The 60,948-nt window shown below is 37.7% G+C and overlaps 2 protein-coding genes across 2 annotated transcripts in view; both read right to left on the reverse strand.

The window, feature by feature from the left end:
* LOC306885431 (collagen triple helix repeat-containing protein 1-like) overlaps positions 1-2,745 on the reverse strand; it is a 9,376-nt gene extending 6,631 nt beyond the window's left edge. Inside the window, exons 1-2 of the mRNA XM_079441931.1 lie at positions 2,579-2,745; positions 428-646 (exon numbers count right to left, since the gene is read on the reverse strand). Of these exons, the coding sequence (XP_079298057.1) occupies positions 428-646; positions 2,579-2,698 (339 nt within the window). The 5' untranslated portion in view covers positions 2,699-2,745. The remainder of the gene's footprint in view (positions 1-427; positions 647-2,578) is intronic.
* Positions 2,746-51,766: 49,021 nt separating this feature from the next.
* Positions 51,767-52,753, reverse strand: LOC306885191 (melanocortin receptor 5-like; the record flags this gene model as incomplete). Its single annotated transcript, XM_079441569.1, has 1 exon — positions 51,767-52,753. The coding sequence occupies one exon, from the start codon at positions 52,751-52,753 to the stop codon at positions 51,767-51,769; it is 987 nt and encodes a 328-aa protein (XP_079297695.1).
* Positions 52,754-60,948: the final 8,195 nt, after the last annotated feature.

Below are 60,948 nucleotides of genomic sequence, written 5' to 3' on the forward strand. Positions count from 1 at the left end.
TACTGCATGTAAAATAATCCAATCACAAGTAGTCCAGATTACATGTAATCAGTTACTACCCAGCACTGTTTGCACAACCCTGTTAGCCCCTTCTGACAGATCCATCAGCCAATCAGTGTTCCTGAGTGATTAGTTACATGCCATCTATGGCTGAAGACCTGGCTGCAGAACTGAGTGTCCATGAGCATAAGGGCAGATTTTATATTGTGTACTTCCACATCTCACGGTTTTACATCTTGGCGAATTAGTGGGTAATTCGTATAAATTCGTATCTCATTTGTACATTTTCATGTGATCTGCTTACGCCCCACTGAAGGATAGGTTAAGAGTTTCATGCTTCTAAAAATCATATATTTTCATGCAATTCACATTGCACGAATGCACATGAAATTGCCGTGAGCTCTTCCCTTACAAACATAATACTTACAGCTATTTTGCCCAGATCAATGCCGTAGTTCAAAGAATTCCAGGCGCACTGTTTGAAGTTGGGTTTCCAGGGATCCTCAAACCTCTCAGTCAAACACTCTCCCTTCTCGCCCTTAAGTCCGTCTCTCCCAGGGATTCCTGGGGTGCCTGGAATGCCATTTATCCCCGGGTTCCCATCCCTGCCCTGCACTCCAGGTACACCCTGCATGCACGTCTGGTACTAATGACAAAAACATGAAGCAAAGAGGCATGTCAGTACTTTGCAGAGGCTTTGTGCTTAGTGAATGAGAATGGGACTGATTCACCATGATGCACAGACCGCTGCGGGTGGGAAAGTACTATGACCCTGTTTTCTTTGAGATGGACATGTTTGTGCCAAAACAAATAAAATAAAGAAAACACAAAATTGGAAGGAGATCTGGTGTAAAATCCCCTGACCACAGTCACAGTCTGTTCACTTTATTTAAGCTCTGACACAAAACAAAGCAAAGCCAGTATTACAGGAATTCACATATAGTACACAGAATACTACTTTATATATATATATAATTAGTATTATTATTATATATGTTTACAGTATAAGTACAGTATATTATATTATATACTGTATATTATAGTATTTTAAATATTATATGAAACTGATGCACGATGAAATATCTTAATTAGTCTTTGTCAGATCTCTTGGGTTTTCATCCAGCGAGTAATTGTAATTCATTATCTTGTGGTTTTTCAATAGTGACAGTTCTCTGTTTCCTTGCGGTGTTTTTACAGACCGAGGCCTTCTCACACAGGTTTTATGAATTATACTCATATGTGTGAACAACAGTGAGGCATAAAAACCCAGTGAGTCCCAGTGCTGTGGTTTGTTTGCATCCGCTAATAAAAATGTGGAAAGTACAGTTCTGTGTTTATTTAGATATTACTCAATTGTGGTTGACAATTGAAAGTCAGCCAACCAAAAGCATCTCAAAATTCAGCAATATTAGGTAGCTGCTAAGACAGAGCTGCCATGTGGAAAGGCCATATTGATCACAGTGTGGAAATGAACAGAATTACAGGTTAAGCATCTGTCACCACATTCCCGCAGTCTTCCAGTGAACAGCCAAATGAATCAGACAACTTGAAGGGAATTGAGTGAATCACGTAAGGTAGATGTATCTTGATTTGCATTACATTTATTTATTTTATCGCTGTTTTATTATGATCATAATTAATTTGCATACAGACACAGCTTCTGTCACCAAAACAAATTGCTCGTATGTGCAAACATACCTGGCAATAAAGTTATTCTGATTCTGATTCTGATTCTGACACAGACTGTGATTTGTAAAGTTTGTGTGTGATGTGTAGCTATCCTTCTTTGGATCTGCTTACAACATTTATATACACATAACAGGTTAAAAAGTCTTCCCACGGATTCTCAAACCAAATCTCTTTTGCGTGTATAGAAGTTTCTCTAAAGAGTCACTTGAGGAACAGCCGTAGATTAGTCCGAACCATTATGGCGAATCGGTTCATTTTACTGAATCAAAACGATTCTTTTGAGGCACCACTCATTAGTTGTCCGTGAAGTACTGTTCCTTTTTTTGGCTTAATTAAATCGACTATTGACGTTTACGACTATTTTTCGATTAAATTACACACATCTCTGTCTGAATCTATTACAAAGTTATTCTTCTGATTCTGATTACATGTAGTAGCTAATGCACTGCGAATCGATTCAACTGAATGATTAAAAAGAACCGAATCAATAACGACTCGTTTGCGATTCGGACATCACTGCAAAGCCATTGTTTAACATATCATTAACACAATGTGGTTTCACTGAATCTTGGTATATATTTAAATCCATGAGCAAAACATCAACACAATAAACGGATAACAAAAAAAGAACCCTTCAAATGGCAGAAAAATAAGTAAAATGTCACTTTAAGTTAACACTGGAGAAGGCTTTTATACAAATTATAGGCTACTGTCTTCTTCCAGAATCTGACTGACAATTTTAAACACATTTTATACCTAAATGAGAAGAATTGGGGGCATTAAAATATTACGAGCTGGTACGATGCCTCTGCTCTAACTTTGACCTGAATTTGCTTTTTCACATGTAAAACTTTAACACATTTCTTCAAAAAGAAATGTACAATCCTACCTTGTCAGTGAACTCTGCGTCTCTTTGCCGGGAGCTCCGTTCTTTGACTTTTTCCGTGATACAGAATGGCAAAGTTATCCAAAAGCAAAGGAGAAGTTGAGCCAGTTTAGTGCCCATCATTGCTTCACAGCATGCGCTCCTGCTCCGATCAACTGCTGCCTAATAACTGTTTCCTAACAGATGCAGACTCCTCTGTCTCCTGCAGGGGGCCTAGAGAGCCGCAGTCAACTCTCGGGACGCCTCTGTGTCACTGAAGACATATGTGTAGGCTACACTTGATACCTGAATTATAAACGAAAAACACCCCCATTAATCTCAACAACATTATTCTGTACAGATCTTCATCCACTAATCACAAACGACTGATTGATCCAAAGTAACAGGTACCACATGGCAACACTGTCTATACACCTAAACAATAAAACTGATAAACCTTGCTCAGATGTTTTATCTTACGTGCAAACATCATGTTTAGCCTACTTTTGTTTACACTTAGCGCTAGTATCTACCACTATTTGCACTTTGTGTAAACATGAAGATATTTGCTACACGTGGAATAAAAAGCATCTCACTGTAAATATCATCTAACTTTTACGCTAAATAAAAAAAAAAAACAGACTTTCATTATATCCCATTATTTTCACAGAAAACAGTAGGTCTTCAATGGTGTAAAGGTGAAAAAAATAAATAACTAAAATTATATATAGGGCTATATATTTAACATATATTTTTAATATACGCTAAATATATATTTTAAACAGGGAAGCTAAATGAAATATATTTTTGAAATAGATGAATAGGTGTTTCTGAACAAGTAGTCTATTCATTCTGTGAAAGGCCATATGTTTCTTTTACCTCTCCTGACCCAGAGACCCCACAGAGACAGCGTCTGTAGGGGGTCTCAGACCTCAGCTGAGGTATTTCCTTGTCAACATCCTGTAACCCTGCCTCCATGCCACATATGAACACACTGTCATTGGCCATATTCATAAAGTTATCTGAGGAAATAGCAAACATTTGACTCCAAGGCAATTCTGCCTCAATTCAGTCACTTAAGATGCGGTTACATTAGCCAAATGTAACTATTTTACTATTTATGTTTTCAACTATTTTAATACGTTTACTAGTTATTGCTAATTACAGTGTTGTTGACTTTATTTTAAGGTGTCCTTGTTAAACAGTGTAATTATATATTTAAGTACTGAGTACTTACTGTATGGTTAGGGTTAGGTTTGGGGTTACTTGCATGTAGTTATGCATAATTAATTGTAATTATAATAGTAAGTACATGTAACGAGTAAAAATGACACCTTAAAATAAAGTGTTACCGCCATTTTCATTCATTAAAATAAAGCTGCAATAAGATCAAATATAAATATTAGATGAAAAACGTAAACTTGAAAAAATGACAAATGTTGTCTTGGCAAACTGCACAGCACATAAACCGTACATAAATAGATAAATAATAAGTACATAACACATTTTAAGCACATAAACTAATAACAAGAATACATAACAAAATTACTATAATGTAAACTAAAAAACGGACACTGAAAATATACTAAATTCAAAATACTAATAAATAGCATCTAAATAATACTAAAATAACACTGGTTAATTATTAACATTTTTATTACTTATATTTTCCATACAGTTTTATTGTATCAACCATGTTATTTTTAGCTAAATAATTTTAAGCAAGTTTACATGTAAACAATGTCTATATTTATATTTAAAAAAAAAATTAAAACTGGTAATTATGGTAATTAATGGTAACATTAATTTGTTTTCGTGCATGTTTATTTAGCCATTTAAATTGTGACATTTAGATTAAAAAAATGATAAAAACTTAAGTATTATTCATTTTTAATTTCATACTGTTTTTACAAATGAGGACATTCTCAAAAGGTTTTTTTTTCAGGTTTAGCTCACTTCTGGGTATAAATTTGTCCCCAAAATATGTTAGGTATACACATTTACTTTCACACAAACAGTATTCGAGAGCAAAATTGTTTATATATGAACAAAAATGTTTTGTTGCGCTTTTCTATAAGTCTCATTTCTATTTTTTTTTTTTAAGTATGGTTGCAGAGAATTCAACCAACTTAAATGACTCCACATATCAATATCTTCATGAACACAGAAAAGGGAACCAGTAGATGGCAGAAGTGCTTTGTTACAAAACTCCTCTTGTTCAAAAATGGCACATAAACACATGCACACAGATTGTAAAGTGCGCTTTCAACGTGATAATTCTCAGTAAATATTAGAACTCAAAAGTTAGTAAATAAAGGCAATATACTTCATTTAGGACATTTTTCTTTTGTTATTAGTGCCGTTTGTTATAAGACAAGCATCCTTATTTATTACACTTGATGGATCTCTGACCAACGTTGAACTTCGGTGCGTCACTCATAGAGATTCAGGAGTCAACTCTTTTGATTTGGGGCAGAAATCAGTCACCCAGAACAGCCTGCATAGTGGTGTCGCCATATTTTCATCAGAAAAATAACAATCTAAAGCCCACTGCTCATAATCTGTCAGCAGCATATTGTGTGTTGTGTCCATGTGTCCAGATCTCTTCTGTCCACTCAGTGACTCACAAAAGAGTGGGAAGCCGTTGAATAAGAAAAGTAAGGTAGCCTGGTTGTAATATTGTTCCTATGCAACAGGCAGAGAAAAGACCAGCTACACACTTTGCATTTAAATCACACTTGCCAGTTTCAGACAGCTTGTTAGTCCCATTACAAGCAAATACAGCCACCCTCGCTTCAGTTTGCTCAATTCAAAGTGACTTTGTTTGTTAAATTCAAAGAGATGAGAAGGGGAAGCACAATACAGATAATTAAACAAGAAAGGAAAGCAAATGTCATTAGTTCTTTTGTTCCCATCAAGGAGAGGTGGAAAGTCTATCACCAGCACAAAGTTTGTTTATTTGAGTAAATAGAATTACTGGGAAAATAAATTAGAGGCATTTAAATACGACAAAGCTCCTGGTGGTCTATTGTTTTTTTATTAACACGAACAATGCACTTATATAGAGTTTGCTTGTTTCCTGCTGAGAATAAACTCTTTCTAATCATTCTGAACTTCTCTTATAATTGTGTTTTCCTTGTAGAGGCCCTGGGGTAAATTGATAATTGTTTGCTGAAAATACCATTTTATGCTGTTAAACCAGTCTTACTTTGTTCCTCTCAATGCAAAAACATGGGTTATTTGGTAGATCGGACTCAGTGTGTTCATGTAGAGGATCTCAAATCTGATTTTCTTGACATATCTAAAGGGGTCCCCCAGGGTTCCATTTTGGGACCTATTTTGTTTTCTATTTATATAAATTATTTGGGCAAGGACAAAAAAAAATATTATTTATACACTTGCTCCATCTATAACATAGGTGGTGAAAGAGCTTCAGATTGCATTTCAGTCACTGGAAGATGCTCTGGTTAGTTTAAAATGAATTTTAAATTCACAGAAAACAAAGTTTATGGTTTTTCAAAAGCTCAGGCACAAGGATTGATGATAAGCTTTTATTCAATGTACACATTGCTAATCTAATCAGGAAGCTCAAACTGAAGCTTGGCTTTTATTTTAGAAATAAATCTAATTTTACTAATGCCAAAAATAAACTTGTAGAAGCTACTTTCCTAACTGTGCTTGATTATGGTGATATATTATACATGCATGCGGCCTCTTCTATCTTAACAAGCCTTGATTCGGTATACCATGCTTCCCTACGTTTTATTACAAATGCCATATCCCGTACTCATCATTGCATTCTATATGAGATGGTGGGTTGGACATCATTAGCTACGTAGAAAACAGCACTGGTACATTTTTATCTATAAAGCAATGTTAGGTAAACTTCCAGCTTACCTCTGTACTCTTCTAGGTCTTTATTCTGGCAATTACCAGCTCCGCTCTTCCAAGTGTTTGCTTTTTAACATACCACGAGTTTGTACAGAACTGGGGAAAACTGCATTTTCATATTGGGCACCCTGGGGATGGAATAATTTGCAAAAAGATGTAAAACTAGATAAATTTGTGTCTACTGGTGAATTTAAAGGCATCATAAAGAGAGTAGTATTGGAAGCTTGTGATTGTTTTTGTTGAGAGGATATGTTTAAATATTGTTGTAATGTGTACTTGTTGTATTTTATAATTGTCTTACCGTATGGCTGCTACCTTGGCCAGGTCTCTCTTGTAAAAGAGATTTTAAATCTCAATGAGACTTCCTGGTTAAATAAAGTTTAATAAATAAATAAATAGATACAGTAAGGAAAGTAAATGATAAATTAGAGCATATGGTATTTGGCCATGCAAACATTAACAGAGTATTGCTTCGTGGTTGCTAAGGTGGTCTGGGTGGTTGCTAGGTGTTAAAAAGATCACCTCCCGAATTGCTAATATATTCTGTTCTCAAGATGTGAATCGAGTCCCTCCTTCATTGTAAATCTATTGGGGGTTTTTATCACCAGGTGAAAATCATAAATCCAGTCACTTAGAAAAGTAATTGCACACCTCTGTTCAGCTGTTCGCATGATTTGAGATTTCATTCATTTTGTAGCACAAACGGTGCAGGACGATTTACACACTCAAGTTTTATACTTAAGGTTTTTGCACACTGAGTCCGAAATTCACGTCCAAAATTTTTGCATGTTAAAGGTCCCATGGCATGAAAATTTCACTTTATGAGGTTTTTTAACATTAATATGAGTTCCCCTAGCCTGCCTATGGTCCCCCAGTGGCTAGAAATGGCGATAGTTGTAAACCGAGCCCTGGGTATCCTGCTTCGCCTTTGAGAAAATAAAAGGTCAGATGGCCCGATCTGGAATCTTCCCTTTATGTCGTCATACGGGGAAAGGTTACCTCCCCTTTCTCTGCTTTGCCTGCTCATGCGGAAATGAGCTAAGACAGTGCGAGGCGAGCGCAATATTTTTTTTTTCCTCGAGAGACATCATGGCTTGCAAACGAGCGAAAAAAATTTTTTGGGCACTTCAGATCTGTTCTACTCTATGAACTGGCACATAATGTAATACAACTGAATGCCCAATAAAGCTTGTTCACATTTACATATTTTCTGTTGTCATACATAAAACAAGTACAAATAGTAAACACAACCCATTAATAATACGTTAACCCTGAATCATTCTCACTATACTCCTTAAATCCTGATTTATAAATCGCAACATCGTCTGATAAAATCAATATACATCTAACTTACACTAAAAAGCGACTATATGCAGTGGTTTTGGCTATATTACAGTTTTGCGTCTGAGTTATAAACTATGCGCATATTAACAGACAAATTATGTTCATATGTAAAAATCCAAACAGTCAGTAAGCGACAGATGCTTGGAAACGCTGTTTTGTAAATTATTTATTGATGATTTTGCTGCGTGACGGCTCGCTGCTCAGAACAGACGCCAGGAGAGTCAGACCTTGCACTCGCGGGGCAGTACTGGAGACATCTTCCAACTGAATGATAGCTAAAGTTTTTTTAATCAGATTCTGGGTCGAACTGAAAAGTTTGAACGACTGCGTGTCTACGAGCCATTGCGATACATCCACTGTCAACATTAGCGCATGGTACTGTGGCCACAAGCTGGTTAAGGCCACACACCCACCCTCCACCTTGCTCCGCCTCTCTCCTCCTCATTAGCATTTAAAGCTACAGACACAGAAATGGCACGTCCTAAGGAAAGCTCATTGTGGGACTGCACCAAGGCTGAATTTCGGGAACGAGACTTCAGATACAGTACTAGGGACCACTTAGGCCTATATAAAAGCATCCAAAAAACAGCATGTCATGGGACCTTTAAAAAATAAATACGACCTCACGTTTGTCACGGTGCACACACGAGGGAGGAACCAGGAACACGCAGACAACGATATAAACTCAAATAACACTTTACTGACATCAAGGCAGGGCAAGACAAGGCAAGGCAGGGTAAGACACAGACATCCAACACCGGGGATAACGAGTAGACCAGACAAAATGGCACTACACAGACAGGACTATAAATACACAGGTAAATCATAGATAATGAGACGAACATGGCTGGACAAGAATTAAACTAATGATTATATTTAACAAGGACAGGAAACAAACCAAATATGGGCACAAGAGGCAGGAACACATGACACACACACAACAGTTCCCTTACAACGTTGTGTCAATCACGTTATGACACACTGCCTCCAAAACTTTGGTCTGTCATAAAAATATTTGGATCGGGTTTGATTTTCTGTTTTCACATCTGTAGCAGGCATTTTGATAGGAAAGGATGACGAGTATGAAAAAACGCTTACGAAAATCTTTAGAGTCCTAAGAGTAAAGATCATTGCACACTGAGTCCGAAATTATCGCGTGCGTTTTTTTGTATTCGTCATCCTTTCCTATCAAAATGCTTGTTACAAGATTCAAGATTCGGCAGAAAATCAAAATCGAAAATGCAGAAAATCGAACCTGAACCAAATTTTTTTATGACGGATGAAAGTTTCAGAGGTGTGTTAACGTGATTGACACAACGTGAGATCGTATTTATTTTTTAACGTGGGAAAATTTCAGACTCAGTGTGCAATGACATTTACTCTTAGGGGTTTGTTCAAATTACAAAGTAAAAGTGATACTTACTTTAGTTTCCACACATCTTTGTTACATAAATACTCACTACTGATCAAATGTTTGGGGTCAGTAAAAGTCAATATCCACATTCTCAATAAGGCTGCATTTATTTGATCAAAAATTACAGTAAAAACAGTAATATTGTGAAATATTTTTACAATTTAAAATAACTGTTTTCAAGAGTAATATATTTTTAAATGTAATTGATTCCTGTGATCAAAGCTGTATTTTCAGCATCATTACTCCAGTCTTCAGTGTCACATGACCCCTCAGAATTCAGTCTAATATGCTGTTTTGTTGCTCAAGAAACATGATTATTATTATCAATGTTGAAAACAGTTGTGCTACTTCATATTTCTGTGGAAAACATGATACATTTTTACATCAGGATTCTTTAATCAATAGAAAGTTTAAAAGAACAGCATTTCTATCATGACAACTTCCAGAGGGACTGGCATGGTAATGTACAAAAACAACCAATCAGCTGCGCTAAGTGATAATGATGCCACTATGTCTGATTGAGTTAGACTATCAGACTGCGCCTTCTAGAGTTTCATGACAGAACTTTGCATTTATTTGAAACGGTAGTCTTTTGTAGCATTATAAATGTCTTTACTGTCACTTTTGATCAATCTAATGCAGTTTTGTTGTATGAAAGTATTAATTTCTTTTAAAAAAATCTTACACAGCCCAAACGTTTGAACAGTGGTGTATAGGAAGATCAAACATGTATGTCGACGTCCACGTGGCCACGAGTCTTTAATAGAGTGGAAAGTCTTTCTCTTCCTATTATGGTTGACAAAAGCAAAACTGAAGAAGCCACCTTGAGATAAAATAGTTTTCTTCAAAAATTTCAAATGAACTTCATTTATACCCATATCTTGAGAAGAAACACAATAAAATGCTGGGGAGGGAAAAGGCTCTGATGCTGTCAGAACAAGGTTGCTACAACCTTGTCTGGGTGAGCTGTCTTTAACCATCTGAAGACAGGTATTGAGGGTATTTTGATGCCCAAGGGACTGGATGCATGTGCTGTGTAGCAATGAAATGTATAGCGCAGTTTTATGCATAAGCTGATTTAGCACAGTGTTGCTTTTTGTAACGTAAGGCAATGAGATTGAAATAAATTATTTAAAATGAAAACAATTTATTTCCAGAAACATCAAACAAGTGACAATGAGATAAATAAAATTAATAATAAAAAATAAAACAATTTAGTTTCCAGCAACATCAAACAACAGAAAATTTGATTAATAAAATGAATAATAAAAAAATAAAACTATTTATTTTCTAGCAACATCAAACAAGCGCCAATGCGATAAATAATAATAATATATATATATATGATTGGATTTTGAACCATAAAATAATGTGTTTTCCAGCTATGTAAAAAAAATGGAGTACACAAATCAATAAACACATTTTAAAAATCATTTGATGTTGGCCTGTTTGGCTTATTTTTGAATAATATAGCTTTATCTAGTTGAACATTTCAAATATTTACTCATTAAGTCACCTTGCTTTTGTACATTTGATCTTGGCTGTGGTTTCTGCTCTGTTTTTAGGAAGAAATTATATTAGATTTAGCCAAGCTATTGTCCCAGTCCTAAATATGTTAAGCCTTGCAAAGACTGTTGTTAATTAAGCAACTGATTAATGTATTTAATATTTAGTCACTAAATGCATGTCAGTCATGAAGCGAGGCAGAGCTGCAGAAGCAGTGCTGGTTTCTTTCTTTAGAAAATGTAATATAAGAAAATGTCCTGGACAGGAGATCAATATCACAAGGACAAGATCTTTAACATTTGAACATTGCATTTGCTTTTGTTTTGAGGGCATATGTAAAGCGAAGTTCTAGTCTAGTAAATGTAGACACTATGCACTGCTTCACATCATCCCGCTTTCCTCAGATGAAGAATGACAGCTGCCTCTGCTGCAGGCATCACACGTTTAGGTCTATCGCTGGCAAACTTATTTTAGTCAAATGTATCTATTTGCTGGTCAAAGACTGTAAGAAATGTTCTGAATTGCACAACACTGTTGTTGATTGCTGTTATCCTTCATGTTTTGTCAATTGTATTGAAAAAAATGTAGCAGATGGACAAGTTTTCTTTTTTGAAGCATCCTTAAAATGAAAATTTGATGAAAATGTCCCAGATTTGGATGAGTTTGTTTCTTCCTCCGAACATATTAGGAGAAATGTTGCATTGCATCACTTGCTCACCAATGGATCCTCTGCAGTGAATGGGTGCCGTCAGAATGAGAGTCCAAACAGCTGATAAAAAAATCACTATAATCCACAAGTAATCTACACCTGTCAGTCCTCTGTCGTGCGTGTCATGTGCTCCCGCCTCATGTTTCCATATTTGGTTGTTTTCTGTCCTTGTTATATGTAATCATTAGTTCATTCTTGTCCAGCCGTGTTCATCTCATTATCTATGATTATCCTGTGTATTTATAGTCCTGTCTGTTCAGTTTGATTTCTTCTGGTCTACTCGTTACTCCCCGGTGTTCCTGTCTGTGTCAGCCTTGCCTTGTCTTGCCCTGCCGTGATGTCTTCATTAAAGACTATATTTTGAGTTACATCCTCGTCTGTATCCTCCTCGTGTGTGCACCGTGACAACACCACTCCAGTCCATCAATTAATGTCTTGTGAAGTGAAAAGCAAAATTCATCATAAATGCATTTTAACTTTAAATGGCCAATTCTGAACAAAATACACGTCCATAATAATGCTTCCTCTGATGGAAAAGTCCATCTCGTGTTCTCACATCAAAATACATCCAGGACTGTTCTGGCCTCTAAACGGCGCTTGGTGTGTGCAGATTTCTCTCCTGATTCAGACAAGATTAATTTTTCACTGAAGAAAACAATATTATGGATAGAGGAATCACATTTTAGCATGAAGTAATGATTAAAAATGCCATAATAATGGATTTGTTTCTGACAAACATGCAGCTTTTCACTTCACAAGATATTAACTGATGGACTGGAGTGGTGTGGATTACTTGTGGATTATTGTGATGTTTTTATCAGCTGTTTGGACTCTCATTCTGACGGCACCCATTCACTGCAGAGGATCCATTGGTGCACAAGTGATGTATTGCTGGGTATTTTTGGGCAAAATATTCCTTTATTAAATGATCTTAAATATCTGTTAATATTTTTTCCTTAATCATATTCTCTGACATTTAGGTTGGTTTTTGTCCAAAAGAAACCCATGTTCATCTTTTGGTTTATTGGCAAGTTACAGATATTTCTCTCATTAGTAGCTTTGGAAAGTGTCCTGGATTCATTGTAGTCTTGGCACAAATGATTGAGGATTGACAGGACAATGGCAAAACTTCAGAATTCAGCAGTGGAAAATCAAACTATAGTTTGACCAGATTTAGACGAGCCCTTTGTCTATTTGCTTCATCTTTTGTACACCTAAAACTTTTCCAAATCTGCTGCAAATGCAGCTTTTGCATTTGTTGCTCTGCAGAGGCTTTCCCGTCCCTGACAGGTGCTTGTTGAGCAATAATCAGATCAGATGATGATTGTATTAGCTCAGAGAGCGTGCCAGCTTGGCATATACCCTGCATATTATACAAATGATATAAGCTTATACAAGCTGCTACATAAGGGGTTTATGGTGACATGCTTTAATTAGGCAACTACTGTCATCGTTATGCAGCGGCGTAAGTTTTCAAAGCACACAGCGCTATTTAAGATAATATGACTGTGTAACTGATGTTATAGAACAAAACATGAAAGTCAAGTGAAACACTGACATTAATTAGTCTAAAACCAGTGTTAATTTCGTCGACGAAGACAACGACGAAAACATATTTGTCAACGAACCTTTTTTCTGTGACTAAGACGTCTCGTTGATGAGATAAAACTAATATCTGATGATAAAAACTACAACATTTATGCCGCGTCTTCGTTAACAAGACGAGACTAAAATGTTATTTGAGGACTACCAGACATTCAAAATACATCCTATAAGCTAAGTTAACTGTCTTGTCTTTCAAAATGTCTGTCATTGTATAAGGGGCGTTCCCTTGTGAAAAATAAGTGTGCTTAATTGCAGTAAAAGTATACTTTTTGTGTACTTCAATTATTAAAAGTTTACTTTTTAAAAAGTGCACTTTCAGATAATATAATATAATATAATATAAATTAAAGGCCACTTAAGTGTACTTAAAGAGAGTACGCTTTAATGACAATAGGTCTTAACATACTTAAGTGCACTTTTTAAAAATGCACTTTATAATAATGTCTAATTAAGTATTACTTAAACATACATTTACATAATTATGCTTTTATTGTGTTTTAAATAAGTACACTTATTTTGATATATTTATCAATAACAAGTAAAATAACTGATTTTAATTTCAACTTTAGTGTGTTCTTCAAAATTACATTTTTAATGTATTTTAAATGTATTTAGTCTATAATATATTCTATGTGCATTAATGCACTTGAAATGTATTTTTCTACTAAACTTAAATACACTTTCTTATACAGTATACTCCAATAAAACGTATTGTTGAAATTTTCATCACCAGCTCTTGCGCTATTAACTCTATGAAGTTTAATTTTCGACATTATATTTGATAGTGTCATTTATGAGAGTACTGTATTTGTATGTAACAGTACTGTACTTTACATCTGCACCGCAAAAAAAATGCTTTTCTTACTTACATTTTTTGTCTTGTTTCCAGCCAAAATATCTAAAAGTTCTTAAATCAAGAAGTAAAAATGATTGTCTTGTTTTCAGAAAAATACAAGTCAAAATTAAGAGTTTTTGCTTGAAACAAGCTAAATAATCTGCCAATGGGGTAAGAAAAATAATCTTGTTTTCTGTTTGACATAAGATTATTTTTCTTACCCCATTGGCAGATTATTGTGACACGTAAGGGAGCTTCGCTGATCAAACAACAACAGATGAGACTTTCTGTACTGCAGATAATGAATCAAGTAAGTATATCTTGATATAAGCTTTCTTTACTCTTAATTTAGTCTTGTCATTTCTGCGACTTTCACACCCGGCAGTTCTTGCTATATGGACTCGGGAGGAGAATTAATCATGTCCTATAATTTATCTTTGAATGCATTCTGATATCAGAATATTATCACGTGTGTGGACCAAGAAATTGGGCTGCTGAAAATACAACATTGCATTTTTAACTAACGTTAAACGATTTAAAATTCAATGTAACGCTACTAAACAAAATTCAAATATCCGATCTTGTAATATTTAAAGTATATAATCAATATTATAACCACCAGTAATATTCAATATATCAGCCACATCTAGAAATAATGTTGTTGTTTATTTTTGCATTTGAAGAGAAAGATGTTCCATTACTGGTTGTGTTGTAATATGTAATATTTTTGTACTTATCTAGAGTTCTTAATTTTGCAGGATCAGTGCAAATTTGTTGCTGGAGATACAGTGTGGAAACACGTGATGTTAGAAGCAAGTCAGCTCACCCTGATCACACATGACAAGCTGAAAGTGCTATATTAACTCACTATCCCTATGGATTTTAAATGCTTTGAATCTTTTCCATTTGCAAGTAATATATTCCCACCTGTGCTTTTACACATCCCCCTCTAATCATCATATATTTTACAGGTAATAAAGAAGCTTGCAAGGCAAGATGAGCGATTTTTTTTTTAAAAAAGGTACCTTTCTTCATTTTCATAAATTTTGGGATATTTATCTATATTTGGGTCATTGATAAAGTTGTTTTATTCCCTGTAAAGTAGGAATAAAAAATGTTTGTTTTTAACCCTCTGGGGCCGGCTGTATTAAGGTCTTTTAAGATATTTAAGATCAGTGCAAAAAACACTAAAAATACTCTGTTGATTTTGGTCACACAAATAAGTGTTATACATCAATCGAAACTGTTAAGTGTCTATTTTACTCGGATGGCGTTGATCTTTGATGAGCTTACGCTCTGACGTTTACTCTTTACTCCAGAGGAAGGTGGATAGGGAAGATGTCGTGCAACATTTAGGTAACTCTGTGTATAGAAACCCCAGGTAAGAGGTGAACGCCACCCACTGTATGTTTTGTTTTATTAGTTGAGAGTAGGGAAGTATACGACGCTTGGTGCTGAAGATTTCTTTTCTTTTTCTTTAGTTAAGTTAGAGGTTTAAATGAGGTAGAATTGTTTTTTGTTTCTTTCTTTCTTTTGGCGTCACTAGCCTCCCCTTTCTCTTGGGTTGATTTGCTTAGTTTTTTTGTTGCTGTTCATTTTCCTTTTTTTTTTTTTTGATTGTAAATTTGTACATATTGGTTGTCTCTTTAATAACTTATACTTTTGTAAATATACTTTATAGTTGGACAAACAAATGAATACTTTATGGATTCTTTTTATTTTGTATAATAAATCCCTTTCGTTGGCAGTTCGTGTCCTTGCATTGTTTCTTGCCGCCTCCTATCATTTTACTCCTTTTTCCCCTAGACAAATCTTAAAGGGGTCGTAGCAACATATAACAACCCGGTCTCATCCCAACTCGTCACATATTGACGTTTGGTTTTGGCGTCGCTTTTTGACGCTCAAGGTACCCCTTTAGCGTCACTTTTCGACGTGAAGGGAAGGTAATGCGATATTGGGAATTTTATCATCATAATAAGGTTGGCATTATTGCATATATGTAGGGGTGTGATTTTTCAATGTAAACAGTCAAAATAGTTTTATTTATATGACTTACCCAACCCCTGCCCCTAAACCTATACCATCTGTGAAGAAAAGGCAAAATATAGGAGGCAGATGCAAGTACTGGCATAATTTATTTAAAAATTATTAATATACGCTAAGTGTTTCGTATTTAAAAAAATGGAGGACCCTTCACGTCGAAAAGTGACGCTAAAACCAAGCGTCAATATGTGACGAGTTGGGATGAGACTATGTTACATATAAAGATGTACTAAAAAGTACCACTTAAGTGGTTTAAAAAAATCACTCAAAAGTTCAACTTATTGCATTTAATATCACTTTAAAATGTGATACATTTGAAGTTAATTATAATTGCAATGTATTTAAGTGTCAAAAATAACATTTAATGTGCATTTATGTGTTCTTATTAAAGTATATTACTTCTGCAATAAGTACACTTTATAAAAGTATACTTAAGTGCACTTTTTCACAAGGGATACCTTCTGTCTTAAATGGACTGCATTCTGTGTCAATGTCAACCAACAAAATATGTTAAATGTATGTATACTTGTTAAGCAAACCTACTGTATCTGACAAATGAGTTTAATTTGTATCTCTAACAATTTTTCCAGTTTTTCCAAATTCAATCCTTGATTCAAATTTCTCATAAGCTTAATTGATTTGGTCTAAAGATTTGATTTGGTTTTTTAATACTACGTATAAAATAGCTGCCAAAATGTTGGTAACCACAGTTCTAAAAGTTGGCAAAAATGCTATGGAAAAAACTATGAAAGACTCAAATGACTAAAATGTGACTAAGACTATTAAGCATTTTCGTCTCAAGATAAAGACTAAGACTAAATCAGAAATACCTGCCAAAATTAACACTGTCTAAAAAAAATCAAAACCATCTGAATTTCCTGAGGGTGCTCATGTCAAATTAGCATGAAGGATTTGAATTGATGAGTGAACAGCTTTATTGTGCTTGTAAACTCTCATTTTCTCACGTGGAGTAGGAAGCATGTTAAACTAGTGCAAATATGATTTATATAAATAATAGAATATTTCTGATCTTATTTTTACTCATTTTATTTCAGGTTGATTTGTCTATAGTTGATTATAGCATTGCTGCTATTCAGTACATCTGTTAAGATCTTTAGCCCATGGTTTTAAACACTCAACTAACTACCATAGTTCAGTGCATCATTGGAGAAATTAACTAGCAGCTGCATCTGCTTCTCAAAACCTTAGTAACTTTCTTACATCTGTCATTCGAAATGTTGCGGTTCAACAATATAGAGCTGCTGTTAATGGAATAGTTCAACCAAAAATGAAAATTTGCTGAAAATTTTATGCACCCTCAAGCCATCCAAGATAAGTTTGTTCTTAATGGGAACACATTTGGAGAAATTTAGCACTTGCTCACCAATGGATCCTCTGCAGTGAATGGGTGCCGTCAGAATGAGAGTCCAAACAGCTGATAAAAACATCACAATAATCCACAAGTAATCCACTACAGCTCATGCACACACTTCAAAAATGGCACTTTCATTCTCTAGAATGACTAACGTTTACCACATTGTTTGTGAATGTTTGTAGTTTTGGGAAAGAATGGATTGTTGGTAACTATAGTTGGCTAACTATGCTTTTGCTAAGAATCCCAAGTGGCAGAAACTGATTTTCAATAAACTTGACCCCGGCCCATATTACACAATTCCACTCCATAGCACTCACATACTCTGGTCTGGAATGGTGTGTGCATATACAACTGGAGCAACAAACAATGATGCATCCCATTTGTGTTACACTAAATATGTAGTGTCACTTCATATGAACAGTCAAGGACAAAGCATATTTCATATCACTTGTGTGCAATGTTACAAGTAGCAGTGTGTGTCAAACAGAACAAGACTTCATTTGCTGAAAATTTACTGCTCTACAGTACAGTACACCACTTTTTGTGTTCCACGTTAGAAAGAAAATTAGATTTTGTTCATTTATGTGTTTATATCACTACATATTTAGACATTCATCTGCTGAATGCAACACATCTGTGGAAGGAGCTAATGAATGTTGTGCTATTCATTATGTAACATTATGTTAATGTACTTGTTTTGTGTTTTAAATTCCCCATATAGAATGTGCATTGTTTGCACTGTTCAATTTGTCTGTCGTTATTGGTAGCTGTTTCTCATCAGACATATTCCATTGGCATATGTTCCTCTTAGTTTGCTCATTTAAAATTGGGTCATCAGCATATAATATGGTTGCAAAGCATCTTGTTTTTAGCTAATAAAACTAGACCCACACTGCATGATTTTGCGACCATGATATTACCATCAAAAACAAATGACTTTAATCATAGGGCAAAATAAGCAGTATTAGATCCCTCACTGTGATATGCTTACCATCCATCAATTGATTCACATTACAATGAATCTTAGATTAAGTATAATCATTGCTACTTCAATGCCTGTCAGTGAAGAACCAATAATACTATCACTGAATACCAGAAAAATGATTCAATTTTTATTACATAATATTTGCAGCATATACACATCACAGTCAGACGCCACTTTGGCAGCTGTTATGACTGATTACAGGATTAATTTGGCTTTCTTTTTGAAGATTACTAAATCAGCATATGCTTATATCTTAACTGATGGATTGCCAATTACGGTTAATACACAGCAGACATCAAAATTTAGAGATTCTATCTCTTGGTATTTCTATCTTAATCCAGCCTAAATTGGTCTAAAATAATCTCTCAGTTTGGTCAAGGGGGATTCCCCTGGTCAAGATGGCATTTAGTTGGTTTAGTTTAGTAACTAAGACTAGCAAATTAAATCATTTCAGACTATGTTCTTCTATGTATTTTTAATGAAATATAATTTCATGAAGATGATTTAATAGTTTGTTATCACAAAATGATAAGCATTTAGGAGTTTATCAAAACCCTACTTTCCCTTGGGCTTTTACAAACATTTGAAGGCCACTGATATCATACAGTGTGACATTAAAGACTGTCTGCATGGCTTTTATCCAGAGTCTCAGTGGGCTCGCTCAATCAGATAAATAACAATAGTGAAGCACAGAGGAAAAAATGTATAAAGCAAACCATGTTCACTGGGCCTAACAAAAATACAAAAAGCCTGTGTGGAAAACAACCTGATCTCATGAGCAAATGTAACTATATTACTAGATTCGATTTCATATGAATTTGTATGATCTGATTTTAACAAAAACTCACAAATCTGACTATAGGGTAAAAATGTATAAAAAAATAAAATTTTGGTGGACACACACACACACACATATATATATATATATATATATATATATATATATATATAGCAGTGATAGGAGAAGCCATCTGCATGTATGATGGGACCCAGCGATGTAGTGTATGTGGAGAAGAGGAGGGGTCCAAGAACCGATCCCTGAGGAACTCCAGTGACCAGTTGATGTGGTTTGGATACCTCCCCTCCCCAGGCCACCCTGAAGGATCTGCCGTTGAGATAGGATTCAAACCAGCGAAGTGGAATCCCAGTGATGCCCAGTGATGAGAGTGTAGACAGGAGAATCAAAAGCAGCAGAAAGATCCAGCAGAATGAGGACTGATGATTTGGAATCGGACTTTGCAATTCGCAGGGCTTCAGTGACTGAGAGTAGCGCAGTCTCTGTTGAATGGCCACTCCTGAAACCTGACTGTTTAGCATCCAGTTTGTTGTACTGTGAAAGAAACCGTGAGAGCTGGTTGAAGACAACTCGTTCGAGTGTTTTCCCTACGAATGGAAGGAAAGAGACAGGTCTGTAGTTTTCTAAAAGAGAAGTGTTTAATGTAGGTTTTTTGATCAGTGGGGTTACCCGAGCCTGCTTGAATGCTGTGGGGAAGATGCCTGTGAGGAGAGATGTGTTGATAATGTGTGTGAGTGCCGGTAAGAGTGTGGGAGATATATATATATATGTGTGTATGTATATATATAAATCTTTCCATTGATGTATGGTTTGTTAGGATCGGAAAATATTTGGCCAAGATACAGCTATTTGAAAATCTGGAATCTGAGGGTGCAAAAACATTTAAATATTGAGTAAATCGCCTTAAAAGTTGTCCAAACGAAGTTCTTAGCAATGCATATTACTAATCAGAAATTAAGTTTTGATATATTTACAATAGGGAATTTTCAAAATATCTATAATTTTGACCCATACAATGTATTTTTGGCTATTGCTACAAATATACCCCAGTGACTTTAGACTGGTTTTGTGGTCCAGGGTCACATATTTGAACTGGGCATAGCAAGAATACAACTGTGAGGGAGTCTCTGGCTTTGTCCAAATACCCACACTTGCGGTCTTGGCCACTTGATAGCGCATGCGTGTGACAGGAAGTAAGAGTGCAAGTCTGTCTCATGTCTTCAAAATGCCAAAAGACAAAAACCCAAACTAACAAGACAACATAACTATTTTGTGAGATGTCAAATTCGTATGAATTCATGTTGTGTGAGTCTTACAAAAACATATGAAATTTAGAGCAAAAAGTAATCATGAAGACCTTCACGAAATCATACGGAAATGCACAAACAAATGAATACAAATTGACAAGTTCATCACTTATTTGTCGAAACATAAAAAGTTATGAATTGCCATGAGAGTGTTGGTGGAAACGCGATTCAGCAAGCTTACAGAAGCTTATATAAGAAGGTAAGCGGAAGCAATCTTTTGCAAGCGGTGTAAAATATCCTACATGGGCAGACTGTAGATGGATTACACGGATAACTGGAAAGCTACGGTATGGAGACCTAGAACAGATGAGATTAAAATGCTTTGCTCAAGGGCACAACAGCATTCATCAATCAGAAGAGCTCATGGTGGGATGTAACCTGGTATCTCCTGTTCATGCGGTGCACTCTTCACTGATTCATCCTCCATACCCACACAACCTCTAGCTTCAGAAGGCAATGCTTTATCAATTAGGGCCGTGCCCATTAATCTATTATTCACTGTCTCCATGCTGTTCTGACGTCCTTTTTCCATGGCCAATTAGCCAAAACACATCACTGTATCCCACAGATTCCTCTCTTGCAGACTGCTCTGCCGCGGTCCATAAGCTCAGCAAAAACGTCACGGCCTCATCCAGGAATAGCATAGTTAATTAGCCCTTCTGTTGTGGAGAGAAATTTTGGCACAGTTCATTGGGGAGAAACAGAATAGTAGGAAGAAAATGTGAAATCAGCTCCAGACATTATGTTATGGTGCTGCTGAGGCTTTGTGCTTTGAAGTGTGATTGCTGTAGCGGTCTCACATCCATTAATGGAGCTCTCCAGCATGTCTTCAGACCCAAACAATGCTGACATTTTATAAGTTTGTATTTATCCATGTAGGAAATGTACTTGTCCTACATCTTTCTGTTATTTGTTTCATAAAATGTTTCATGTTTTATTCACAAGAATTGTTCACCCAAAAATGAAAATTCTGTCACAAGAGAAAAAATTGAGAAACCAATTGTCTCTATTAACTAGTTGCTTATTAGCGTGCATATTACTAGCATATTGGCTGGTTATTAGCACTTATAAAGCATCTACTGTACTGATGTCTTATTCTGCATGACCATATTTTAAATCCCTTAATCCTACCAAAACCTAAACTAAACAACTATTAACTATTGCATAAACACTATTAACTATTAATAAGCAACAAATTAGGAGTTTATTGAGACAAAAGTCGCAGTTAATAGTGAGAATTAGACCTGAAAATAAAGTGTGACTGAACTTTCAAAAAACATTGATTTCTGAAGGATCACGTGACACTGAAAACTGGATGATGCTGAAAATTCAGCCTTGCATCACAAAAATTTATTAAATTTTAACATATATTCAAATAGAAAACAGTTATTTTAAACAGTAATAATATATTTTATAAGTTCTAGTTATATTTCACAATATAACTGTATTTCTGATCAAATAAACACAGCCTTGGTGAGCATATTACAAGCCTTTTACAATTTCAAGAAACTTTAGAAAAGCACTGCTTTACCAATCAGGTTTGAGAACCAGACAAGCCTGTTGTAATTTTGGTCATTTTGAAGTTTGACAGACATCACTATGTACTGTGAATGAGTAAATAAGGACAGAATGAATGAATGATGAACAGAACTATTTAATTCAAGAGCCAAAATAAGACTATAATTAAGAAATATGTGTAAGAATATAAATTTCCCTGGGTGACGCAAAGCCTTTTTCTGTAATGGTTCTGTCTTTATAGGGATAAAAACAGAGAAAAAGAAAATAGAAGCATTTAGAAAGAGAAAGAAGACTGACGATAGTCTTGAGGGAGGGCAGAAGTTGCACAGTGATGAATGAAAAAGCTGACGAAAAGGCTTTCACGAAAACACACCTGTGTCTGTGTCAGGCAGCCCTAGGCTCTGTAAACATAAACCAATGTGACTGAGGCCCGTTAGCCAACCAGAAACGCTGCCAATGGTGTGAGTTTGGGGATACCTGTTTCATTTGTCTGGATAATGGCAGATGAGGCTATTTGAGAAACCTAAAAACTAATTTTGACAATCTTTTTGGTGACACTAGCTGCACATAAATTGTTTACAGCGGCTTTAAGATGCAGCTTTATTAATAAACTGTCAGAAAGTCTGCCAACCATGAAATGCCAACTAAACCCAATGCTTTCCCTTTTCAAAGTACTACGGAGGAGGATGTTTTGGATGAATGAAAACAGAGTTCTTTTACAAATAATTTGCCCTAAAGGGACTTTTTATTTGGGTCTGAGAGAGGGAAGCCTATGGAAGAAAGGTTATCGACAAAACCCAAGAAAAGGAATGAAAAAAGGGGAAATGCAATAGTTTTGGCCATTGTTCTCCATGGTATAGTGTTCACTTTCCTTCCTTGTGTACTGATTAAGCCCAAACCAATCTGGAGCTCAGGTAATGGGCTTCAGAGAAACCATCTATGTAACACATCCAAGGTTGGCACTTAGTCCAGCCCTACACGCTTCTTACAGCATCTTCCCCTAAAGCAGCAGATGTTCCTGCCAGCTCTTAGAGTGGACAGCCATATTATTACACATCATTGATCCAACTCTCAAGAGAGATTAAACAGAGCCAGCTCTCCTGAGTCCTTCACCTTCATATGGGTAAAAGTGTCTTTAGTACAGAGCAGAGAACACACACACACATATATATATATATATATATATATATATATGGTCTTGTAGGCCTGTGATGATAACTACTTTAAAGTACTGATTCCTGTCTGATGAAGAGTGTAAGAGCGCTGACTTATGAACTGATAATTATGAATGATATAAATCTTTGGTGGGTAGTTTGAAAGGGGTGATGTAACGTAAATGCAATGCAAAATTAAGCTGAATGGATTAAACAGGGTTTAACGAAATGTTAGAAATTTAAATAGAAGTCTTACATAAATATTTTAGTTTATGATTTCGTATTTTTCTACTGTGTGCCCTGTCTGCAGTGTCTGCACTTATTTCTTATGTTTCTCTTATTGTTCTTAAGCTTGACAAGCCTTGATGCTTTGACAGGCATTGTTTCTTCATGCAAATATTTTAAACATTAACCGATGATTACATGAAACATTCAAATAGCAACAAAATAGCAAACATTTTTAGCAAAATGTTCTGAACAATAACCCTGTTGAGAAACTCACCAGGCTTCTTAACTAGCTTGACCAGAAATACGATGTTGGTTAGTTATTTTTTTTTTACAATTTAAGTTATTGTTGAAGATCTTGACTAGGCTGGTGGTCTATCATCTAGAGTCTAGACTATCCCCTGACCTCCAAAAAACAGATTTGGATCATGTTTTTTCCCCAAAACATGGTTAATTGGATAGTTCACCCAAAAATAAAAATGTTGACTGTAGCTAATGATTTCCAATAGTATTTTTTTTTCATACTATGAAAGTCAATGGCTACTGTCAGCTGTTTGGTTTCCAACATCCTTCAAAGTAACTTCTTTTGGGCTCAACATAAGAGAGAAACGCATACAGGTTGCATGAACAGAATGTGTTGGGGGGTAAAATGAAAATGACACAGCTGCAGCACTAGCAGAAAGCATGTAGCAGACAGTGCATGAAGAGAGCTTGTGTCATCCCAGCGGAGAGCAGCAGCCAGCGACTGAGTCCAAGCAAGAGCCGGAGAATGTCCAGATTACCGATGTGCATGCTATGGCATGGAGAAAAGAAAAATATGAACTCTTGTGCACTGGGATTTTGAATGTGTCTAACTTTACAACTAAGTTCTGACAACATTACATTAAGCAATATCACAACGGGGAAAACAAACTCCCATGCACACTGGCTGGCATATGCAAATTAAATCATTACCACATTTCAAAATTTTACAAATATATATATATTTATGTACATATGTATGCAGGGCTCTCAAGTCTCACGCATTCACCGTGAGACTCACGCATTTCAACCAGTTCACACGCTCTCACGCCACACCTTGTATTTCTCACGCTGGGATAACTTGTCCTGCTATATGTACAATTAATAGATGAGGGAATACGGAGGGAAGTTCTCTGCCGAGTTCATAGCTCTCTGGACTCTCGAGTTATACAGAGTTAAATGCCACCTACCAGCCAATCAGAAATTAGGATGTTGTTGTTGTTTCAACATTTTTTTTTCCCATTCCTGGACGAAATCACTTGCCTGTGAAAAGATAGTGAGAGCTGATGTTGGGGAATATAGCCAAATTCGTATTATTGATGCAGTCAAAAAAAAAAAAGCTCTCCAAATGCTTTGCAACCAGAAGCTTTAACTTAGCTTTGGCTTCCTGAAAGGAAAGTACTAGAGATGTTATAACAGTTGGTAAATGTGATAAATGTGATGTTTCATCAGATTTACCAGATGTTATAACTTATATTTGTGCTGGTCAATTATGAAGAATAGGTCAAATTGAACTGCTAGCAAAAACTTGGGTGCTGCAAATATTTGACTTGCTCCTCCCCTTTGTGTGGCCCCTCCCCTAATCTCAATCCAAATTTTCGCTATAACTTGAGAGCTCTGTGTATGTGTATATGTACTGGTGGGTACTGGCCCACTTCGAGCATTACTTATTGCTGTCACGTGATCTATCTTACCATATTCACCACTGCAACAGCTCAAACCGTGGCATGTACAGCAGTTGGAAAGAATCATGCACAGAAAAAAAACAGAGAAGAACGTTCAGAAATACAATAATTTTAAGATTCCTGTTTTAAAATACAGGTTTTTGATGTATTACCTTATTCACCCTTGTGACGCTTATAGACCATGTCATGGAGTTGGAAAGAGTCATGCAAAGAAAGAAACAGATGAACATACTCAGAAATACAGTGATTTTCAAATAAAAGATTTATGTTGCACTTTAACACAAGTTAATACAGATTTTTTATGCTGTCACATGACATTTCTTACCATGTTTGTCACTGTGACGACTCAAACCATTGCATGTGGACAGAAGAGTCATGCACAGAAACAGAAGAGCATGTTTAGAAATAGTGAGTTTTCCAAAATTAAAGTATCCTTTCCATTTCTATATTGGAAAAAGGTATTACTTTTGGACATTTAAACATCAATTTCCAAATGTATTGTTTGCTTTTCAGCATGATATGGCCCGTATGAGGAGTTGGTGGGTGAATCTACTCTTATCCAAAATGACACATGGTAGGTATATGTGAATACAATCCATTTTACACAAGTAATGTTTAGTAATGTTACATTTGAGGGTTTATTTTATTTATTTATTTTTGCATAGCAGTTTTTCTTGAAATTGTAAAACTGAACTTTCATAACACAACAAAATATGATTTTAAATAAAGGTTATTAATGATAATCTTTCCCATCTTTTGTCATTTATGCAGGTCTTTCATTGTATACATTTACTGAATGTTTGAGTATTTATATATAAGGCAAATAAAACAGGGGTCCTCTGCTCTTGAAAACGCCCCTGCATTTTTTTCAAAATTCTTCAGAAGTGCCCCTCTCAGACAAATGGTGTTGTAGTCAATAAAACAAAATGCGTTTAAAAATGCATATCTGTCGATCTGAGGCGTTAATGGGTGCATTTTGTGACTGACTGATATTCCACAGTCTGTTTGCAAACAAGCCACATATGGTTCTTTCAGTGAGTGGGTTGACGGAAGGAAAAGAAAAAACAAACAAACCTTTTTTTTCATCAATAATCAAAGCTAGTGTGTCGAATTAATAAAAAAAATCCATTATATATTTTAGAATATTACATAATTTATCAATGCCTGTTTTTCATGTATAATACACCAACCAATAATGATCTGGCACAACAAGTTCAATTTTCATTGGACAATGATGTGAAGTGGAGCCGTCATTTTCCGTAGGCTGGCGAAATGGTGACGTGAAAGGACTTTATTATTAGGCCTACAATTTTTGATAACTGTGCAGCATTATGAAAGTGTCTTATGCTCATCAAGCCTGGATTTATTTGTTCAAAAATACAGAAAAAAATGCAATAATATGAAATAGTATCCCAATTTAAAAGAATGTTTTTTTTAACGGAGCCCCTTAGAACTCATGGTGGTGGAAAGATTTTGGGGTGGGAGGAAAAAACATTTTTCAAATCTTTTGCGTTCCCTCGCAAAACTTTGCGTTCTCTCGCAATAGTCTCTGTTGAATAACAGAGTTAAATGAAGAAAGTTGTAAACACTTTTAAGCTATAGAAAAACAGCTTGTGTGCAGTATGTGCAGGTGTCTCGGTATGTCTGTTAGTTTGTGTACCTGAGATGAATCTCATATTCCCAAAACTTGCATGTCAGTGTTGAATTTACAGTTGCATGAAGTTATTTTACAGCAGCAGCTCGTGTTCATCACGCATGCCCTTTAGTTCAGATGTCACAAGTAAACAAATGTACGGATATGAGCGCAATTAGTTTGTCAAGTGAATTTAACAGTGACAACTACAATATATTAAGGAGGGTTTCTTCAACTATGGGCACTTTTGGTCACAGATATACTAATAAATTAGCCTACTATAAAACATAATTTTCACATTCTCACTAGTTCAATTAGTTTGCCTAATAAGAATATGCCACTCTGTATAAATACACTGAAAATGAAATAGTGTAACAAAACAATTGTTACGGGGCTGACGAGACGTGAGACGTGCGGATCCATTTGCAAAGCTTTATTAAACAACATGGTCAAGACAGGCAGGGTCAGAGATCGGCAAACAGGTATGGTGGAGGCAAGACAGAGCAATCCGTGGAGCAAGCGTGGGTCAACGATCAGCGAACAGTATCCAAAGGGGCAAGGCAGAGAGATAATCCAGAGTCGAGAGCAATAATCCAAACGGGGAGCAAACAGAGTCCAAACGGCAGAGGCGAAGGGTAAATCCAGGAAACACGGGCAGGGTCAGACACGGCAGGAAAACAAGGCAAGGCTAAGACTATAACATTGGCTCTGTAAAGTAGCTATCGCTGGGTGAGTGATAAACGCTAAACAATACTCGGCCCAGAGCAAGAGGAAGTCCCAGGTTAAATAGTGAGTGCGTGATTGTGAAATGAGCATCAGGTGTGTGTGATGAGTGAATGGTGACAGCTGTGATCTGTGCAATGCATTGTGGGAACTGTAGTCCTGTGTGCTGTGTAGTTTGAGAGTCAATGTGGTGAACGGGTGACCTCTGGTGGTGGTAAACCAGGAGAGCATGGACCAGATTCGTGACAACAATTTAGTGTTTGGTGTAGAAACAAAGCTATTAAATTTCACAATTAATTACTAAGAAACGGGAAGTAACACATGAATTAAACGTGTAATTTTAAAGTAGAAAGACTAAAATAGAATGTTCTTGTAAAACTTACTCCAGTAATCTTTGTTTTATTCACAACTTTGATTTTTACAGTATACATCCCAGAAGATTTTTTTCATGTTTGTTATTTCGCATGAACATGCATCTCAAATTATGTATAATGTATAATAAGATTGCATTGTATAAATGATGTGGGTGGAAATAATGGCAGGCTGTTTTCTCTATACTATAGCAATTATCATAGTCCTATCAAATACAATTTGTGTTACATATTGATCTGTTTTAGTTTAGTTTCTATGTCTTCCTTTGACCTAGTTTTCCTTAGTTGCCTTAATTAGTTAATTAGCTCCACACCTGTTTCTGTTTCTCCATGATTGTGTTTAGTATTTAAAGCCTGTGTTCTCCCCTGGTCCTTTGTCTGCTATTTGTTTTACCTATGTGTTTTGCTACCCCTCGCTCCTGGATTACTTCTGTTTGTTGTTTGAATTTTCATTAAAATACTCTATTTTGATCACTCTTCTTTATCGTGCGCTTTCCTTAGCACTATGCATAACAATTTGTTCTATCGAACAATTTTTCTTTGAATGTGCAAAAACAAACAGCTTAATTGTTTGAGCAATTTCAATCTGGCTTTCGTTCCCACCATAGTACAGAGACTGCTCTTGTTAATATTACTAATGATTTGCTATTGGCAGCTGATTCTGGTTTATTAACAATACTCGTCCTTCTCGGCCTGAGTGCGGCCTTTGATACAATCTTGCATAAAATACTCCTGGACAGGTTAGTTTCTATAAGGATCACTGGCACCCCCTGTCATGGTTTAGGTCTTATATCACTGGTTGCACTCAGTTTGTTCAAATTAAACATTTTCGATCAAGACCATAAACAGTTACCACTGGTGTCCCTCAGGGTTCTGTTTTGGGGCCACTGTCATTCATCATTTATTTACTCCCCCTTGGCCAAATTGTCAGGAAGTATATATATATTCTCACTGCTATGCCGATGTCACCCAGCTCTACCTGTCTTCCAAACCCTCTAGTTCTTTTCCTCCACCTTCCTTGACCTGGGCCCGTATTCACAAAACATTTTATCTTACCACTAAGAGTTCTGCTAAATAGCCATAAAAGTTTTGGTAACACTTTAGAATAGGTAACACTTATTAACAATTAACTACGACTTTTCCCTCAATAAACTCTTAATTTGCTGCTTATTAATAGTTAGTAAGGTATTTGTTAAGTTTAGTAATTGGGTAGGATTAGGGATGTATAATAAGGCATTAATATGTGCTTAATTAGCTCTAATACATAGCTAATATTCTAGTAATATGCATGCTAATAAGCAACTAATAGGCGTAACCATAAAATAAAGTGTTACCAAGGCTGCTCTCATTAGAGTTACAAATGACCTGCTTCTATCATCTGATCGTGGTTGTATATCTTTATTAGTTCTACAGGGTCTTAGCGCTGCGTTCGACACTATCGACCACAACATTCTTTTGAATAGACTAGAACACTTTGTTGGCATTAGTGGATGTGCTTTAGCATGGTTCAAATCATACTTATCTGACCGCCATCGGTTCGTAGCAGTGAATGAAGAGGTATCATATCGATCACAAGTGCAGTATGGAGTACCTCAAGGCTCAGTACTAGGGCCGTTACTTTTCACGCTTTACATGTTACCCTTGGGAGATATTATCAGGAGACATGGTGTTAGCTTTCACTGTTATGCTGATAATACTCAGCTCAAATTGAGAGACTAACGTAATGCATAGTCGATATAAAAAACTGGATGACGATTAACTTCTTACAGCAAAATTCTGAAAAAACAGAGGTGTTAATTATTGGACCTAAAAACTCCACATGTAATAACCTAGAACACTATCTAACACTTCTTCTTCATCAGTTAGGAACCTAGGTGTGCTGTTTGATAGCAATCTTTCATTTGAAAGTCATGTTTCTAGCATCTGTAAAACTGAATTTTTCCATCTCAAAAACATATCTAAATTGCGACCTATGCTCTCAACGTCAAATGCAGAAATTCTAATTCATGGTTAGACTATTGTAATGCTTTATTGGGTGGTTGTTCTGCACGCTTGATCAGCAAACTACACTTGGTCCAAAATGCAGCAGCTAGAATCCTTACTAGAACCAGGAAGTATCACCATATTAGTCCGTTTTTTTTTACAACAGGGTTACATCGCATGAGTCATTAAATGCAGCTTTTGATGATAATGGTATAAAGTGTTTTCAAAACCCTTATATGTTCAAAAGAACACTTAATACAAAAAGTGTATAAAGTTTGCTATACAATCTTTGTTTCTGAAGGCATAATCACCTTACAGATCAAAGATATCCAAGAGTTTTCTTAAGGTTTTATATAGACCACAACACATTTTTTTTTTTAAATCATTCTGTTGGTCTAACATCCGTTTTTATGTAGTTTCAAACACTCTGCAAGTATTTGTGACTAAAAAGATGCCATAAACTGGATTTTGTTTTTTTTGTTTTTCACAGTGTAAGCCTATTTGTTCTTCATTACTGGCTGTTTGCTTAAATATGCACCCAAACCCACAATATTGCACATAATCTCTGTATTTTTAGACCGCAGCGAGAACTTCGGATGACTTTTTGTTTTGTGGGTCTGTTCACTCAATGCAGCGTGTTATTTATTTTTAAAAGCACTTCCATCTATGAAGTGCAATAAACTGTGGTCCTGGTTTCGGTCAGGGATAATGACAGTCAAGGAGTAAATGATTGCATGTTTATCTGCTCTGAAATCATAACTGCCAGCATAAGACTTTTTAGCATTAAATTGAATTCTGTCCTGTAAATTAATTCTGTTTATCGTGCTTTGCTGCGTTTGGTCAGTGTTTACTCAGTAGGGTGACCCATTCAGTGTGTACACAGCTGCGCTGGTATGTCCTCATTTACAAGGCAATCCTGGCTCAATTATTTTCTTATCTCTGAAGGCTTCTTTTTGTAGTTGCAAGCCAGTCTGGGACGAGCTCTAGTGAGATTTTTAGACATTTATAATGACTTTTTCATAAAGTATACCTATAAATTAGACTGAAAAGTTTTCTTATTTTGAGCTGGTGTTTCTGGATTATGGTTGTTTTCACAACCAATGAAAATGCTTTGAGTTGAAGTTCATGAATATGGCTGTTTTAGCCTTTTGAAAGTGCATTTCAGTTGTGCTGGTGATGATCATTCGGGTGTCATGGTCAGGTTGATTACACATTTTAGCTAATAAAATCAGACTACTTTTTGATTACTTTTGACCCAACTTGTTAATTGATTTAAATAGGATAATCTTGTACCATAATGATATAAAAAATACAACAAGAAATTTTAATGTGTTTGTAAAACAAAAGCTTCCCAAAGACATAGTAATATGTGGTTAAATAACACTTCAAATCAAAATGTGTTCATCAGTAGTTGATGCAATGTTGAAATGATTAGAAAATTCCTCTTAAATTTTATATATATATCACAATAAAGAAATAAACCTCATTAAATGAATCGGATTCTTAAAATTAAAATCTTATAAATTTATTCAAAATCAATTATTTCATTACAAAACTGTTCATTAATATTTGAAAAAAACTTTTGTCTTCCAAATCAAAGTAATAAAGTAACAACACTTTAGGCTTGTAAAATAATTCATTACTTGTAAAAAATAAAAATAAAAAAATAAAATCCTTGAAAAATATTTAAAAAATGTTTAATTCATGGATTCAAGATTTATGTAAAATAGTAATGTAAGTACCTTTTATTACAAGTGTAAGAGAACTGTTGTGTGTGTGTCATGTGTTCCTGCCTCTTGTGCCCATATTTGGTTTGTTTCCTGTTCTTGTTTCATGTAATTAGTAGTTTATTCGTGTCCAGCCGTGTTCGTTAATTTACCTGTGTATTTATAGTCCTGTCTGTGTTGTGCCACTTTGTCTGGTCTACTCGTTACTCCCCGGTGTTCCTGTCAGTGTCTGCCTTGCCTTGTCCTGCCCTGATGTCCTAGTAAAGTATGTTTTTGAGTTACATCCTCGTTTCCGTGTTTCCTGTGTCCTCCCTGCTGTGTGCACCGTGACAGAAGACCAGACCAGTACAGTAAGCGTCGTCCCTTCACCGCGTTTTGTTTTGTCCAGTTTTCTAGTGTTTTTTTGTTCCTGTGTTTGGTGTTTTTGCCCGCCGTTCGCGGGTCTCACGCCGCGGTCCGTGGGGAAAGCACACCCACTGTCCGCGGCTCCCCCAAGTCATGCCGGCCGCTCACTCCAGCCTGCCGTTCGCGGGAGGTGAGGCCACCGTCCGCGGATCATCGAGCCCGCCGTTCGCGGGAGATGAGGCCGCCGTTCGCGGATCACCAAGCCCGCCGGTCGCTGGAGAGGAGGCTGCCGTTCACGTGAGTCAAGCCCGCCGGATCGCCGCTGAGTCAAGCCCGCCGGATCGCCGCTGAGTCATGCCCGCCGGATCGCCGCTGACTCAATGCCCGCCGGATCGCCGCTGACTCAATGCCCGCCGGATCGCCGCTGACTCCAGCCCCCCGTTTCGCGGGAGATCACGCCGCCGTCCGTGGTTCACCGACCCCGCTGTTCGCGGGAGATCACGCCGCTGTTCGCGGCTCACCTAGCCCGCTGTTTCGTGGGGAAGGCCAACCCGCCGTCCGAGGTCACTCGGCCCGACACCGGTTGGGGCTGCCTCCAGCCCACCGGTCCCTGCCGTTGGGATGGTCACCCGGCTGCCGCCGCATTGACCAGTGACCGAGGTCTTTTTAACTTGTGTCTAGCCCCGGAGGGCTCCTGATACCCCCAACATCCCCAGGGAAATTTTTGGGGGGGGTAGTAGGGTTCCGGCTGTAGGGGCCGGGCCGAGAGGGGTCCGAGGCCAAGGCTCCGTAGACCATCTGCCTTGGCCTTCTGTGCTCCCTGCACCGCCATGGTCACCTGAGCCCCTGGCTCCACCATGGCCTCCTGGGCTCTCCTGGGTCTCCGCTGGTCTCGTCCAGCTCTCCTGGGTCTCCGCTGGTCTCGTCCAGCTCTCATGTGTCTCTGCTGGTCTCGTCCAGCTCCGCTGTGTCTCCGCTGGTCTTGTCCAGCTCTCCTGTGTCTCCGCTGGTCTCGTCCAGCTCTCCGATGTCTCCGTCTGTCTGTATCGCTCTGGAGGTCCCTGTCCTGTGTTCTGGTCCGTGTCTGTCCTGAGAGGCCTCCAGAGCGCCCACCCCCCCTCCCCGATGGAACTGTTAAGGCTCGGGACGAGCCTTTCGGGAGGGGGGAGTAATGTAAGAGAACTGTTGTGTGTGTGTCATGTGTTCCTGCCTCTTGTGCCCATATTTGGTTTGTTTCCTGTTCTCGTTTCATGTAATTAGTAGTTTATTCGTGTCCAGCCGTGTTCGTTAATTTACCTGTGTATTTATAGTCCTGTCTGTGTTGTGCCACTTTGTCTGGTCTACTCGTTACTCCCCGGTGTTCCTGTCAGTGTCTGCCTTGCCTTGTCCTGCCCTGATGTCCTAGTAAAGTATGTTTTTGAGTTACATCCTCGTTTCCTGTGTCCTCCCTGCTGTGTGCACCGTGACAACAAGGTTACTTCACTTGCATTTTTAAATGCAACTTTTGATGAAAATGGTATAAAATGTTTTCAAAAACCATACGAAACCAACATAAATACTAATTTCTAGTAACTTTTATGATAACCGTGTATTTTAAATAAATTTGTCATATTTCATCTTTTCACGTCTCTAATATTATAACTGTCACGAATCCGGTTCGTGATCTTCTGTTTACTCACCACCAGAGGTCACTCCTCCATCACATTGACCTTCACACCACACAGACTGTTACATTTTACCCTGGACTGCATTTCCCATCATTCATTGCACTAAGTACACACAGCTGTCTCAGTCACACGCTCACACCTGAGAACCATCACACAATCACACACCCTTTATAAACCATGGACTTCTTTTCACAGATCGCCGTGTATTGTTCTGCGTATAGCACTCCCCTAGTGTTAGCTGCCTTACCGAGCCATTCTGTGTTTCTGTTTAGTCTCATGTAATGTTCCTCGTTTATCACTCGTAATAATTGCGTTTAATAAAAGCTCGCACTTGGATCTGCTTCCCTCACGTCTCGTTGGCTCCATTACAGAATACATGGCCACCCAAGGATCCAGCAGCTTTCATGAACAATACTGGCCAGGTATGTAGACTGCAAGAATATTATTAGCCCTCAAGCAGGGTACGCAATCACTTGAGGACTTCATTCAAGAATATCTCGACGTTGCTAATTATTCTGATTTTCCGGATGATGTCTTGATTGATTTTAGTGGCTGATTAATGCTGTCACAAAAAAAATCGAAGCTTATCTGTGAGGGTCCACGTTCTTCAGTTTTTGTTGTGTGTTGGCTCTTCATTTACTGTGGGTTTCGCGGAGGAGGAAAATAACAATGTGTCTGTGCCTGTAATGGCGGCTGCTGAACTCAGTAAGTCGCGCGCTCTGGGTCATTCAAGTGAACTGATCGCTACTCCGGTGATTCAGCTCGCTCGTGAAATGGTGCTCGCACCGGAGCCTGATCACAAGATGGCTGACACAACAACGTGCCGTTATCTCACAGCTGTCAATCATGAGTCCATTCAAGCCACAGTTGATCGTCCTGAGTCAAGCCAAGTCACCGTTGATCGTCATGAATCAAGCCACCTCACATCTGATCTGCCAGGGTCTCGTCACGTCTCCGCTGATCGTCACGAGTCAAGTCACGTCTCAGCTCATCATCAGAGTTACATCACATCACAGCTGCTCATCCAGAGTCACACCACGTCACAGCTGCTCATCCAGAGTCACACCAGGTCACAGCTGATCATCCAGAATCCTGTCACGTCCTGTCCGTCAACCCAGATAGTCAAGGTCAGTTCTTCAATTTCCCAGTCTGGTATCCAGTGTGAGGGATGCACTGCTGGTGTCTGCACGCGCAGCTAGTATCCCCAAATCCACTCACTCCAACCCTTCTGTTCCTGAACTGATTTCCCTGTCTGAAGCACTTCCCATGATGGGGATCGCTTTGTTGCGTTTGGGCTGCGTACACCACCACAGAACTGCTTGAGGTGGCGAAGTCCACTGGGATGTCTCCAGAGGTGGCGGCGCATGCTGCAGAACCTCTCGAAGCGGCGGTGCTCGCTTCATCTCCTTGTGGTGATGCCCAGAAATTCATGTCCAGCCCATCATATCACGGTCGAAGGAACCGTAGATGAGCACTGTACCTGTCCTGTTAATGAACTCTACCTTTTCCCTGATGTTACCATTGTAGAACTTCCAGAGGTGGCGGCATCTGCTGCAGAATCTTCAAAGGTGTCAGTGGTAACCACCTATGAATCCTCGTCCTGCCCTGTCACGGCTATGGAAGCCGTCTGTGAATCCTCGTCCTGCAAGGTCACGGCTATGGAGGCCGTCTGTGAATCCTCGTCCTGCAAGGTCACGGCTATGGAGACCGTCTATGAATCCTCGTCCTGCCCTGTCATGGCTATGGAGGCCGCCTGTGAACTCTTGCCTGTCCTGTTATGGCTGAGGAGGCCGCCTGTGAGCTCTTGCTTTGCTCTTGCTTAAATATATTAGGTTGCTTCAATAATTAGGTGAGAACTCAATTTAAAGGGAAGATCAGGGAAAAATTGCTTGTTAGGATAACAATTACAAGTTACCACTATTTACAGTGTAGCGAATGTTTATTGCGATGAAGATTTAATGTATTTCTCAAACATATTGCAGCTTCCGATAAGTGTTCCTATAAACCACATTGATTTGAACTGTTACTTTTGTTAAAATACAAGTGAAACTTTTGTTCTTCTTTACCGTTCAGATATTCATTCTAATTAAATGAATCATTAATCATTTCTGTTTTTATACCAAAGAAAATTCTTGAAAATAAATGTAAACATTAATCAATGTACAAGAAAAGGCTTAAGGGTCATCTTATTCAGAGGAATCATATACTGTACATTGAACACCACATTAAATAAATGAGAACATATAAATAAGATTGAAATTTTTGTTCTAATATTATGACAGTATGTAATTTCTTTAAAATCATCTTTAAAGTTTGTGCTAGGAAAATAAATCTAAATCTCACCGTAATTAATTTACAAGCTCAACTCCTGCAGAGTGGGATTTGTAAAACAATATTTGTCTTGACTTAACTAATACGAGTCCCTTTAATTAAAATACGATTCTTATGTCAAACATTTTCCTCTTTTGTCTTTAATACTGTGTGTCCCTTTGCCTGTAAGTATGTTTATACAGCTGAGGCTTTATAATCCTTTTCATGCGAGTTTAGATTAAATTCTCCATAATCGCTGCCGTCGTCAGCTCATAAAAGGCGGCCAGGTGCTAATTAACAAGATGCACATGAGAGTGGCTAATGCCATCACAGGCCCTGAGTCAACAACAGTCTGCATACTCAACACCTCATGTGGGTTGAAGAGCGTCCAACTAGAGCCAAACACTTCTGATTATAATCAATCATTATAACATAATTTCCAATGCCTAAACATAAGGGAGACCAGAAGTAACTGTAACACATTAAATTGGTCAATCACGCTCATAAACAAACTAATCCTGGCAGTGATTCCACACTCGTCCTGGCTGAGTGTCAAAGTGTTTATCATATCAGTTTTAAGTAATTTTAACTACACTGTTAAAAATATATTTTTCAAGCAAATGAAACAAAGATTACTGAAGTATGGTTTATAAGAGAATATTATTTCAGTCTTTCTACTTTAAATTTCATGATTGATTCAAAGTTGGTGTTGCTTTCAGAAATGTAGCAATTTCTGTGTGAAAATTTATGAATTAATTATTTTTTAATAATTGTATATACAGCTGTGTTTTTTTTTTAAATAATCTGTATTCCAGTTAAGTTACAAAGTTCTTATGATCATGGAAAACCTATATATCAAGGAATTTTTAAATAGTGTTTTCCAGGCATTGGTTTGTCATGAGAATTTCTTGTGAATTTCATCTTTTAAAATATTTATTAGCTACATATTGCTCTTGTATACAGCATATAGCGTGTTTAGTGTAAAACTGATTTGTACTCCATAATGATGGCAGATTTGTCTTTGTTATGAGTTTTCAGTGCTTTCAATGAATCGATTTAATCTCGTACAATTGGTAAAATCATTGAAATTCCTTGTCAGTCATGTGGGAACTCGAGAGAGATGCCAACTTACCGTATGATGCAAATACATTTTAGCTTAGATTTGAGGTCTGGGGCAATAATCCTAGCTATAATAAGTTAATAAGACTGTATGACTCTGATATTTAAACTGTGTAATAAGCATCACTGAAATAAAGGAACCTGCTGAAGGCTGTTCTTGACTTCCAACTTCCAACGATATTTTATCATGCTTATCACATGGTAATGAAATAATAATATTAATTTTATCATGTGAGATATGGCCAAGTGATACCAGATACAAGAAACTAGCACAGTTATGTAGGAAATTAGCTGACTGCAGGAAATTCTACAATAAACCCTCATTAATATATAAATGTGACCCTGGACCACAAAACCAGTCTTAAGTTGCTGGGGTATATTTGTAGCAATAGTGTATGGGTCAATTTTATTTTTATTTTTTTAATCATTAGGATATTAAATAGAGATAATGTAGAGAAGATAATTTTCTTACCATAAATGTATCAACTTCATTTCTGATTAGTAATATGCATTGCTAAGAACGTAATTTGGACAACAATTTTCTCAATATTTTTATATTTTTGCATCCTCAGATTCCAGATTTTCAAATAGTTGTATCTCTGCCAAATATTGTCAACCATTCATAACCATTATTCAGCTTTCAGATGATGTATAAATCTCAATTTCGAAAAACTGACACTTAAGATTTTGTGGTCCAGGGTCACAAATATTAATAACTCACTCAACTCACTCAACTCAACAAATAATCTGTTTTATTTTTCACCACTATTAACACTTTTTCTAAGTTTGCATTTTGTCTGCACTTTGCATAATGAGAGGATTTGCGATCATGCATAACTCAGCACTGAACAAAACTCGGGTGATTTGAGCGCTGAGTGTATTCTGAGTAACTTAATCACCACTGATTGGCCAATTAATTCAAGAAATGAACCGATATGTCTGTGATTGGCTACATTGCTCAACGCTGCTGTAAATAGAAACCTTTGCAGTAGATGAAAATCCCCGTGCTGTAGGTTGATGTGATTGGTTAAATATTTATGATGGTTTCAAACTGAATTTTTAAGATTGATAATGATACATCAAAGCAGTGTTGCCAAGTCTGTGATTTTACCTCAAAGTTGGGATACTTTTACACTCTAAAAATGTCTACATTCTAAAAATGGCAGGGAGATGAGACAATCTTTGAGTTCAGAATAAAACGTAAAATATATTATTCGAGATGACCCTAGTCTGCAGTGCACAGTCACGACACACGACTCTTTTAATACATCTTATCAGTGAAATTTTTCAGAAGCTATGGCAACCATATGATTTGTTGGTTTTCAAATTGCAGCTGCAGCAGTGCGGTGGATGTTTCCTGCGGTGTTTTTGTGTAGTTCTTTTGTGTCCTAAAAATGTGTTTCCTCTTCTGTTTAGCAGGCATTAATGAGTTAGTGCACAGGAACCCCATGAAATATCCGCATTAATGCTCCTCTGCAGTGGCACTACACCGCAAACATCAGGACGCACGTAACTCCACTGTCGACTCCTTGAAGCAGTGATAAATGTCGCCATGGGCAACCGAGACCATGTGTGGTGGCTCTACACACTGCCTCTTTCTTAAGGGCTGCAGACTTCTGAAAATTAGCTTTTTTAAACATGTCAGTAATTTTTTTATCTCAGACAGAGAGGTCCATTTGTTACACAGTGAGCCTTCGACAATAACCAACCTTCCATTCAGACCTTGTTTTTTTCCCCTTACTCTCTATTTAACCCTGGTGTGTTTTGTACAGCGTGTGTCTAGTGGATGACAGCTGACTTGATTCATTTTAGTCCTTCGTGCATTAGAGTCTTGGAACATCCATTTATGCTTTTTTCTTTTCATTTCTCCAGCCCACCACATCTTATACTTTCAGTGTGCAAACCACTTCTTGAGTTTCACTATGTAGGAGACTAGTGTTAGAGGAATGGAATGGTTATTTTTGTTTTATTTTTTTAAATAAGATTTTGCAGAATTCAAATTTTCATTTTAAGAGATTTTGCATAATTCAAAGATGTAGCCTACTTTTTCCATACAAAAATCTCAGTGGACAATTTCTTTAAGATGGTCAAAAAGCACATACAAGTACATTGAACTGGTTGATACTGCCACTGTATTTCAAGTCTTTTAAAGTTTTTTTGTGATGAGCTGAGCAAAATGTACAGGCACTTAATGCGTTAGAGAAAGCTCTGGTGGAGCGTTTGATGAATAGGAATGTCTAGCATTTGTTTTGAGAGTGTGGAAATTGCCAAATCAGTTTGAAATACAGCAAGTTATATTTCTGAACTGTTGCCATTGGCAAAGGATAGCTATGGCATCATACTGCGAGTTTCTTATGGCTGCATACTGGAACATTTTGCAAACCATTGTGAAAAAGAAGTTCACTTAATTGTATTGAATGTGCACTTGCAGTGTACTTCAAATCTTAAAAGTATAGTTTTAAAAAACTGTTAAAAAAAATAAAGTGCACTTAAAAAGTTCACTTTCATGATTGTTTCTTAACACAATGAAATGCACTTTTAAGTACATTTTAAACCAAGTTTAAAAAATGTTTAAACTAAATTTTAACTGTAGTGTGAAGTTTGAAATTATATTTTTAAATGTACTAAATGCAACTTCATTATAAAGTTTCAATGGAAATTACATTAAAGTATGTGTTAGATTATCATAAATGCTTGCCAGTACATTCAGCAGGACACGTTAACCATATTTCAGAGGCAAAATAAGTTAGGCTATATGTACATAAAGAGCAATATATGTACATAAAGATGGATTAAAGTCTACCTGGTCTGATGGCATTTATGTACCTGGGTGCACTTTTTAGCGAGACGCGAAATACGTACCAATAAGTACATATCACTGCAGTTTCCAAAAGAAATGAACACTAGAGGCAGTAAAACTCTGACACCTTTTATTCCTTTTCACACAAATTTACAGAGTTTCGATTAAAAAAAGCATAATTTTTGCACAATTACTGGAAGAATATCATGCTATGACTTCAAAACAATATTAATATGCTGGGAGATTTGAAAAATTATGCTTTTGAATGTTAGCATCACACATATCCAGCTTCATATCTATGGGTTTTCATAGGCGGAAGGTTTGTTCGGTAGCTTACGGAGTACGGAGATGTACTTGAGAGGCGAGGAGCTGCGTAATTTATGGAAGTTCAAACAGTACGGTTGCATCAACAAAAACGTTTTTATATCAGTTTTGCATTTGTTAACACTATCGGGTAGACTTAGGGTTGGGTTTGGTGTAGGGCATATTTCCAACACTATAGCATTAATTTTTAGCGACGGTCCGCGGATATTTGAATTCTGAACCGCCACAATATGTTCCTGAAGCAAATTAATAAAAACACAGCAAAACGTACCTATATCAACATAATAAAAATGTGCCAGGGTTTGCGTATTGAACCCGTTTTGGCACCACTCAGTGGACATTTCTCTTTGAAACTGAGGCAAAATGTGCAGTAAGGTACGTAAAAATGGTGTGGCGACAGGACGTTACGTCTCCGTTCCCTCCTTCAGGGAACGAGGGTTACATATGTAACCGAGATGTAATGTCAGTGTGACTGACTAATGGGATCCCTTGGAAAACCTCAATATTGCTGACCCCCTCCAGTGCCCTGCGGAAGCCAGCAAGTCCCCCCACACCAGTTGGGACGGAACATAGGACAGGGCTTAGGCAGAGATGACAGCCACTGCTGTTCCGTACAGTGAGTATGGATAACACTGGGAAAGCGTACCGCAAGTAAGGGAACGCTACGGAAGCCACATCCTGCGTAAAGGAGGTACCATGTGGAGATTACACATATGGACTGGTCAGGGTCAGTACTACATATGGAAGTCTCTGAGGTAGACTCAGCCAGCCTGGGGTGAGATAACTACACAGCAGAGACGGCAGAAGGTCTCTGCCAGGGAAGACACGGGCTCACTGTGAGGGGAGCGGTACCGTGGAAGAATATACATGTGGGATCACCTGAAGGGGAATCACTACACACAGGCACCTAGCCCAGCACAAGGGCTGACCTTGGGCAAACACACGAGTGCTGGACCTGGCGTCTGGCGCTCCACCACACCTGACTGCTGAGGGTGTGGGAGGAACTTCAACAGGGTTCGCCACGGGGGAACTGAACTGAGAAGCAATAAAAGCGCACGTATCCGGTCCATAGAGGGGAAAGACACAGCAAGCGTGATTGACACCGAGCAGTGTTCCAGTGTTATTAGCCATCTGAGGCAAGTACACGGGAGGACACAGGCTCTACACGGAGATTATAAAATCTCGCAAACATGTTAGGTGTCGCCCAGCCGGCAGCTCTACAAATGTCTGCTATCGAGGTGCCCCACACCAATGCCTAAGAGGAAGCAACGCCTCTCGTAGAGTGTGCTCTCACACAGAGGGGGCACGGTAAGCGCCGGGCCTGATAGGCCAAGACTATAGCCTCCACTATCCAGTGGGCAAGTCTTTGTTTGGAGACAGCCTTTCCCTTCTGCTGTCCGCCAAAGCAGACGAAGAGCTGGTCTGAGGTCCTGAAGCTCTGTATGCGGTCCACGTAAACGCGCAAAGTGCGGACCGGACAAAGCAGAGCGATGGCTGGGTCTCCCTCCTCCCGGGGCAGCACTTGCAAGTTCACCACCTGATCCCTGAAGGGGGCGTAGTGGGAACTTTGGGCACATATCCAGGCCGGGTCTCAAGACAACGTGAGAGTCAACCGGCCCGAATTCTAGGCACAAATTGTCGACCAAAAGTGCCTGCAGGTCCCCTACCCTCTTGACTGAGGCCAATGCAGTGAGGAGCGCTGTCTTCAATGACAGAATCTTAAGCTCTACTGACTGCAGAGGCTCGAAGGGCTCCTCCTTTAAGGCCACCAGGACCGAAGGGAGATCCTAAAAAGGTACCAGATGAGGGCACGGAAGATTTAACCTCCTCGCCCCTCTGAGGAACCTGATGACCAAGTCGTGCTTCCCCACAGACTTACCGTAATGTGCGGCAATAGCGGAAACATACACTTTGAGGGTGGAGGGAGACAGCCTTCGCTCCAACCCATCTTTCAAGAAAGAGAGCACGACCGCGATCGGGCATCTCCGGGGGTCTTCCTGGCTGGAAGAACACCAATCGACAAACAGGTTCCACTTTAGCCTGTAAGCGTGTCTTGTAGAAGGGGCTCTAGCCGAAGTGATGGTGTTTACTACTGCTGGAGGTAGCCGACCTAGAACCTCTGTGTCCCATCCAGGGACCACACGTGGAGATTCCACAAGTCTGAACGACAGTGTCAGAGGGTGCCCCCTCTCTGAGAAAGGAGATCCCTCCTCAGAGGAACTTGCCAAGGAGGGGCTGTCGCGAGGAGCATTAGTTCTGGGAACCAAGTCCGATTGGGCCAGTATGCCGCTACTAGGAGGACCCGCTCCTCCCTGATCTTGCACAGTGTCTGTGCAAGAAGACTCACTGGGGGAAACGCATATTTGCATAGGCCCCGAGGCCAGCTGTATGCCAGCGCGTCCGTGCCGAGGGTCCCCTCGGACAGGGAGTAAAACAGCTGGCAGTGGAATTTGTCCGGAGAGGCAAACAGGTCTACCTGACCGTCCCCGAAGCATCTCCAAATCAGCTGGACTGTCTCGGGGTGGAGTCGCCATTTTTCCGGAAGGGCGGGCTGATGTGAGAGCTCGACTGTCGGCTGCACGATTGAGCTCGCCTGGGACATGAACGGCGCAAAGCGACCTCAGATGCTTCTGACTCCAAAGGAGGAGATGGCAGGCGAGTTGCGATGGGAGCATAGACCGCCTTGGTGGTTGATGTACGCAACAGTCGCAGTGTTGTCCGTACGGACCAGTACATGCTTGTCATGTGGCAGCGTTTTGAAGCGGCGCAGAGCAAGCCATTCTGCTAGCAACTCGAGGCAATTGATGTGCCACTGCAGTTGGGGCCCTGTCCAGAGCCCCACAGCTGCATGCCCGTTGCACATGGCACCCCAGCCCATGGCAGAGGCAACTGTTGATACAACAACATGCCTGAACACTTGTACTAGGGGACACTTGTGTCCGTCGCCATGCGCAGTTCCTGCAACATGCCTGGGTCAGCACCATCCTCATGCAACTGCTTTAACGCCTTGACCTGGTGGACTTGCAGGAGGGCCATGGCCTGCAGGGCGGAAGCGGTCTGTCCAGCAGCACTGTAAGCCTTGGCCGTTAAAGCGGATGAGAATTTACAAGCCCTGGTCGGAAGGCGTGGATTACCCCTCCAGGCAGCGCCGCAGAGCTGCATGGCAATAGCGCGCTCGAATAGGGGGATCTCTACATACCCTTGGGCTGCCCCACCGTCGAGGGTGGTGAGGACAGAGGAGGCACTAGGCCTGTTCCGGGCAGAAAAAGGTGCCCTCCAAGACCTAGTCACCTCCTCATGCACCTCAGGGAAGAATGGAACCGGAGGCGGTTGCCGACGCTCTGCTTGCGCCCCCAGGTACCAATCATCTAACTTCGAGCGATTGGGATAGCGCTCGAAGTTGGCGCAGCCCGACGCTCTCAGCAGCGTAGTGTAGACTACTTCTGAATCATTAATCTTCTGTTCACAGTTATACACAACATATGCTCTTTGGGAGCTAATGAAGTTCAAAGTATATGTAAAATTATTTCATAAATAACATTAGAGTACAAGAAATATACTAATTGTACAAAATATAAAGTAGGAAAATGAACTGTATTGCCCTTAAACATCTTGGTCTCCCACATATTATGTTTCTCTTGAAAACTGTCTAATTAAAAGGTCATTAAAAGGTTTTACTGCTTTAAGATGACAACTATACAGCACAAAATTTGTATGTAAATAACATGAGAAGTAAATAATATGAAGTTTAGTTTGTTTCTCAAACAAAGCTATTGAATGGCTTCAGGCGACTTGGAATATGGAGTATAAATAAAGAGTCACATGTGGTACTTTTATTGTGCTTTTTGGAGCTTGAATGGAAAAGAGAAGCATGAACATTCTGCTAAACATCTCCTGTCGGTTTCCACTGAAAATCAAATGGGTTTGAAACAACACAAGGTTGAAAAATGACAGAATTTTTATTTATTTTTATTTTTTTCAGATAAACTGGTGACATGGCAAAAATTATGTTATAAAATGTTAATAAGATTATTTCTCAGTATATTCTGTACCAATTTTATAGTAAATTCACAGGTTTATTATAATTTCACTCGTCAAATCTTAGATTTTCATCTTCCTGCATTTCTCACTTAGAGGTCAATGCTCGATAAGTTTTAGGGGTATAAAATTATGGAATGGTTTATCCCGTCAGCCAAAATAAAAATAAAAAAAACTTTAATGTTTTATAAAAGATGCTTAAAATTTTTTGTATTGCTGCCTTATAATCTTGTTTTCTTAATTATTGTTGTTTATGTATTTCTCTTTTTTTATACCTTATGTCTTTCAATTCAAAAACACGTTTAATACAATTATACAAGTAAATGTTTCCTTTGAATTTTATTTTTTTTACCAATAATTATTATTCATTTTTCATTCTACTTTCTTCCATTCACTGTTTCCCCCCTTTTGTGGAAATACCCACCACCAACACATTAAGAGAAATAAATAAATAAATAATACAAATTTAATGAATTATTGTGTATGTATTTCATGTATCTTACAGTGTTTGTGTCTGGTGCATGTTATCTTTGGTTCTTGGTATATGCTTTTATTAATTTGACATATATATTTTTGTAGCCTATGTAAACTTAGCTCTCCTTTTTATTTTTATAAATATTTGGTGTATATATACAGTATATATCATAAATATTTGGTAAATATATAGTGGAGGCTTTAAATAAGCTCTTTTCTGCCTCTCCCTGCATTGTATGTATTTATTTATTTATTTATTGTGCTTTTTATTGCACACAATTTATACAGTGCATATAAGCTTAAACGTAAAAAAATAAAAAATAAAAACAGGGATCAGTTTGTAGGCACTGGTTGACGGCCTATACACCAAATGGTGTGGGAAGGCGAAATTAAATATATGCTATACATTTATTAATATTCAATGCATATTGCATGCATTTTGGAGTACATGCATTAAATATTAAATGTACATTAACTGTTATTATACCTCACAACTTGCAAATATGGACACATTAACATTATTATTATTAAACACTGGTGGTTTATACACACATTTCTACGTAATCAGATCTAGGTAGGATTCTTCCCACACAAATGATCCTGACATTACTTGTGGCGATGTGTGATGAAGGGTCACGAGCTTCAGGCTGTTATCATCACTTCACACTGAAGGTCATTGCCAGAGCTTTCAAATAGTGCTTTGTGTACCTCGCGCCCTGATGCAGGAACGACGTGCAGAAATGATGATGGCTCGACCGCAGTAAGAAACATCAAAGGAAGAGTCCACAGGGAAAGAACACTCACAGAGACGGCTGCTGCTGCTGCCAATGAAAGGGGCATGTTTACTCTTTTTATTACATTGACATAACTCACATGATGTCTTCTCAGGAGAGCGTTCGTCTGAAGCCCAGATACAAAGCAAAGCAGCTGGCTGGGAAATGTAATCACCTTCTTATTAAGCAGTCAAAAAGACCTTGCTTTATCTATAGAAAAGCTGAAAAGTGTGTTTAGGAGAAGACATGAATTGATTGTGATAGACACTGGTGTAGTCGTGCTCAGCATGGACCTCAAAAAGAAAGACATATTGACTGCAATACACGATTTCATTAGAGAATTAAATGAGATTCTGCTCTATTAAGAGAAGCGACTGCAATTTCAGCAAGTTTGCCAGACCGTTTAATTCTCGAAAGTTGAGTTTGAAGGGAAAAGCCAATAGAAGAGTTTCTGAACTAGAATATTGAATGCTTGTAAATTGGTTTAAAATAAAAAATCCTGACTGCACCGACATCAACGCAATCCAGGTTGTTGTTTTTTTTTCTAGAGTGACTGTCAAATTCCTCTGGCTCCACTTTACACTGCCTCTTTTATCATGAAAGACTCTTTCTTATTATTATCATGTCATCTCCGAAATGGAAAATGATTATTTAATTAATTTCATGCTTTATTACTGTACCAGCATGAGTCTGTGCAACCCATTATGGAATAACCAGGATAGATATTTCTATAAAATGTAAAGCCCTAGTGTTTTATTACAAGTAATGAACAGAGGTAATGATACACATCTATCATCTCATAATGATGTGAATATGTTCTAGAAAAATCACGCACTGAAGATATGATTAGTGAGCTCTGACCCCATTAAGATTTAAACCAAGGATTATAAAAATAAATAAACAAATAAATAAACATATAACAATTTAAAAGGACTAATGTTTCTTTTCATGGTTACGCTGATATATGTCAGCTGATGCTTCTGGGACAAGAAGAACATTTATCTGAAATGAAGAATGATATAAATTGATCTCAAAAGATGGCAACACTTTAGTTTGGGGACCAATTCTCACTATAGCTGCTAATTAGTGTGCATATTACTAGCATATTGACTGTTTATTAGTAGTTATAAAGCACATATTAATGTCTTATTCTGCATGGCCATATTTCTAACCCATACCTAAGCATACCAACTATACCTTACTTAATATTAATAAGAGAGAAATTAGAGTTTATTGAAGCAAAATTCACAGTTAAGAGTTAAGTGAGAATTGGTCCTCAAACTAAAGTGTGACTGATTTAAACCAGATGTCCATTTAAAAAAAACAAAGCATTCACAGAATATGATAAAAGTGTTTATTACACACTCCTTTAATGATTTGTATCAGCTGATGCTTTATGGACAAGAAGAGCATTCATCTCAAATGATTAATGATATAAGCTGATCTCAAAGGATATAAATATTTCACTTCAGTCATTTCAGTGATATCTCTCAGGTAGAATTGAGGGGGGATGGCATCCCCCTGGTCGAAAAAGTGACAAAAAGCATCCCCTCTGTAAAACCACCATCCCCACTTACCATCCCCTTTGGATTATTCATTTTGTGTATTACGTAAAATTTATCATGCACGTGAAATGTTAAAATTCTCTACTTATGATCAATCTTGACTTGAACAATCAATACTGTAACAAGCTGCGCACAAGCAGAAGCAATTTTGAATTTTTTTGCGCGAAATGGTTCAAGCGCAACTTTTGAAGTTCTTTTCAAAGAAGACAACAGAAGCTATGATTTTTCCTTGATTAGAATTTAAAGACATTCTTCTGACATAATGTATGTGTGACTGTGAGGGACTGAGAGACGATAGGAGAGCTGACATTATCCAACTTTGAGGTGGGAAAAAAAAACGACTTGAGAGTCCAAAAGCATTCACTGCACGATGAAGCCAATTAGAATACAGTTAGAATGCTCTTATAATTCCAGCAATGAAACAAAAAATACCCAAGAATGAGTTTTACGTTTTTATATTCATTGCACAATGTACTTTTCTACTTTTCTGTATATTAGTTTTATACAACAGTGCAAAGCAACATGGTGTTTCATTGCGTGAATGAATCAGTTTTTGAACGAATCGATTGAGCCAGTGATTCAACGGTCCATTCAGATGGTCTTCTTTTTAATTTAATAATTTACAAAATGTCAGTGTGGTCAATCAGTCCTAAATATAAGATAAGAAAAAGCTTTTTTGGTGTGAACTAGAGCCAAAGCCAAAGCCTAACAATACATGCCAAAAATGCAATCTCTCCCAGCCAAAATGGTATTTTATAAAAGGGTCATGAACTGAGAAATCAAAATTCCCTTGATCTTTTTACGCATAAGAGGTCATTGTACTATAAAAACATCCTGTAAGTTTCAGAACTCAAACCGTCCTTGTTAGTCTAAAAACTGTTTATATTGAAGTCAATCTGCCAAATTGGCAGGTCATGGAAAGTGCCACTTTATGATGTAATAGTGCAGCTAAATTCTGCCTCCACAGAAAAAGATCAATACCTGCTTCTACATCACTGCCTGTTTAGCCCCGCCCACCGATTCACACACATGTAGGTAAATGAGAAGAGCGGCAAACGAACATGTATGCAGAAACCAAACGATAAACTTTATTTGATGCACTTTATTTTTAATGAAGATCCAGACCACGTCAGTATGAACTTGATCCTTTGTTCATTTCATTTTACCATGGATTCGTTTACAAATAAGGCACAATTCGACACTAAAAGATTGAAACTAAAAGAAGATGCTGTGCCGACTAAATTGGATCCGACAGTAATGCCGCGTCACAAGTGTGAGTACCTGTTTTTATTACGTGATCACTATTGCTTTGTCTATTATTACAGATCATTTGATATGAGTATTTATGCGTTTTTAACCTAAATCACAGCCGCATTTATCTATGAAGGAAGTAGGCTGTCAAACATGCACAACTTTTAATCAATCACAGCAATGGGCATTTACTTCCGAGTCTACAATCCACCACGCCAAAGTGTTCTGATGAGGGGGATTAAAACAGGTCAGAAAATAGCCTATTACTTTCTAAATTATGTTTTTTGATGTACAAATCTGGCTAAAATTTTAAGTGGACCTCAGAGAACAGTACAAAATGATATAAAAGGCAGTTCATGACCCCTTTAATATAAAACATGATACGTTAAACCTTTTGATATTAATAGGAAAACAGGATTACTTTTACTTTTAAATATGATATGTTTATGAAATATACACTACCCTCCAAAGTTTGGAAACACCCCAACCTTCCAACAAGACACACTTCCAAGCTGTGCAAATCCTATTTGGAGAGGAAAGCTGGCATCATGTCTATCATGGAATGGCCTCCCCAATCACCCGACCTCAACCCAATTGAGCTACTATGGGAGGAACTGGTAAGAACCGTAAGAAGTGTCCAACCAGTGTGAATCATCTTTGGGCAATCCTTCAGGAGGCTTGGAGTAATATACAGTATCAAGTCAATGTTTGAATAAACTGACAGCTCGGATGCCCAGATTATGCAGAGCTGTAATAGCTGCTAATGGTGGATATTCTGACGAATCGAAAATTTAAGTTTTTTCTATGTATCTCTGTATTTCTATGTAAACTGTTTAAGTAATAACATATGTTTTCGTAGTTTGTGTTGTCCCTTATCAGTGCAAAATGTATCAAAAATTAATTTATCAAAAATTATCACAAATTAAAAAGGATTCATGCCAATATTGTCCAAAACCCCACTTTTCTAGGGCGTTTCCAAACTTATGGAGGGCAGTGTATCCATTTTGTAAATTGATGCATTAAAAGATTACCTTTGGAACCATGTAACAATGAAAAATGGACACACGAATTAGCTTCATTCTTATATTTTAATTATACATGCAACCAAATACATGAAAATAAGATATTACACAGCATAACACAGATGCACAGAGCATTTATCACAGTGTGAGGAGCAATACTGCTGTTCACTCAAATCTCTTTTAATATTAATATTTCTGTAGTGAGTGACGCTTTGGGTGTTTGGATTTTATTTATTTTTTATGATAGTAATGTTATATGTCTAATCATTGTCTGTGTATGTGAAACCACTCCATAGCAAATGATTTAGTGTGGAATGGGATTCAAGCTGTTTTCAGTGAAACAGTGAGGGGTTCAGAGATAGATTGCCATTGATTCTTCATGAAGAGCCAGCAGACCTGAGCAGTTAATGTACCACAGTGAGACCGACAGGGCAGATCAGACAACCTCTAGGTCATTTTGACAGCACAAAACACAGTGAAGGCACATTCTATGATTATCATCATGAGCCCGACTAGACAGTGATTTGAACGGAAACAATCTGAACCAAAGTGAAGAGGGAAAAATCAAGTTGACGAACAGCTAAACTGAGCATATTTACACAGTCAAAGAAATACCAGAGACTAAATACTTACATTTTTAAATTCTGACTTCATTAGAAGTGTATACACGACAAGAACTAGAACTAGAATACTACAGGAATCCAACTGTAGGTTATATATAAAATTATTTACATAGCATAACATATGAAATCGAATGTACATTTTGTAGGCTGTTGGATAAAAGTTTCTAGAGGACGACAGGGCTGGCTGTCACAAGGTTTATAGTTTATTAACTTAATGAACTGAGTCAAAAGCCTAATAAACTGCTTTCTTAAAGTGCTATAAGATCTAGTTCGAAATATTCATACAGTAAATGTACATTTTTATTATTAGAATTTTATCCTCCAAACTCAAATGTTGATATTTCTAAGTGAAGTTGTCACTTTTTGTTAAGATGAGTTATGGTTTCATATGTTTTGGAATTTAAGTGGTATTTGACATTTTTTGCTTCATGTTTCTTAATATGCCCTCTCAGAAAAAAAAGGTACAAAAGCTGTCACTGGCACCGTACCCTTTTAAAAAATGTTGTACTGTATTTACCCCCAAAGCATGCATATTAATACTTTTTTTAATAGGCACTGCCCAAGTGACAGCTTTTGTACTTTTTTTTCCATGTAGGGATTTATTATTTAAAATACCACCTCTGATAAATATTCATTGCTGAAAAGAGTGTGACAACTAGCCCCAGTCTCCTGAATATATCAATATAATTGCATTTGGTCAACCAGTTTAAAAAAAGCAGGTGCATATACTCTAGATGAACGTGGTTTGTAGCAATTATACATTGATTAATGGAAACCTGTATGAAATTTAGTCCTTGTTTTATTTCTGGTTATAGTCTTGAATGGCACTGAGTGACTGATTGAATGCAGCAACAACAACCAACAAAACACTTGCTTTTACGTTCATCTGTACAGATTTACTTATTCAGTGGCTGTAGACAGTAAGCAGCATAATGACAAACAACAGGAACACCGATTCTCATCCTGAAACTTTATAGCAAATATATATCTATTTAAAGCCATAGAAATTAATGTCATTACATTTGAAGGGTCAGTGGTAAATACATCGAATGAGAATAACTGCAGACCCCTAACTTCAAGTAAACATTCGTGCTTACTATAATAATATATAAATTGCCAGCATATCCACAAATGCTTTAATTGTGATGACAAGTCAGCAATACTAATGATGTTTTGTTTTGCTTTTTAGTTGCACAGTATGGAACTTATTTTCTCTGTTATGCTTTTTTGTATCAATATATAAGTCTATTTTTTGTTTTTGTTTTTGCAGCTACATAAACACACATTATTATACAGGCATATGTGGAATAATTTTTCGATACCATCTTTTACAAAACTCATGAAGACTGTAGAAAAATGGGTAGTGACATGATAGGCATTGAAACCTTAAGTAGACATTTTCTGAACAGCGTGACCGTAAACCCATTTTTGTCGCAGTCTGTCTTTATTTTCTTATATAAGTGTACTTCATGTGTTGTCTTCTAATGTGTTTACATATTGTGCCATGTTTTTAAAAACTGAAGACTGTCGGCAATTTAATTTCATCTTGGGATTCAATAGTAGCTCATACTTTCTCAGTTTCAATGCCAACCACAGAGCGCATTCATCAATGTAAATTGCATGCATTATTACAGTTTCATCTTACCTATACAACAATACATCAGGCTGTGTTTTGCATGGTTAATTTGACAAATGATTGCACTTGTTTTTCCCACGGGCTTTGATCGACGACTCCTGCGTGTCCCTGGAGACTGTGATATTAAATCACATTGTCTTTTGAGGATTATATTGTTCCATAGTCCATAAGGCCTCCTTAATTTTCCAACAATATCTAAATATATGATCAACAATCGTCTCATTAGGCTTTCTATTTTGCATCCTTGCACCAAGAGCTCGATGAATTGTCCAGCTTTTTGCAAGTCTGAGAGAGTATCATCACAAAAAAAATCATATTTTCCATCTAGATCAAGGCAGGGTTGGGATATCTTCTCAGATGTTCTTAAATTCTTGTGAAATAATAATCCATCTCTCGTTTTTTGGGGGGTTTGAAACTACCTGGAGATTCCAAAGACATTCCTCAGGCTGTAGCAGCAGATGATTTCCTTCAGCGTTTTCCGCATCTCCTGACTCCTGAAAGCGTAAATGAGAGGGTCGATGACCGAGTTGCACATGATGAGGATGAGGTACATGTTGAAGTGCGACATGAAGCACATGCAGTAGAGGTTTCTGGGACAGGAGATCATGAGGATTAGGTGGAGAAAGAACGGAGCCCAGCAGACGATGAAGATCCCCAGAAGGATGGTCAGGGTGATGGCTGCTTTCATGCTGGCTCTCTGGTGGATGGAGTTGTAGCCCGGGAGGGCAGCGATGCGTTTGACGTGAGATCGTGCCAGCATGAACATGTGGCTGTAGAGGGAGGCCATAAGCACGAGCATGATGAAGAACATGGAGACCAAGCACACGATGACGGAAGTGTTGTCGGAGTAGATAATGAAGACGATTCCACAGCCGGTGCAGAAGGTCCAAATCCCGCCGATGATGAGCGCGGCCCGGCGCACCGTCATGATGTTATGATATCTTAAAGCGTAAAAAATCGTGACATAGCGATCAACGGCTATAGCTAGGAGACTACACATGGACGCCACCACAGAGATGCAGATCATAGAGTCAAAAACGTTGTCCATTTGTCTGATGAAATGGTCCTCCACCACCAGCTGGCGGTTGGTGAGTAAGTAGATGACGATGGTCTCCCAAGCGTTGGAGACGCTCACAAGCATGTCGGCCACGGCCAGGCTGCAGACGAAGAAGTACATGGGCGAGTGGAGGTTTTTGTTTTTCACTATGGCGCAGATTACCAGGATGTTCTCCAGCAGACTGACAATGCCCAGGATGAGGAACACCTCAGTGGCGATGTTGAGCTGCTCACATGCTTTGGGCTTGTTGTGGGATGGGGTCTCGGTGGTGTTGAGGAGGTATGAAATGGGACTGGAGTTGACATGGATGGCCCAAAGGGACAGGGTGGCCTCTGAAGTGTTCATCGTGGATGAGGGATTCAGTGGGAATGTTGTAGGCTTTTCTTGGAGTCACTGGGTTGGTGGGTTGGGCATCTTTAACCTGTGTGAAATGAAATAGAATAATGTTTAAACTAAGAAGAATATCTTAAAAATTAAGGTTCTTGAACATCCATGGAACATTTCTATTGCACAAAAGGTTCTTCAAAGTGGAGAAAGGTTCTTGAGATAATTCAAATGCTCTTCAAACTAAGGCCCTGTTTACACTAGTGTATTTTCTTTTTAAAACGGTGTTTTAAAATGAAAACGATCCTCGTCTACACTGGCGTTTTCACTGTGTTTCAGAAACGATCTCTGTCTACACTACACAACCGAAAATGCATGTCACATGACCATTCATGCAGGTACAACCATAGATATGTATAGGTAGATTCCCTATTATTTATATGGCAGATGTACCTGCATGCTTAGAGCGGTCGAATGGAGAATCTACCCATACGTATCTATGGGTATAACAATGAGCTGTTATTGTTTACACGATCATCAAGGATACGTAGAGCGAATGCAGACAGCCACGCCATCATTTTCAAAAGTCTCAGTTTTGGTCCGTTTACTGAAATGCAACCCGAGTTTTCAAACTAAAACGGGGTCTGCAGCATTTTCAAAAGTCTCCGTTTTCGAGGGTTAAAAATGCCGGAGTAGTGTAAACGACAGGCGTAACCGTGGCAAAAGTTATGCATTTAAAAAATAAAACGCACTAGTGTAAACGTAGCCTGAGAAATTGTTCTTTTAAGAACTATTCACTGAAAGGTCCTTTGGGAAACCAAAAATATTTTTTTGGAATTACTAACCCATGTTCATTGAAAATACGTGTTGTGGCAAAGCTTCTGCAACACCGATATTACATAGCCTAGTTTACTGCACGTTTCACAGCAGTTTCAAAGTGACCGTGGCCACGTTTTTATTACATTGGTACAAGCACGTATTGCAGTGATTTAATTACATCGGTTTACACGCATATTGCTGCATTTTTTAAAAGTCAGCTCAGGCAAACTTAGCTGATAACAGTGGCAGGTCAGGAGAGGGAGCCCAGGACGCAATTTTTGCTGGGGGTGGGGGGGCAGAAACCATTGCAGTAGAGTTAAAGAATCCAAAAATAATATAGAAACGCATTCGCAGATGCAATTGTGCTATTTGAACTTCCTTACAGGCCTACGCTGGTTTTAGCTGTTTTGTCGAACCGTAGTTTTACTGGATTCGCACCAGAGCGCTTCACCTCACGTGCAACACCATATCACATGAACTACTGAGCAAACCTCTACTGCATTAGACAACTCATACATATGAAGCTGGATATGTGACACGAATGTTCAAAAGTATCAGTTTTCAAATCTCGCATTGTTAAATTTGTTTTGAAGTCAAAACGTATTGTCGTGCAAGGAATTGTGCGAAAATTAGGCTTTTTAATCAAAACTCTAGCCGTGTAAATCATACTTTGTGTGAAAAAGAATAAAAGTTGTCAGTTTTACTGCCTCTAGTGCTCACTTCAACTAGAACCTGCAGATATTTGTGTGTATCGATACGTTTTTTGAGTTTTGCAGAAATGTAAGTACAGGTATTAGGGCTGTATACCTTGGAGAACCTGGCGATACGATACATACCTCGATACACAGGTCACGATTCGATACGTGCCTCGATACAGAGCTGTCTCGATACGATTTGATACAATGTGACACGATTCGATACGATTCAATAAAAATACATGGGCCAGAGCCAATTCGTTAATGCTGAACACATTTACTCAACAAACAGAACTCTGCATTTTTCTTCAATTTATTGAAGACAAAAGTGCATTATAACAAAGTGCATTTTGCTTAAATATTTGCAACGTTAAGTGCTCTGATTAATTGTACACAAATTGTATTAATCTGGAAATTACCACAAGTCAACATTTAACTTTCCAAGGGTACAGTCTGAGCTCACACAAGCACAAAATCTTCTTCTTATTATTCTTAACTTCTTATTAAATCTTCTTATAATTATTTTTTGTGACACCATGTACTGCCATAACATACTTCACTATGAAATCACTTAAATGCTACATCTTGCTTTAACATTTTCCATGATTTTTTGAAACTCGCGGGCGCCGCTGCGCCCCCTAATGGCTGGGCGGAGTATCGATACTAAGGGCTAGAATATCGATACTGTATCTTTTTTTATTATATCTGTATGTATCTAAGAATCGATATTTTGAGCACACCCCTAACAGGTATATGTATTTCCAATGAGCCTGGTTAGGGAATCAATGTGAAAACCCTTCTTTATTTAAAAATGTATATTGGAAAATGTGAGAGGTGCTCGCTCATATAAAGCTTGCATCCAGAATGGTAGGGTGTTGTAACAGGGCATTGCTGTTTGGTTGCTAGGGTGTTCTGGGCGGTTGCTATATGATTGCTTACATCTTCAAATGAAAAGCATCCACACTCTGACATTTTAGATATGCCTTGAAACCCTTCATCAGTGAAAGCCTATGGGAATTTTCTCCTCTTGAACCATCTATCAGGGAAAAAATGGTAATCTGATCACTTAGAAAAGTAATAGCTCACTTTTCCTCGAAAAGCCTCATGATTTGCGGAATGAATTATGTCTGTAGCAAAAAGGCTGCAGATGGAGTTGGAACTGAAAGTCCCCTTGAATCAGAAGGCAACCAGTGGTATGTTGTGTCTGGTGCTTTTACTGTTAAAGATGTAAATGTCAAGCATCTTAATTATCAGTCATAACCCATAGGGCATAGAGGAATCATTCACTGTGAAATATTATTGTTATTATGAAAGGACTTCAATTAAATATACAATATAATGATATAATATATAATTAATGTAATTAATCCATTCGTCTACAGACAATTTAGTGTCTCCAGTTCAGCTATGCTGTATGTTTCTGGACTTTAGGGGAAACTAGAGCGCCCGGAGGAAAACCACTCACGCAGACACGGGGAAAACATGCAAACTCCACACAGAAATGCCTCAGGCTCAGCCAGGACTTAAACCACCTAGCCACCATGCCACCCACATTAATAGTATTATAGAGTGCAATTCAGATGTACAGTGCCTCAGATTATTTCATTTTATTTTATTATTTATCTAAATTGAAAAATGCATAAATTTACATAGAATATTTGAGTTAGTATTTCACACTAATGACACAAATTTGGGGTTGATAACATTTATTAATGTTTTTGAAAGCAGTCTCTTATGCTGCAAGGCTTCATTTATTTGAACATAAATACAGTAATATTGGAAACAATTATTAAATTTTAAAATGTGTATGTAATTTATTCCTGTGATACAGAGCTGAATCTTCAGTGTCACATGATCCTTCATGAATCATTCTGATATATTGATTTGTTGTTCAAGAAACATGATTATTATCAATGTTGAAAACAGCTTCATATTTTTGTGAAATTGAGCATTTAATTCATTCTTTGAGGAATAGAAAGTTCAAAAGAGCAGCACTTATTTGAATTAGAAATCTTTTGAATGGTAGTATATATTCCACAAAAATCACCTGACAGCTGGAATATCTAAGTAAACTGGGGGGCTTCTTGTCCCAGGTAAACGAGTTACCTTGTTATGGGTAAGGAATTCATATTTGAAATTTGTATTGTTCTTTTTTAGAACAAATAAAATTGTCTAATATTTCCATTTATGTCCCATAAAATATATTGGATGGTGCTTCATCACCCTGTACATGCTGAACTTAGCTGTAAATATGGTACAAGTTAGCATTAATGCACACCGATCTCAAGGACAGCATCTTCCTCTAGCCTACCGTAAAGCCTCTAAAGATTCGGTAATATTTAGAATAGGGACCAATTCTCACTTTTAACAAGTTGCTTATTAGCTTACCTATTATTAACATATCGGCTGTTTATTAGTACTTATAAAGCACATATTCTGCATGACCATATTCTACATCCCTAATCCTACCCAATACCTAAATTTAACAACTACCTTAGTAACTATTAATAAGCAGCAAATTAGGAGTGTATTGAGGCAAAAGTCATTGTGAATGGTTTGTTAAAAGCGACAATTGGAGCTCAAAATAAAGTGTGACCTACTGATGGTAGCAGTGAAGCTTGCCTCTGTATACCTCACTAAAAGAGCATAAAGATCACAAAGAATTCAGGATGAAAACCAAACTGCATGCATGTGTCTGCTAATAGAAGCTCCACTCTATGGCATTTTGAAAAAAAAAAAAATTAAAAAAAGGTGATATTTTCTAGCTTTCCTGGATGTCGCCCACATCCTGAGGACAAACCTTTGATCACACACAGACCCAGACGATACCTAATTACGCTTATGAATTCTTCTCTGGCACTAATTCATCATCTCTCTCTCTCTCTTTAATCTTTGAGATGGCACTTTAAAAGGTTGAAAAAAACATGATCGCGCCCCAAGGTCTTCCAGCGACATTAAATCTAAGCACTATGCACATCCTCAAAAGCATATGATCATCGGTTTCGTGACAGATGGCCAGTACGGTTTTGAAACAAGCCCATTGTTCATAAAAAACAGCCCTGCAAGTATTTACCAGTGAATTATTTTTCCTGTGAAGAAGGATATTTATTATGGCTACTGGTGAGCGTTGCTCAGGTCTCTGGATAAAGGATCCTCTATCTGAATGTGTGCGTCAAAAGGCTTTGCTCAATAGTGTGTCTACTATCTGCTGATAACTCTACAGTAAATGAGTCACCGCCCGACAGAACAGAGGAACAAGAAAGTAAGAAGCACACAGATTCACAGCCAAATCAAATGACTGTATTGACGGGCTGATGGTGGGAGAGCAGTAAATAATGAGTGCTGAGAGCTGGATGAGTCAAAGAGAAACACAGAAATGACGAAATCTGTTGTGTTACAGTCTCTCCATCCTACTTATAATGACTTCCTACAGCACCTGATAATTTCAGCATGGACTAGTTCAGTTTATGAGTGAATGAGCCTTGGTAATACTAAACTATTAAGACATTAATTCCTACTATATTTAATTTAAATTAATTTAAATTACCGCTGAATGTACTGACAAGCTTTTATGTTAACCTAAAATATACTTTAATGTCTTTTCCATTTAAACTTGTTTGTCATGTATTTAAATATATTTGTAATTACACATTTACAATAATGAAGTTGCAATTTTTTGTTTGTAATTTAATTTAAAATAGTCAAATAACACAATATACAGTTAAATTGATAATCAGGTGTGCTTTAGTATGTTAGTCATTTAAACAATGATTTAAAATGTACTTTAAAGCAAAACTTTCAATTTGATAATATATATATATATTTTATACAGTATATATATTATTTATATTATTAATTGATACATTATATATATTATAACATGCACTTTTTAAAATTGTATTTTAGTGTAAGAGACTGTCATGAAAGTGTACCGTGTTAGTGGCCTTTAATTTCATTAATTTTGTTACGAAGTGAACAGAGGAAGCGTGTGGATCCATATGCAAAGCTAAATTCAGAGACGTGGTCAAAAACAGGCATGGGTCGACAACAACAACAGGTATGGTGTAGGCAAGACAAAGAGTAATCCAACTACAGACATGATCAGTCTCCGGCGAACAATATTCAACAGGGCAAGGCAAAGAGAGATAATCCAGGTACACAGCAATATTCCAGGCAGGGGCAAACAGAGTCCTAATGGCAAGACGAAAGGGGTAATACAAAATACACAGGCAAGAATCAGAACACGGGAAAACAGGCAAGGCAAGACTATAACTGGACTAGGAAAACTAGGGCAGGCTCCGTAAAGTAGCTATCAACTAACACCGTGATAAACGCTAAACAATACTCGGCAGTTTGAGAAGGATCTGATTGGGTGTAATATAGTGTGTGTATGTGATTGCCTGCAGGTGAGTCCAATCATTGCAATAGAACATGGGAAATGTAGTCCAGGGTAATGTGTTGCAGTCTGTGTGGTGTGAGAGTCAATATAACGGAAGGTTGGTGGCAAGCGGATGGAAGTCCATGGACAGGATTCGGGACAAATTTCAAAGTACAGTTTTTAAATTAGATTTAAAGTACGCTACAAGTGCACATAAAATTATATATATATATATATAGAGAGAGAGAGAGAGAGAGAGAGAGCGAGAGAGAGAGTTGTGTTAATAAGATTACATATCCCTTGCAGAATATGCAAATATGTTAATAATTTGAACTAAATAAGAGGGATCATGAAAATTGCATGTTATTTTTATGTAGTACTCTCCTGAATAAGCTATTTCACATAACAGCAGCGGTGTAGTCTACGTGATATGCAGGTGTACGCTGTAAACCCACTAGAAAAGGTCAAGGATTTCCATATATCCACTTAAAAACGCATGAGGATATGTAATAACATTGTATTGTAACAGAACTTTCACATGTTTATTCATATATTCACCCCGTCAATACACTCTTTCAGTGTTTTCGTAAGCCTGCCCCTGAAGCTGCTGCTGCTTCAGATGACACGAATCGCTTGAATGTTTTAATTGGCAAGGCTTAAAAAAACTTACATTTCGTGAGGACACACCAGTGGCCCCGTCGGAGCAGTGACACATCAGTCAACTGTCTCGAGCGTCTTTCACACTGGCCTCCGGACATTAGGTCATTACCTGCCCTGGTCATGATGAAATATGTTACCTTTGCTTGGCGGCATAAAGGAAAAGTATGCAATTATTTTAAATATAACTGACTGAAAACGAAAGTAAATGAAGGGAGTTGAAAGAGTTCTTATTCTGTGGCTCCCTCTAGTGGACTGGAGTTTTTTTGCTCAGCCACTGCAAGTCTATGGGAAATCTTTGATTTTTGATAATTATATGAAAACTGTAAGTCTCATCATTTAGAAAAGATATATAAACAAACTACAGATAAGGTCCAAGGTCTCTGACGAGTTTGGTGCCAGTAGCATTAAAGCCCTAGAAGGGTATACAGTACTGTTGGAAGTTCTTGGTCTCAGAAGAATAATAAGAAGTTTAAATAGTAAAACAGTATGTTAGCTTTCTCAAGCCAGCATAACTAGCTAATAACTTGAGTTCTGTTATTGTGGTGGTGGATCAGTGAATGCGGGAGAAGGGGAGAGATAACACAGATACTGTGTATGTGTGTGTGTCCGTGTACAGCAGTTAAACCAGATACAATGTTTATATCTCCTTGTTTCAGATGATGATGAGAACTCCTGACCAGCCTTGTGGACTGAAAGTCAGGCTAGGGAATTTAAAAACAGGCACTCTTAAATGTGCATTGAAAATTGAAAGCTAATAAAACCTGTGCTCCAGGGACCATATTCTTAAGATAAATGTAAATGGCTGAGTTAAATGATTAACACTAAACAGTAGAAAATCAGTCCAGTCTCCCCAGCTGTAAATGTCATTGACTGTTAAAGTCTTCTGTTGCTTATAATAAATTGACATGTTGATATCATATAAGTAGACTTTCAGAATGCTCTCAGTTACATATGCATATTGTATGAATTAGTGAGTGTGGTGGTGTTTATGGGGTGTTGCTTTGGGACAGTGAGTATGAGGCTGGAGGGAAAAATCTGAGTATACCCACTACAAAAAAAACTAGACTACACCACTGCATAACAGATATTTATACAGGCCCGGCACCAGTGAACATACACTCGGACATCCCTGTGCCCCCTCTCCGGACCAAGGGGGATGGTCGGACTTTAGTTTAACGTGTAAAATAGTCTAACTGATTGCTTTTAGATGGAAAAGCTGCCCATAACTCATGGTCTAGGATTTCTTCATCATAATAATAGCATAAAATTGAAATAGATTTGGCAAACAATCCAGTGTATTCAAATGATTTTACAATGCATTTTCGTGAGCAACGTAGACAATCAGAGACATGTTTGTTGATTTCTAAAACTCAATACCCAATCAGAGGTGTTTAGGTTGGAATCCACGCACTCACCACTTTTTGTCCAGTGCTTAGTTCTATCATGCTCGTGACTTCATTAAAAAAAGTTTCATTGTGTGGTCACATTCATTGGTTAAATCGGAACTTTGTCACATCGTGATGAATGAGTGACGGTTTTTAATCAATTTAAAGGGAGCGCTCTTTGCATGCTGTATACGATAATATATTCAGAATTTAAATAAAACTTGTCTTTTTCATGCTTGACAAGTGAACACATACGACACAGAGAAAGCTTACTACTAG

Source organism: Barbus barbus (genome assembly GCF_936440315.1).
Source record: "Barbus barbus genome assembly, chromosome: 19".
Taxonomy (NCBI): Eukaryota; Metazoa; Chordata; class Actinopteri; order Cypriniformes; family Cyprinidae; genus Barbus; species Barbus barbus.